The sequence below is a fragment of the Manacus vitellinus genome, unplaced genomic scaffold, assembly GCF_001715985.3.
Source record: "Manacus vitellinus isolate BGI_N305 unplaced genomic scaffold, ASM171598v3 scaffold_7_pilon, whole genome shotgun sequence".
Lineage (NCBI taxonomy): Eukaryota > Metazoa > Chordata > Aves > Passeriformes > Pipridae > Manacus > Manacus vitellinus.
Window position 1 is genome coordinate 5,200,319 of NW_021940813.1, and position 58,486 is coordinate 5,258,804.

Genomic DNA, 58,486 nt, shown 5'->3' on the forward strand with positions numbered 1-58,486 from the left:
AGAGGAGGCCACCAAGATAATTAGAGGGATGGGGGACCTCTACCACGAGGAAAGGTTGAGAGATCTGGGATTGTTCAGCATGGAAAACAGAAGGCTTTGGGGTGACCTAATTGTGGCCTTCCAGTACCTGAAGGGAGACCACAGGAAAGATGGAGAGGAACTATTTACAAGACTGTGTAGTGACAGGAGAAAGGGAATGGCTTCAAACTGAAAGACAGTAGGTTGAGATTAGTTATTAGGAAGAAATTCTTTACTGTGACGATGGTGAGGCAGTGGGACAGGTTGCCCAAAGAAGCAGCGGATGCCCCATCCCTGGAAGCGTTCAAGACCAGGTTGGATGGGGCTCTGATCAACCTGTCTAGTGGTAGGTGTCCCTGCCTGCAGCAGAGGGTTGGAACTAGATGATACTTGAGGTGCCTTCCAACCCAGGTCATTCTGTGATTCTATAATCATCTGCTTCCCTGATTACTACTGTTCCCTTTCATCCAGCTTCAAGATCCCCTCTCCAAATGTTGCTACAGAGATCTTATCTCAAATCTGTCACTGATACCTGTGCCCTGCTAACTCACAGTAAACCTCCCCACCAACCTGGAAGGATTTAGAGTATACAGGTACTTCTAGAGTACATCAGTGCATTAAGGGGCTTAAATAGGACATTGTCTTCTTGCAGGCTATCAACAAGGAAGAGTGAGAAATGCTGTAAGTGCACTGATGTATTACAATAATGTAATGCAATGCTCAGGCCAGCACTCACAACACTATGGTCATCCCAGAGAAGAGCTTGGGGTGTTCTGTAAGGAGTATTTTATTGCAACTCATTCCTCTCTTTTACACATTGTTTTTATAATTATTTCTTTTGGCTTGTAGCATTAGGTTTTTGCTATCAAGTTCTTAGTTTATGCATTTGAGATGGACAACAGTGATGGACCATAATCCACATATTTACTTCACCATTTGCTACCCTATTACAGTGACACTTTCACACAAATTGTTAGCAGATGAGAGAAACTTTCATAATTTTGAGGCAGAAGATAGCTGCTGAAGGTCTATAGGGTTCTTTTTCTGTGTCCTCAGGGAAAGTGTTTCTCACAGTTTGTTGGTCTCTGCTGATTGTTTCCTCGCTGCTGTCTGAGCAAGGGTAAGGTCTCAGAGGGTTTGAGTGAATTCACCACCTGAAAACAGGCTTAAGCTAGCATTGGTTGTCACAGATGAAGGGGAAGTAAGAGAAAAAAGCAGAGAGGGTGATAAAACCACAGCAGCAACTCCTTCAGTAGCTGTTCATGTGAACTGGCCCAGCCTCGGGTCATCCTGCAGGGATATTCACTTATGTCCTGGCTCTATGGCACTGTAAGGTAGAAATACCTTTAGTCTGTATTGGTGGAGAGTCTGTGATGTGAAACTGGACACTTGCTATGCCAAAACACCCTACTATTAACAGCAGTATTGACAGCTACATTTTGCCCTATTAACTGCAAAGAGATAATGGCAGTTGCCTTGTCCAAGTTCTTCCCTATGTCATTTCTGCACCCAGGAAAACTCCACCTGAATTTTCTCAGTGCTCTCCATCATTCAAAGAGAAACCTTACAGAGCCACAGAGCAGACCCCAGATTTTTGCATGGTTCAGTCTAACTCACAGGAGTGCAAAAAGACAAAACCAGCATAAGAAGAATCTAACCTTACTTCAAAAGTGTCCAAAGTTATCTCTGCAATCCCTTTGCCCTGGAGACCAAAAAACTTATGTTGAATGGTATTTATATGCTTTCTGGTCTTAACACCAGTTGACCTACAAGTACAAAACAAAATAATCCAGAAGGTTATTTGCAGGGGCCCTTGCTTTGTAAATTGTTTCCAGAATTATAAAACATCAGTTCCAAGGGATAAAGGTGGTCTGGCTCCCCCTTGGCAGGCCATTCTCTCCCTCCCTGTACAATAATGCTCTGCAAGGTAGATGGGTATTTGGGGGTAGTGAGTTTTTTGGCTATTTCTTTCGTTTCTGAACACGGTAAATGAAATACAGGGTCAAATGCAGGTATTTTTTTGCAGGATAAATGTACATAATTCGACACACGTGCTGAAAACCTAGAGTAGAGCAGCTCCTAAATTTCTTTCACTGCAGAATTTAAAATTAAAATCATTAAGCAGAAGGAGAAAATGCTATGGGAGAGGACCAAAACAGTCCATTTTGGCAACGCAAAGGTGGCTACAGCCCTGGTCTATTTGTAGTCACAGGGGAGGTTGCAGCAGAATCATGTTACACGAGATGTGCACTGCAGTGGTTGGAGCTGAGAGTACCTCTTGTGCCTGAACTTGCATTGGGCACAAGCACTTACAACATTGACAAAAAGACATGGGAGTCAGAGGTTTTTAGGAAATTTGCAGAGCTTGGGAGCAGGAAGGAGTGGGTAAGTGAAGGGTGGACAGCAGCAGTTGGTAGAAGAAATGAACAGAGAGAAATCCAGAGTAGCTGTCTGGGCAGAAATGCACCAGTTTGCCAGGCAGAAAAGTACCAGTGGAAAGGGAGGGAATGAGGCCAGCAGAGGTGCAAAATGGGACTGGAAAGCATTTGTAATCTTTAATCAAGTCTTTGAACGCTTTTCCACTCTACTGTGATTAATTTAACTGCTGGTCTGAGCTGGTTTGTATGTAGTGAATGTAAATGAGACCAGTGGGTTGCTAAGGTCTGTATCAAATGCAAAACCAAATGTCTGGTTCATGACAAATAACTGCTCTGGTTTGTCTGTGGAACTGTCACTGTTTTACACAGTCAGGCATGAGGACCTTGATCCTGCCAGCACTTAGAACCATAGCATCTTCATGTATGCTCCTGACTTCCTTTGAGCGTATATCACCATGTGTTTGGGTGTCAGGGCTCTGAATTCTACAAAAAACTCATTGTAAGATGAAAAAATATAACCAGTAAACATTAACTTGCTAAGAACACTCCAAAATAGAGCAGGATCCTCAGAAAAAGTGCCATAATGAGACATTAACGTTCTTTCTTTTGTTTTTTCAAAAATTACTTGTGTTTCACAGGCAGCTTTTTCTTTCTGTTTCTAATTTAGGTTAACCCATCATTCGAGAACTGAAAGGCAGAAAATCCCCACACAGCAGAGAAAGTCTGACAAGATTTCAGGGGAAAACCTATTTTGCAATCAGCGTGGTTTCCCCACCATGATGGTGAGCAGGCAGAGCAGCATTTTTAGTGTAGGAAAACTTGGATTTCATTTGCCCATGTGCACACTTTGCAAGTAGGTACCAGAGAAGGAAGGAGGACTAGATGAGACAGATGAAGGTTTTGTTTGAGTACATTGTCTGAGTATGGCCCAGTGCCATGTCCTCTCCAAAGCCCCCTTCCACTTTCCAAAATCAAGATGAGGCCAATAGAAACCAGAGCTGCGCAGCACCCCTCAGTGTCATGATCTTTTTTAACTGTAAGGTTAATTACAATGGACTGGAGAGCAAGGATATTAATGAATTGGTTAACTGTTTATTTTGGATGATACATATGGGAAGACATAGAAAATACATAAGAAGAAAAGGAAAACATGCTAGGCTGAGGCTATAAGCGAGGCCAACTCTTCAATCACTTTGAACTGAACTCCTAATTGCTTCCATTAGTTTAAACAGTTATTTTAATTGTCTTACAACTGGCTTTTCTTGCCCTCAGCAGATCATTTTTCATTTGAATAGCAAATTTTTTGGAACTGAATGACAGATCAGATGTCAATCCAGTTTGTAAACTCAGGTACAGCCTGAGTTCAACATGTGTCACACAGACTGCACTCCTGTCTGCACTGATGGTGTTTTACCTCTTTTAGAGTCATCCCTGCCCATGAGGCAGAGCTAGGATTGAAGGTTACTGTGAAAGGACAGTCTTACTGGGAGAGCTGCTTGTGTTGTTTAGATTCCACTGGAAATGGAGGTGATACTGGAGGGCTCCCAGAGACCCTGTGGCTACGGACAGTGGCAGAGCTCTGCCAGAGCAAGCACAGTAGCTCATTTACTTTGTCACCCAACAAATTAGGAACTTAATAATGATGGAAGGAAGAGTTTTGTGGTGGCAATTGACTCTCATCAGTGAAACATGGAGCTCCCTCAAGTCCTGCCTTCAACCATTCAGTGCCACCCCACTAACACTGTTTCACCTTGGGGTCCACAGAACCAACCTTGAGACAGCCCTGCCTTTCAGAACACCCTGATGGTGCTACTGCAGCAGGGTCATGGTGCCCAGATGGCCTTGGCTAAACTGCTGAATAATACCATGTTTCTCAAACAAAGGTGAGAGACCACCCTTTGCTTCCAGGGCAGGCCCTTTGGAGTCAAAAGAATCAGCTGACAGCAAAAGAATCAGTTTATTGTGAAGGTGATCCCCTTCCCTGCCACCAAGAGAGAAAATCCACAAACACGCGGAAGGAGGAAGTTTTCAGCAAGAGCCCCAACTGAAATCTGGTCAGATTGCAAGCAGTGGCATTTGGCCACAAAGGAGGACTGTCCTTTAGGCTCACCTGTAGCCCACTGCCCTGAGGACAAGCTAGTTTGGTTCTTATATTTGTATTTCAGTGCTCTCTGTTTCACTCATGTATCCTAGATATAAACAACCCTTCATATTCAGACCATGACTGATAAAGCATGGCTTGCTATTTTAGCAGGAATATAACAAACTTTTGAAAGAAATTGAGAAGCTCTCACTTGCTTATTCTTTTATATGTTTTAGGATGATGGTGATTTATTAACAAACACAAAATTACTTTTTCTGAGTTTCAGGTGACAAACAAACCCTGGTACAAGTGTGCAGCAGGTCAGGGAGTGTCATTGTAAATGACTGACTAAGAAAAGATCCCTTTTAAGAACAAACACGGAAATGTTTAGAAAATTAATGGGTGAATTAAAATACACCCCTCCAAAATTCTTCATATGATAAATATGCCATCTCCATTAGAATCCTCGTGATTCCTCTTTGCCCACTTTCTAAGAGTATAAAAGTCTGATCACATTTTCATTAAAATCAAAGGCAAATATTTCAGTACTCTCTGCATAGGATGAGACCCTTATTATATTTCAGTAGCAATGTTTTTCATTCTACAGAAGAAGTTTCTTAGGTTCTGCTTATGTTCTACTATTATTTAATAGGTGTGTTTCAGACAGAATTATGTGGATTTGAATATGGCCTTTCTGAGGGAAAGAAGTGTAACATTCCCCACCAAGAGCTGATCCTTGCCAACATTAGTCAAAAACTGATACTAATAAGTAGGAACTGGTAGGTTGTCTTTCTGAAGCAGCTTTGAGAGCTTTGATAACATTTAAAACTGCTGTAGATGGAGAACACATCCTGTCTGGCAAGATGAGGTGTAAGATATTCCACATGCAACCAGATGGCTTCACAAACTTGTCTGAAATGGCAGAAGGAGACCACCACTTTCTTCTGTGGCTGTAAGAACCTGTCAGCAAGGTCTTGTGCTGTGTAGGAACTATCACAGGGCTTGGCTGTGGAGTTTAAAAATCACTAAGCAGGCAACTGCTTAGGCAACAGAAGACTGATAGTATACTAAACTGGGGCTTTTTAAAGGCTTTTTGCTCTTGCTTTTTCAATGTTTTTTCTATGCTTCTGGTTTTATTATCTTTTTTTTTTTTTTGTTTCTTTGCTACTGCTATTAGAACTTTCAGTTCTCTTTTTGTTGTTGTTTTTAAGAACCTGCTACCTGTAGTGTACCCACAGAAGTACTGTGCTGTGTATGGGAGACTTATTCTGTAGCTGTGAATAAAGTGATCGCTCCTTTCTCAAGCCTTTTTCACCACCAAAGAGGAACAGCTGAGCAACAGGGCCAAAAGCACTGTGTGCTTTTAAGAGTGCTTCAGAAAAATAGCCATTAAATCATTTAACAACAAGTTTTTTCAGCCTTGAAAATCAGAAATGGCAGTCTTGAAAACACAAAACCTCTTCTCGTTTGGATCCCTGCACGGTGAATCTGAAGAAGTGAAACTGAGAGTGTTCAAAGCAGCCAAGCGGTGGTTCATATGCCAGGTGTGGGACTGGGGTTGAATCTGTCCTCGTCACTCCCCTGCAGCTGGGGTGGTCCTCAGGAGCCCAGGTGGTTCCTTTCCAGTTGTCCACTTCCCTAAAGAGAAGCAGCTGCTTTTCAGCTGCCTGCGTTCTCTCTTGGACAGGGCATTTAAGGCTTATGTTGGAAGCCTGGAAGACACTGGTGCGCAGAAGAGTTTTCCTCTAGTAAGGAACTAACTTTCCCAGCCACCCTTCCCCAACTTCCCTTGCTTCAGGGACTGGCTGCAGCCAGGATAAGCTGTCTCCCAATTGCAAGCATTATGCTAGAATGTTTTATTGTTCAATAGCATTAAGCTTTATCAGCGTGAATTGGCTCCCAAATGCGTATGGCAGCCCAGACTGTTCAGCAGTCATAATGAATAATAGGAGGATAAAGGCAGTTAATTGAGGGGAAATCCCCTCACACAGACAAAGAAAATAGATTTCTACTAAATAGCCAGCACGTGGAAGGCAGTGCAAACTTCCCTGAGGTAAAACTTGACTCTTTTACTCTACCACAGCGCCAAAGTAATTCCCAAGAAGCAAAGGGATTTGTGTTAGTGTAGCTGAAATTAGAAGCTGGGCCGTCCCTCCCAGAATCCAAACAGAAAAACACATCCAGTCTTTGTGCTGAAATGACTCCCACGTGCTTAGGAGTTAGAAATTTTCTTTGTTAAAAATGAAGTGTACTCCTCGTGGGTCAGCTTCTGAGTTGCTGATGCTCTGCTTGTTGAGTGTGTCAGCTAGGCCCTCAGGTCCACAGAGAAAAACACCTATTCTGGAGCTGTTAAGAAAATGAAAATATAGTCAGAAACTAGGTATGGAGCAGCTGGATATTCTTCATGTAGATAATTTTTATGTTCTATAGTGCAAGGGTTTTTTTTTTCTCAGTTACAGGAACTAAAGTAGAATTGGATGTCTCTTTCTTAAAATTTGTAACCCCTTAAAACTTACTGCTGCTTCTAAAGTAATGGTGGGCTAAATCTTAACTCAGCAGAAGTCAGTGAAAACAGCTTTATCAACCTCAGTGGATCAAGGAAATAGAGCTTCAAAGATCTTATGGCACAAAAGAGGAGCTGTCTGGTTTTTTCCTACTAATTTTAGCTGCTTAGTTAAAGGTCATCCATATTCAGGCTTTGTTTTTAGAAGTAGAAAGTGGTTTTGGAGGTATTTAGACATCACCTCTCATTCCTATTTACTTCAGCTGAAATGATGGGCTATGTTTTTTTCCTAAATCTTCTGCTAGTAATTATACACTCCAAGAAGTACCTGACCAAAAAAGGATGATTTTTTTTTTTTTTAAATTGTAGGTCAAAACACTTTGGTCAAGATCACAGACCATGTTCATTGCTGAAAAGAGAATAGAAGATACCTGGAGACTGCTAGGAAAAAAAAATGCTCCTCAGACTTTATCAGCCAAAGGAACAAGATTGTGCTGCATGGCATTAAGATAGAGGAAGTCCTTAGGCACTATAAATTTGCACAGGTTTACCCAGGATGTCGCTCAGCAATAGTTTTGAACTCATTTTCCCAGTTAGGTCTTCCATACAAGGTTTTTTGTTTAAGACCTGTAATCACATCTTTTTCTTCTTCATGATGCACCACGAAGTGAGTGGCCTGTGGGAAATGAAACACAAAGGACAGTGTAAAGACAGAGGTAGATATGGCAGCATCACGTCTTGTTAAAAAAAAAAAGAATGTCAATATTGACTGAATTATTTCCCAACCAAGAATATGGAATTTATGGGGTTTTGAAAGGAAAGCTAACATTCATAAAGTCCTGACTATCAGTGTCTACCCATTCCTTTTCCCCACACTGGGCGATCTCAAAAGTTAAAGCTATGAAGCATTGATCACAAATTAAATTTCTTTTGCAATGAACTGTTTTGGTCTAAGAACTCTAAAATAGAACTGCAAATTAAAACAAAACTTTCCCTTCAGGTACAATAATAAAACTGTCTTGACTGCAATGAAGTCTTGCCAGTTTGCCCTCTGGAAGGTTTGATCCACGAGGCCTTGCCTGTGTAACTGTCACCTGGACCAGCTAAGTTAAGTAAAGCCAGGAAGAGAAGATGTGCTTAAGGGCTTAAGTTCAGGCCCTGTGGAGTTCTGCAGAGATTTTATGTGAGGAAAAAAAAGTATTACAGGTAACTTTCTCCCCAAGCAAAAATTGTGGGACTTTTCTTCTTCCCTTCCTGTTTTTTAACACTGTACATGTGATAACATCCTACCTTGCTCCTCCACCTCCCTCTCTGTCCAGCTGAGCCACAGCACTGTAGGCACATGGTGAATTTTGCAACAGTGAGATGTAACTAAATTAAAACCTCACTAAAAGTAAGAGTCTCCTGACTCATCACACATTCTCAAGTGGCTGCTCCTTTGTACCCTCACAGCAATCTACAAGTGTGGGACCAGACAGGGAACTCATGAGAGTCCTGAAACAAATATGCTGCTATTGTTCACCTTTTGTGCATTAGCTTCTCTGGTCCCAAATGCTGTTAATTATATGCTTTAGGCAGCATTAACTGTTTTAGAGCTACATTGCTGCTGTGAGGAAAGCCTGCTTCCTACATTGCACAGCCAGAATAAACCAGATGGGATGTCAGAGTGCACAGTAGTTGCTGATCCCATGTAACTCCTGATGGATAATACCTGTCTGCATTCAGAACCTCTGAGAGACAGATGAATGCCCAGGATAAAAGACCATTTGAACATTTATCAAAACAGACTTGCTAAGATTAATGCCAGTGCATGTGGAAGTGATATTTTCCATTGTGCGTTTACCTGAGTTTCATCCCAGCCTGTAAGGTAGATGTTATAGCTGAGAAAATCTGCGTTATTCCTCTCCTGCATTTGGGCCTCCAGAGACTGCAAGAGGTCAGCAAACCATTCAAAAGCATGAGTGTCCCTGCAAAGCCAGTAAAAATAAATCTGGAAGAGACAAAAATGAGCTGTCAGGGGACATAGGCACTTATGGTTTCTGGGTTTGTATCTGCTGACAGAGTGAGGGTTGTGGAGTTCTTGTAGAAATTGTCCTGACCACTTCAGTAGATGGGTAGGATGCTGTTGAATCTGTTCAGGAGTTTTAATGCTGGGAGGGTTGTAAAGCTGAATGACTGACTGCAAGAACAAGGAAATATCTTTCTATTTCTCTTCCACATTTTTAGTTCACAATGTTTCCCTACTTACCTCCTTGTAAAACAGTTTGTTAGGACATAAAGAAATGATTTAGAGGTGAACTCTCTTTCTGTATGCTGGCAGGTAAGATAAAGGAGATAACAAAACCAGTTCTGTTCTCTGAATAGGACCATAACTACAAAATGTGACCCCACACCTTTGCACAGGGAGTTTCCAGGGGCAGGAGGGGAGAGGAGGATGGTAGCTTTGCTCTGCCACTGATGAAAAGTTTTTCTCTTAGTGCTTGAGGAAGGAATGCAATGTTTTCCCAGGCTGCAGTAGTGCCTCAGACTTTGTGTTCCTCAAGGAGATTGAACACCATCTCCAGTGCAAGTGGAAATCCCCAGGGCCACAGTCGATGTGTACATTTGCTCATGGGCTATTTCTCCTTTCATTATGCTTTTGCTTTTGATCCCTCCTGCTAACCTTGTGAGGCAACTGGACTCTTTCTTCTTTTAGGACTCATGTATATCTGGAGCCAGATCACCATTGCTGTTCCTATTTTGATTTGGGCTCTTGGCCCATGAACAATTACATGGGTTCTGGGGAGGAGAACACATACCTTCTTGAGTTTTAAGTTGGTCGCATCGTGGCAGTATTTGTACCACACAGACTTGAGCACAGATGCAAAGGGGGTGACCCCTATTCCAGCTCCCACAAGCATAACAGTTTCATAACTGAACACATCCTCACTCGCTGTTCCAAAGGGGCCATCCACAGCTATCCTGAAATTGAAAGTATGCTCAATAAATCAATAGTGAATATTTATTAACATCATTTAAAATAACAGTAGAAAGGTATTTGTCTGCTACAATGCATATTTGGACTGAATACTAGTCAGCAAAAGGAGAGGTGGAGTTGATAGAAGAAACTACGAAGAGCCACTTAGGGCCCATGTCTGTGATGGAAGTAGTTAAGGTTTTATCACTGGTGTCACCAAACTGGTTGAGCAAAATTTAAACTGTCATAGCTGTTTGTTAACTTTACCACAGAGATTCTTTGTACATACTTGGGCAGCTTCCATGCCTCCTGGAATTCTTGTTTATCACATCCACAGGCATTGAACAAGCCCTCTGTCCAGTCTCCCACAATACGGACGTGAATGCTGAAGTAATCCTCTTCTGGAGCAGAGGTCAATGTAAATGGATGCCATTCCAGTTTAGACACAGCTGGACATTTGACAAAAATGTATTGTCCAACCTCCATCCTGAAGCCTTTTTTCATCATCTGGAGCTCAATTGTCTTGAAGGGATGAATGACCACCTGCATTGAGAAGGACAAGGGAGAAAAACAGGAAAAGATGTCTGTGTTCACTGTTCACTGGATGTATGAACATCTTCCATCACTGTCATCATCCTCTGCTCTGAGAGCAAGGGAAGCAGGTGAAACTGTCTTCCCAGCAGAACTGAAAGCGAGGAACAGCACTGACAGCCAGATGAAAGCCTGGAGAAGATGCTGATTTTTCAGTTGAAACAGTTTTTCACATCATGCTTGGAGTCCCTCTGAAAGGGACAGGCCAGACTAGCACATCTTGTAACACATCACCAGATCTATATGTGCACATTGTTAATTCCAGATGCACCTTACACAGTCGCACAGAGCACATTGTTAATGGACCTGACTGTACATAAAGGGGAGAAAACATAGAGCTATCATGGAGATAGGGAATTGGATTGGCAAAACCACTGGAAACTGATGTTGTCTTATTATTGTTGGGTTGGACCTTGGCTATTTTTTAGCCAACAATAAACAGAAGCAATATTCTAGAAGCAAGGCTAGTAATTGCTAGTAATTCTGCCTCTGTGATTTTTTAATTCTAAAGTTGTTTACCAAAGTTATTTTCATTTTTCAAAAGATATTTGCAAGAGGGAGAATCAAGCCTCTCTATCTGCTAATGTAGGTATTAATAACAGTGCTTATAACTATGGAAGAAATTTTTTGCTGACAGGCACTAAACAGGCACAACAGACATATGGTATAGAAATGGCTCACAGATATTTCGGTAAAATTACCAAAAGCACATGAGTATATAGGCACCTTCCAACATGCCAGCATTGTTCTAGAGCACAGTAGAGACATCTAATGTCATTCCCCAAACCCTGCTGTGATTTGAACAGGGTGTGTCCTCAAGATGCAGCACAGTGTCATGTGAGGAAGTTACACTGGGAAGGGCCAGGGTAGTTTTTATATTTTTAGGCTTAGTGCCTTGCTAATTTAACTGTCAGGCTTACAGAACCTGGGTTAGTATTTCTGCAACACATCATGGGGAATGGAAGCTCAGCATTAGATTTGAGGGCATGAAATAGTCACCCTTTAACTCTCATTTTCAGAAGTCATTTGTTCTGTATCTTAAATTACTCTTAAGTCTGTTGAATTTCTGCATTGTATAATTTTTCACCCAATACAAAGAAAATTCTCCTTCCTAAGATTCAGTCCTGTGCCTTAGCTAAACTTCCTCCTCTTGCTCCCTTTTAGAGGATGTTAGAGGTTTGCATAATGACAGCGGTCAGAACATGCCTTTCACTGACAACTTTGTTGTTTAGGAGCCTCTGGTTTTGCTGCACCATTTGGAAAATAATGGTAGTGTTTTGCCTGGTATTAGGTGTAGCATCAGCACATACCTTTGTGATAACAACCTTCTGCTGTGACCTCCAAAACCGCACCAACCGCTCACACAGGTACAGAAACATGGGACCTACTACCCACTTCCATGTCTGCAAGCAGAAGACAATAAGTCAGGTGATGAAAATCATAGAATCATAGAAAGGCTTGGGTTGGAAGGGATCTTAAAGACCATCTAGTACCAACCATCCTACTGTGGACAGGGACACCTTCCACTTGACGAAATGGCAACTTGGATTAAATCAAATCCTAGAAATGCTACAAGCAGAAATGAAGTTCAAGTAATCTAGGTTCCTTATTAGCCCGAGTTGGGAACCCTTAGGATATATGACACCTTCAAAATTCTGGTCAGAGAGTTACAGCTGGCTTTTTAGTTTCTACCAGAGTTACAGCAAGGTGTTTTCCTACAAGCAATTTTGTCCCTGTCTAAAAAATAAGGTAACGAAGTGAAATGTGGAATAAAACTCTGAATGTATTATTGACTCAGGTCTGTATTACTGCAGGAAAATATGTGGTTTCTGTTAACAGATCAATCTGATATGTGAAAGAAAAACCAGGTTGGTTAGTCAGTAAAAGCTGAAGTTTCAATGTCACATTTCCAGAGGCATCAATTTTCTGTTAATGATTCATTAATAATCTGAAACTATCTGTTATGTGATTCTAGAAAACTCCGGAAGACACTGGTTACTTTTTGGATATACAGTTCTGAGATACCATTTGCTCATTTGCTTTGCCTGTTAATTGTGCTCATTTTAGGGCACAATGAAAATGGGTTGCCTGTCTGTTTATCTGCCTGTCTGTCTGTAGTCTACTTCTGCTTATCATCCATTGTCTTGAAATCTATTTCTTCATGTAAGGAAAGCTGCCACTGAAGAGCACTGTTTTTCTATGCAAGTGCATATATTATTTAAGAAAAAGAGTAAACTGTAAACATTTTCAATTGGATTTACACTCAAGCCAACTTTTCTTACCATAGGAGGATTCCCTGAAAACTGGGGAATTGGGCAAGCCCCTTCCTTCCCCCAGTGAGTGAAGTTCTTGTAGCAAATCTCTGGATTATGTTCAGCCAGACTCTCAGCTGTCTGGCCCCGTACAATACGCCTGGGAAAAAAGTGAAGATCATTAAGGTAATGAAATTAAAATGAAGATATCTGTCCCTTACTGTTATTCTATTTATGTACTACTCTATTTATATTGAGTTGTGGACTACTGCACTGCTATAGCTTTGATACAGCTTTAGTGCTCTAATCAACCCACAGAATTGCTGTTAAAGAAATAAAAATGGGGAGGAAAGTTTGTGAGAGAAAATACTGATTTCAAGATTAGTGTTCTGTCCATTGCCATTTCCAGGATGTGGTCACAATAGGAGAGCTTTTTTCTTTTTTGAGTTATCCTGCTTTTTTCTTCAAATAAAAAAACCAAAACAAAACCAAATACAAAAAAAACCAAAGAAAAAAACAGACAAATAACAAAAAAAATCATCAAATGCCCGAAACCTGGAGTGGACAAGCAATCAATTTTCTACTGAGCAGTATAGAGATTATTTCTATTATCTTTCAAATTTGGAGAGCCCTTTCCGACATATAGTCTTACTTTGACCCTTCCTCTCCCTCTAAAGTGGAGGGGCAGCCATTCAGGTGGTGTGAGCGAACACAGATGCTTCTTACACAAAGCAGCTGTATCAGCTATACCAGCTGATTATCTGGCCCCTATTGTCTTGTCTGGTTAGGGTTTTTTGTGTTGTTGTTGTTTGTTTTATTATAGAGAATTCTGACTGATCCAGCTGTATTTCCAGTGGCAGAACTAGTGCTGAGAGACAGTTTCAGTTTCGAGAGCAAAAAGTGTATTCTGATCTTGTTCACTATTTGCTGCCTCTCTCTGGAGTTCTGCCAACCTCAGGGGCATATGAGAGTCCCAGAAGTGATGGTAATCAGTAGGTAAGTATCATAATAGAGGAATTCAGATTAGATCTGCTGATTTTCCCTAGAAACAGTCTGATTCTGATCAGGTTGTTTAGTTTTATGCCTATATAATTCTGTTGATATCTTCTTTCCATGACTTCCCTTTCTGCTTTTCTAGCTCAGTGTCTGTGAACTAGACTACATTTCTGATATTTCTAAAAACTCCCATGGTATCTGAGTCACATGCATGCCTATCTTTGGGTGACAGATTTATCAGAGGGTTATTAGAAAGCCTGTGTACATTCTTGAAAATTAAGATATTGCCCTGCTCATAAATATTACTACTGAACCTCTTCCACATTAAAGGTTTGATTAATATCCTGCCTGGAAAAGAAAGGGAAGCAGTGACAGTGTCCCAGGAGCATCACGAGTTGCAGTTTGCAGGAACATCAGCAGTTGCAATTTACTTCCCCTCTAATGACAGTGGGTTCAGCTGAGCCACCCTCTGGTATGAGTTATGAGAACAGGAGGAGCCCATTTCCTCCTCTGTTCACCCCATTGCTTAAGAGAAAGGGGGTCTGAGAGTTTTTGCCTTGCCCTATGCTCTGTTCAAGGTTTGAAAATGTCATTACCCCGTGCAAGAGAAAGAAAAACTTATTTTCCCTTATTACTCAGTGTGGATACTCTTCTGGTACTGTAATTCAGCTTTCAGTAGTGTAGCCTTATAATGATTTTTTTTTTTGCTGAAAGTCTTTCTTTAGCTTCCATAGCAGAGTGAACTGCACCTCTATACTCTCTCCTATTTACATTTACAGATGGGAAATTGGGAACATTTGTCTGTGACATATAACTCATGCACAAAAAAAATTAGTGCTATAAAAGTTCTATAAGAGCTTGTACCAGGCAAGAATTTGTCCCTTTGATCCTGATAGTAATATTTGGTTCAGTTTTCTGTAAATATATATATATGTACATATGTGTATATATACATACATGTGACAGTCTTCTGTCTCCTGAGATAAACTGACATTTGTGCCTCTTTATGACAGCATTCTGTAGTAGCTACTGGCAAGTTTGGACGTTGTGTCAGTAACTCTACAATATTTGCTACAGAAAACATGAGTCACTTGTTCTTTTCCTTCAGCAGGTTTTGCTTAAAACTTCTCCTTGTTTTGAAAGTTGGAGTGGACAAATAGTTGGAGGTGATCCCCATCTGCCTTCTATTTTTGTTCTTCCCGTTTTACTTTCATTTCTGTCTTTTTTTATGGCATTACTGGAATGAAAGGAAGTGGTTTTGAATAGTCAGTTTTCGCTGGGCATTTTTCAAGCATGCTTTCTAATGCACCTAGAATTTCCTTTAAAAAGGACAAAGTAGTGTAATTATGAACTACAAAATGTGGCTTGGATACTTGAGTCTTTCTTTTTTTCTTTATTTACAAGTTCTTTGGTTTTACAAAATGGAACTAAAGTTCATTTTTCTAAGGGACAAAACTGTGTGGTGCTAAAACTGTTTCATAAGGCTTTTCAGCTATTTCACAAGACAATATGGAATGAGACAACAGTGGAAAAAGATGTTTGGCATTTGGATGTTAGAAAAACTTACTGTATTTGAGCTGCAGCAGCTAAAAATCTATTCTTAAATGCTGCTGATATTAAAAGTTCATCCAGTCTGAAACATAACTCTGTATCTGTGATTACTATAATTTTCATTTACCCAACAAAATTCTAGAGTCTGTATAATCTTTATACTGAGATGTCCTTACATGCATGTGTGTGACGCAATTCCTTTTAGGAGAGAAAAACAAATTAACAATTAGAAACAGGAACCTCGGAAAAGAGCTTTACAACTAAGATATCAGAAAAAGCTGAGCGTCAGTGAGCAGTTTGCCAAAATCTCATAAAACCTCATGTGATGTGGACAGCTTGTTGCACCTATCAGTGAGAGCCTTTTGGCTCTCAGAGCCTGTATTGGCCCATCACTTTGATTGGCACACCAAAAATTACTGCTGCTCAGAGACTGAAATCCTATACTCATGCGTGTAGAGGGCTTTAATTAAAATAGTGTAGTTATCACGTATTTTGTGATAAGCACAAATACTCACCCAGCACCATGGATGACAAGGCCAATGAAGAAGACGACAAAGAGATGGTGGGTGTACCAAAATACTTCAAAATACGACCTTCGGATGGTTTTGGTGGAGGATGTGATGATGAGAATGAGGGCCAGCGTGATGATAACGCCAGTGAGACCAGCCAAGTACGTGAAAGCCACATACAGGCCCCCCACAGGATTCTGTGAAATAAAGGTACATGTTGGTCTAAAGAAGGGGTTGCATCAAAGCAGAGCCAGTTGAACCATCACTCACCAAACCCTGTACCTTGTTACAAGTCTGAAATCCACCCTCTGTGAATTTGTATTCCAGCAATGCCAAAATCCCATTCCAGTCAGAAGACTGCTTTGCAGGATATTTGTCTTTGCATAATGACTTTAAACTACTTTGAAATCCTTGGGTGAAAAAGTTCAAGGTGCCACCAAAATTTAGCAACACTATTCTTGACAAACATAGAGAAATTAATTATACAAGGTTTTGCTGCAAGATGGCCCAAACCTGGATTTTGCACACCAGAAATAGGCACTCTGCTCTTATGTGATCATCTAAACAAACGCAATACTGATTTCACAGCCTGATTTCACGTACCCCAATAGTTTGTCTGAAAAAGTTGACGTAGCTTTCATGTGGTTTATCACCAAGGCTGGACAGTGCAGCTGCCAGAGTTCCTTTCTCTTCAACACGGGCTTGCACGCTCCACTCTACGTTGAATAAGTGTGCGATGGTGTGAATTGCTGGGAGCGACAGGAAACGAATAATCAGCGTTAAGCACAAGTACTCATGGGTTTGAGTTACATTTGAAACATTGTCACGTTTGTCAGCTGCAGCTTTAGACCTTTGCCATTCTCACCCTCCTCGTCACAATTTCAGATCACTGATGTGTTTTACTGTTAAAGCTTTGCCACCTGAAGTTTACCAGTTTTGCATGGGTAAGAAGTAAAGGGAAGTTTCCAGCATGCTTTTGTTTAACATAGGTTTTCAACAATGTCTTAAATTATTTGTCAGGATCATTCTCATCCAGGGTTTATGTAGAAGTGCCAAAAAGTGAATCTGGATTTCTTTGGGGTCACATTTGTTCTTTTATAATGCTAATAATCAATAATAATATTCTTGCTGGGTTGAATGCATCAAAAAACCTAAAACAGCTGAGATGTTTCACACTAATTCTACCACAGGTTATTGCAGGGGTGAGACTGTGCAATGCTTTACAAAATTTGTCCCCTCTCATATAAGCAGATACTTATTCACCTTCAAAACAGATGCAGATCAAACAGCCTCAAACAATCTTCCCCTGCTGCAGATCTCCTCTGTGGCCTGATGTTAACTGCATCACCCTGCTCCTTTCCTATGAAGTGGTGCTCAGATTTCAACCACAGCTCAGAAAGGGAATCTGCTCAGCTCAAAGTAATGTGCTGATACAGGGACTGTTTTAGGATGTGTGATTTGCAAGGCACTGGCATTCCAGTGAGGAATTTGATGGGAAAAAAAAGGTAGAAACCCCTTAGTTTAGGAAATGAGAGATAAAATATAATAAAAATATTTTCATGGCCAGTTCACATTTTTTATACTTTTTAAAAAATAATTTCTATTATTTGTTTCAGAAATGCCAGCTAAGAAAGAAGTCTAAACAACAAGAATTAAAGCCAGGATACCTGGTTTTCAGGGCATTGCTAAATACACCTTATTAAACTGTCATAAATCATGCTGATTGTTCAAAATAAAAGTATTCTTTCTTGTTTATCTTTTGCTCTCTTCCAGTTGACAAATATTTGGAATTTGATTTAAGTTTTGGCACACACTAAGTCCTTTAGGTTAACGAAATCAGGTTTCTTCTCATATCCTTAAGAACTTGAATCCCACTTAGATTCTGTGCAAAAAATGCGCAAGAAAGCTACAAACAAAGAAAAGTTAGAGTACCAACCAGTATGAAGGGCGATCATCCATGCCACCATTTTGTGAAAGGTGAGGTTCCTGTCCAGCTGTCGTCTGATACGGGTAGAGCAGCACTTTAGGTATGAAGAAAAAAAAATATTTGAAGACTATTTGTGTTATCTGTGCAAACTTTTTCAATGCAGGGACAAAAACAGTGACCCTGAGCACAACAATTGCTGGCATTGCTAGGAGAAATCTAGAATTCCTAGATATAGTCAAAAATATTTTACCCCATACTTCAGAAAATGGAAATAACAGATTATTTTTCAACATGTCTCTCTGAAACAAAGTGTTTGATAATGAGAAAAAACTTAACATCCAGTAGGACAAATGTATATATCTTATCTGTGTTAAATTACAGGTTATAAACAGAAGGAAGGATCACAGTCTACCATGGCAGATTCTCAAGTTGCCACTCAGCATCAGGATCCTACAGTTGTGGTTCATGCTGTAGAAATGGACTGTAAAGTTTGGGTATAACTGTCTCAGAGAGCTCCCATCCTAAATGTGCTAGTCATTTGTGGTAATACAAAGGGATTCCTTCCCCAAAATACTGAGTCTACTTGCAGGAATTCACTTACAACTTGTTGTTGGAGTAACCCAAAAAGAAACAGACAGAAAAAATCTCTGCTGATACAAACCAAAGAATTTGGTTCTTAAGAAAAACAGAATGATATTTTCATGAAGAATGATGATGGGTTCCTAACAGGCTCCATCTGAATTGTGCTGCAGTCATTGGGAGTCTTCCTAGAACTTTAAGTTCCTGTAAAGCTGGCATTTGCTGTCTCCACACAGTAGAAGGCATGATTATCATGTGTTGTAGCTTTGTATTGGGTTTGCTGGCTGGCCAAGGGAAGTAAATACTTTGCAAACTAACACAAATATTTCCTCACAAGAGGCAAACACTCTGAGGCTGTTGCAATGATTTCTGTAGACTATAATATCAGCCAGGAGAAATTTGGCTGTCTCCGTATCTTGAGACACAATTAAAAAGATTGTAGAATAAAATGTAGCATGAAGTCTCAGCTGGAGTACAACTCTCAATGCTTGGAATCGGGTTTTAGCCTTTCAGTAATCTCTCAGTATCTTCAGATCTTTCACTGCTTTGACCTCAGGAGATCTCTGCCCAACCCGCTTTCAGATCGACCTCTGTGGAATCTCAAGAAGGTCTTGACCTCATCATTTTCCAGTTGCATTTGCCTTGTCCAATAGCAATCTTATTTCTTACTAAATTTATGTTAATCATTGACTTCTGAAGCCTGGGGAGTCAGCTCTGAATTTTGGCAGATACTAGGTGATCTATCTCAGGGGGAAGAACAGTTTTGGACCTACAGTTTTATTTACTCTTCTCTTTCCTCTTACATACATGGAGGGTATGGTTGTCTGCTTTTGTAGCAGCCCGGAATCTGAAGGAGTATAGGGAAAAACTGAAAACCCAATGTGTGTGGTTCCAACTTCATATTCCTAAGTGTTGTGCCTTAGAAAGTCTAGAGCACTGGCCTTACTCCTAAACATAATTTAGGAGCTTAGTGTGGCAGGCACATCTCATTTATTCAGTCACACTTATTTTCAGGATATATGTACTAGATGGAGGAACAGCTTGGGTTGTCTCTGATTATTTTTTTATTACTTCACATCCCACTCTCTTCCCTTATGAAGGACTCTTGAAACACTGCATCTCTTTTACCACTTCCTCTTCTTCTCTGCTTTTTCATCCCCCACAGGCTGTCTCATTGACATGGAAGAATTCATACTAGATTTAGAGATGAAAACCAGCTTCTGTGAACTGTTTTTGTCGATTATGTATATATTAAAGTGGCCAGAAAGAAAAGAGGAATCATTATACATTTGGAAGGACAGTTTATGAGCTTCAGAATATTGTTTTTTCACTGGATCATGGCCTGCATTGTCTGCACTATTTCTACTGTAATAGCCTGAAGTCCTGATTTTGACAGTGTGATAGAGTCAGTACTATCATAGGAAGTCTCTCCAGCCATCATTTAGAATCATCTGTGCTTTTCTTAGTGATGGTTCCTTAGTGCTGATTGTAACATCTGCATTTGGGAGCTAGAAAATGTCAAAAGGCTGTGAACTGTTTCATCCTGAGATGGAAATGCAACTCAGACCAGAAAGAATGTAATTTATGAACCAGCTGAAAAAAAAGTCCCATTCTGAAAGCCTGTGAAAAACTACATTTATCTTAGGAACTGTCTATGGAAAGATGGCAGACATGGGCTAACACCCCCCCCTCTAAGTGGGTTTTGCATCAGTGACAAACGATATGAATGTGTGTAAGCACCAACAGCCACTGCCAGCCAAAAGAGGGACTTTGCATCCAGGGCAGCACCATGTCCAGGAGGCAGCAAAAAACAGAGGACTAATTCAAGGCTAAACCTCACAACAGAGCTCTGGATACACCACGGGCAGTAGACCTCAGTCTTGCTCAAAGCAAAACTCCAGGCTTATCTGCTTCATAAAAGAGGACATCCCCAAAGTGTGGTATATTTGGGGAACTTGGACAAAGTTTCTCGGCATATTTGCAAGGCTGTTCAGGTTAATATCTTTCATAAATTTTGAAATACTTTCTTCATCTTACCGCACTTGATCCTCTGAGGAAGGAGAGCAAGTTTCGACATACTGGCAGCAGAATCAACATGCAATTGAAATTCAGGCAAGCTGCAGGAGCCCTTGCAAGGGCCAAGGCACGCTGTAATTGGAGAGAGGCTGTTATTAAATGCACTGCCTAAGACATTATCTGGGACACAGACAGGCACAAATTTAATTTATTTATTATATCACAACTTACAATGAGTGTGAGATCTAGAGTTCATGTTAACAACGTGAATGTTCACATTTTGCAGTAATCGTGCTCTGGCAAACTCAGAGACACATGCAGGCAGAACATGTTCCTCCAGACAGACACCTTCAGTTTTCAAATAATATGGTTGTATGAAAAGCTCCCTGTCATGTCTGGCAATTAACAGTCAAACACAGATGCAAATCTAAACCATTAGTAGAGTTTTGTGTAAAGAAAGTCTCACAGCTGTTGTTTCAGTTTGACTGGAGGTTATGGTAGATGAACAGCTTATGAGGGAAGTGGCTTAAGTTCTCTTTTGTCAGTAAAGGGAGTCTAAGGAAATTTGTTGCCTCATCTTTTAGGAATCTGTTTCCTTAATGTTGGTTTTCACACCCTAAATTATTTCATATTTTTGAACAAAGACTGTTTGAAATGAGGGAATTATGATCATATTAATCCAAACACAGTGAAGAGAAGGAAAAGATAATATTTGCTCTCTTTGCATGGACTGGGACCCTTTCAGGTTTCAGACCACAGCTACTGACTTGGGGTTACACTGACTTGGGGTTACACTTGTTCAAGCACAGGTCTCTGTGACTTCAAAGGCAACTACATCATGATTGCAAAGGACAGGATTTGGAACACAGATCTGAAGCTGTATGCAGAGTGAGATTTCATGCTTTGTTGAATTAAACCATTGCTTTGCAAACCTTTGACAAAACCCTGTGCTCTGTGATTTGAAGCTTAGGCTGATTTTTATGTCTGCGATCAGGGTTTTAAAATATGTGAACAAATTAATTTTCCCTGTCAATTGGTCATGACCCATTGCAGCTTTGGAAACAAGTTTTTAGTAGGACACATAATGCTGCATTAACCAGCTGGATTATATTGAATAGCCCAGGATCCAGGATCACTCCACAACTTGACTGTAATTCAGACGTTTGATGAACATGTGAATGATGATTGCTTTTCAGAGCTAATATCTTTGTAAACTATTCATGCTCTGAAAAATAATTGCAAGGGAAAATAATTGCACAATAGTTCAATGGCAATATTTTATTCAACTTTTGCTTAATGAAGCAGCCACAATTAACGTTCACTTTAATTACCAGGAGCATAATAGCTACCCGAAAGCATGTTTGGAATGGGATCTCTCTATTTTGTGTACCAGCTTTCTTTTCAGAAGCACTTGACATCTGTCTGCATTCAGTTATCTGTTTGCTTGTGACTTAACTCCTACATGAACCTACCGCTCCAGCCACTTGACCCTGTCTCAATCAAGTACAACCAGGCAAAAACACTGTGCTCTGTCTATGCCAAGATAATAATGTCTTGTACTTACCCCGAGGAGTACTCTGGTGTAGAAGAACTTTGGTGGGACATCATACACAAGATAGTACCACCAAAAGAGGAAGACATTTAACCCCAGCCACACAAGCTGAAAGAGAATTAAACAGGAAGCTTACAGTTTGTTCTTAGAGATCATCCATCTGAATTTACACAGCTTAGATAATGGTCAGTTAGTTCCCTGTGCTTCTGTTTGCACAGACATGTGTTCTGCAGCGTATAAATGTTTCAGCAGGGGTGACAGAAATTTTTTGGATGTAAATAGGCTCTGATGTGTGCACGCAGGGCATAGGAGTGGCAATAAACCAAAATACAGCAATGTGTGGTTGAAACTTTTGCACAGCTCAAGGAGTTTACACGTTAATTGCAAAAGGACTATGATATTACAGGTGTTTAACTAATTTTGTGAGTAGTTGAATCGCCAAACACGATTAAAAGTTCGGGACTTAATGGCCGTTCCTCAGGCAATGCCAAATGGCAGTTCCTCAGGCACATATGAGGAAGACTTAGGAGCTGTGACAAAGGACAAAGAAGCTTGAGATCTAAACACAGGTAGCCTAAATTACACCTAGGGGTGAATTGAAGAGGAGGCTTTGAGGGTCTGAAATCAGCTATCAGGAAATATTAAATATTGGTAGCACGCAGACTAGCCAAAACTGGGCTTCCTCATGGCTGTATTGCAGAATTTTCTCACACTTGCCCATGTCATGGTGCAAGTTTTCCCTGGTTTCTTTAGGAAAAGACAAGTTATCAACTCATAGATCCATCTGGGCAAAAAGATCATCATGAACCTGGCCAATTGCCCTCCTGGCACTGGATGGCTGATTTCATATCCCATATTGAAACAAACCTGCATCAGTGCACACTCTGTCTAAGTAGGTTTATTGAATGGTGCATGAAAACAGAGAAAGTTTGAGTTCTGGAAGAAAACTCAGTCTCTGGTTAGAAGTTAAAGATTCCAGAAACTGTGACATTACAGTCCCTCACCCCTGCTAACCCGAGTTATTCTAATACATTTTGCTAGGACTAGTTTAGATCTTGAAAATGTAAATAAATGCTGGGAAATGAAGGGATTTCCACCAGGGTAAGGCAGTATATAGGAAATCCCCAAGTCCTCATTAAAACACCATGGATTTTGTTCTCAGGATTAAATGCTCAGGGTACACTCTCACACACTCTGACTTTAAATAAATATCCTAAGCATTTAAAAGACCAAGATGCTTGGCCTCATCTTGGTGGTCTTTTACAGTTCTTCTGGGTGTTAACTCATATGAAACATGGATCCTTTGGAAACACTGTGACACCCTCTGGCAGCTTGGGTAGAGTTGCAGTCTTTCATCTCTTTGCCCAGTGCCAGTGGCAGCAGCACAGGATGGGGTTCAGGCTGACATGTTTCTGCTCTATTGAGGCACATCTGTAGAAATGGTGTCAGTCCTGCTTCTGTCAAGCTCTGGACGACCCTGTACCTGGTCAGTGTGCAGCAAAGCTGCAGAGGCCAAAGCAGAATCCTTCAGCAAGGCTTCCAGTGATCTGCCCTTTTAGCTGGTTTTATCAGTGTCTCTGTAGGTTTCCTTCCCTATTAGCTGACCTTGTTACAGCTTTGAGGCTCTAAACTCAAATTCCTTATTCGAACAAAATAAAGGCCTCTTACTTAATTCTTTTGATATTTCAGTTCTGGTGGTGGAAAAAAAAAAAGAAAAAGAAAGAGCAAAAACTCACCTCTTGGTAGTTTCAACTTCCTCAAGTCACTGAAGGTGACAGTAAATCCAGTTACTCCCTTTCAAAGCACTGAAGTGCTATGGCTACAGGGTTATGTTCCTAAACTAGAGCTACTCATCTACAACGTAATATGAAAGTATTGATTCTTCATAGCAGCAGAAATGCTCCTTCGAATAAAGATATTCACATTTCCATCGCCACAAATATCTAATATCTATGTCTTCTCTTTCTTCCTTTCACCATTTACATCAAAAAGCACACTTGGCAACAACACCTGCTCTTACATTTTTGTGTTGTATATGTTATTTAATATGTGTATCTCCATGTAGCATATGTATTTAGGTATACCTATAGCACTTCACACAGTGAAGTGAAAAAACCACTGAAATATTAACTTAGTTTTCTCCAAGGAGGACTGCCCTGCTTACTCTTTAGCACTCTTAAATGCAGCTGGGATTTTCAATACTTTTAAATTTTGCTCAGAATTAATTTAACCTACTTTCACAGCCCCTCTATGCAAGCTGTAAACAAATTCAATTCAAATACTAGTTCTCTTGATGAAGGATTCACGAAATCTGCTCTAAATTCTTAAATCTTACTCTAATACATATTTTGTACCATCAAGACACTGTGCTTTCAGTTGCACCCACTTTCATTTACAAAAGTGCAAGGAAAGGTGGTTGATGTAATTGCTTTCTCTGTTGAAGTGCACATAGTTGAGTTGTAATGTCACCTGTTTTCCTTAACTAAAATATTTTTAACAAAGCAAATTAAAGTTAATATACGATCATTTTTCAGTTAACAATGAAGACTACAGCAAATGAGATACCCGACAGAGCTCCTGAAAAAATTATCCCTTGAAGCATTTCCCTGCACTTGCTGCCCTAGTTTCAGCATAATCAGGTGCATCATTCACTGGCACAGTGAGAACTGCTTAGCACAACTTTCTGTAGAACTCTTTACTTGACACAAATCACAATAAAAATTGTACTTACAACAACAAAGATGGACAGTCCTTCATTCTCCACCCAGTTACCCATGATTGCCTGAGATGTGTGTGCACAACAGCCCCACTCTCTCTGGGACAGCCTCTATGTCTTCTCTCATAAGGAAGTGAGAGCAGAAGCTTGCAGCAACCTGTTTCCTTTCTCATTCATTTAGGAAATAAGTTAACCATTGAATCATGCCCATAGTTCTCTTTCAAATGCATTTCTACTATCTTTACATATAATTTTTCATAACCCAAATATATATAAACTATTGAAATAACCTACTTTTTCTTTGTGATACACAGGATAAAGTAAATAATGCAACTGCTCAGGTTTTCTGCTAAAAAATGTATTGCCACTTTATATTACTTTGAATGCTGAGGTGTAATATAGAAAGCACAAAAGAGTTATCTCTGCCCAGACTTGTCATTTTTTATCTCCTCAGGTCTGAGATGCAGTTCATGCTGATCCTTGCTGATAAATAATCACTAGTATTATTTCTCTTCCAGTAATTCAGTGTACACAGAAGCTTCGAAATGTCATCTAACACTCCTCTTGTGTAGCACATTCAAGCCTTGCTAATTCCTCTCTACTCTGGCCAAAACTGAGGACACTAGATGGGCTATTTTTTCATATTTTCCACTCTCACTGAGTCCCCAGTGCAGGAACCAGGTCACCACATGTTGTGGTTTAACCACAGCTGGCACCAAAGCACCACACAGCTGCTCACTCACTCCCCTGGTGGGGAGGAGAATTGGAAAAAATCAGTAAACCTTGTGGGTTGAGATAAGAACAGTTTAATAATTGAAACAAAATAAATAAACAAAATGATAACTACAGTAGTAACAATAATAATAATTGTAATGAAAAGAAGAGAGAGAGTCACACATATGGTCCCCCATATGTTTGCTTATGGAGGTAGCCTCTGGAAGCTAAACAGTTGGAGCGGTTGGGGAAGGAAAGGAGGGATGCAGTTCTGAATTGTGGATGTCCATTCTGACTATGAGGACTAGCCTGTTCTTCCTGCCCAGGAATGGCAGTGTTCTCACTGCCTTTTTCTTCCCCTTAACTCAGGCTAAGCTACCTGCACCTTCTCTGGGGTGAACAAGTGCAGGCATCCAAGATGCTCTGTGCTTTGGCAGCTCTGCCTTGCGTGGAAGCTCCTCAAACACCATAGCCCCTGAAACATGGATTTACTGGCTCAGGAGGTTTCTGAGAGGCCACAACCCCAGCAGGGGTTGATCTTGGATCAGTCACAACAGTCACAAAGTCTGATGTCCTCTTAATAGCCGGAATACAGGCCACAAAATGGAATATATTTCAGCTGCCCCCAAGCAGCAATTATTAAATGCAGATATGACCTGAAATCAAAAGAAAGGGCAGAGCTACTGTGCCCTTCCACAGCTGGTGAGTTCTGGTGCTCCTTGATGCTTGTGAGTTTTCCTATTAATTTTGAAAGTCACATGACAACACACAGGAAATATTGCCCATTGCAAGTGTGAGTATGAACAGTACTCAAACCACCCACACATCACCCATGATTTAATTCTGGTGCTTCCACCTTCTGAATGAGTGGAACAACTTTGCTATTACAAAAACTTTCGCGTTTTGTACTTTGTTCTAATTTGGAAAATGCATCCTGTACAAGAAAAGGCAACATTGGGAGTTGTGTATTAATTAAATAGGAGTGTAAAACTGGAGAATGGAAAAAATTAAATGCTATCTCATTCTATTTCTAAAATTTCTCTCAAGCTACTTGTTATCCACAGCATTTTTCATCCTTCTTTGCACTGAAAAGTTCAGTGAACAGGGATCCTTTTGTGGGATGACAGTATTGCAAGAGTGTTCAGGTCTCAGGATTTTTCATTTCCTTGCAGTAATTTTGCCCCATTGCTTTGGAATTAATTTAGTTCCTCTCCTGCTCTGTGCAACAGTGGTCTGTGCATTGCTGCACAGATTTAAGGGCAGACACTTGCAATTGGCCTGGGGGTTTCATACCTGTCTCCTAAAAGGGACAATGAAAAATTCTGCAACTATAATCCCCAAAAGAGAGAGTGATATGAAGAACAGAGGGAAAGAGATCCAGCACCTCCTTCTCATGTAGCAGGAGGAAAACCAAAGAGAGACCTTGATTAACCTCTTTTGTTTTGTGTGCTGAAGTCTTTATTTTGAATGTTGTGCAATACTTGTTTACCAACCATCCCCTGATTCTACACCAAAGAGGAAGAAGCAAACAAGAGGCTTGTCAAGCTGTCTTCCCTGAAGGGACTCTTCACACACAGCCTGAGGCTGTCACTGTAGGCACTTGCCTTCACTCAAGGGAATGACATAGTCTGAAACTTCTGCTCTTTCTGTTTTGTTTACAAAATAAATTATTCCATGTTGAGATAAGGGCAGAAAAGAGGATAGATATGAGCCAGGAAAAAATATGTCAGTGAGACTCCAGTAAGGACTGGCAGATCCTTCTAGGTCTTTGCTTTACACTACAACCCTCAATAAAACCCTGCTCCTGTAGTTCCTCACACTGCCTTTTGCAATGATCATGAGAGACCCACGTGCTATATTAAAAAAATCCATGTATGATCCAGATGCTATTTGCCACATCGCTCTTGGCTTGAAGTCGAGCAGCACAATCACAGAATGGGCCAGAATGGCTGGACACTGCTGTGTTATTGGAAGGAAGAGCCACCACCAGCAACATACCCTACATACAGAAATTTCATTATATTAAGCAGGCAGTAGTTTCCAAGTAGAGCTAGAAGAAAGTTATATACATGTATATATATATATAAAATATATATTACATAGAAAATAAGTATATATTTTTATATATATATATAAACCAAACATATATTTATGCACACACTCATACATGTATATATACATTATACAGCATAACCTACCATGGAATAAAGGTAGAGGCCAAAATGACCTGGCTATGCATGGGACTGAGGGAGAGGAAGCCCAGCTCATAGCCTTTCTTGAGGGTCCCAGCCTTCATGATCTGTTAATTGGGCTCTGGAACACAACTATTATCTTCGCTCTCACTCTGCAGCGAGAATTCTCGTCTTCTCTTCCCAATGCTTCAGATCCACTTCGTTTACACGTGCTGGTGACAGCCCAGGGTAACTCACCTGTGCCTGGAAAGAGGGACTTCACCAGCGATTTCCCACTCAAGAAAACACCTCGGAAGATGCGAGGGAGGGCAGTTTCTCCTAACTCGGTGCTTCTCCAGCCCGAGCTCTCCGGCGGCCCCGCGGCTCGGCGGTGCCACCTCCCGGGCAGCGCCGGGAGCCCGCATCGCTCACGGGGCACAGCTCAGCTGAAGGAGCTGGAGATGTGCCCGTTCTGCTCCGGACCTTCCCACCGTACGCACCTGCCCTCGTGTCCCCTTTCCTGTTGCATCCCTGTTCAAAATCGCTTTCCCGCTTTTCCCTCTCAGTGCTGGGCTGTCAAATCCCATTTCTAATTAGCAGCTCATCATCACAGTCTGGGAAAGGATCTCCAGAGATCATTAGCCCACTTGCACTCCGAATAGGATCCACTGGAGCTGTATCACTCCAGACACACATTTGCATCCCCACTTCCACAACTAGAAACAAAGGAGGTGCCTCCCAGCCTGCTGTAGCTGTGCTGTGGTAGCTCACGATTGAGAGTGTGCTGTGAGGAGTCATTTAAAAACCCCTGAGAGAAGAGGTCTGCTCAGCTGGTGTTAGTGGACTGGGCTAAGCGTTGTGGAGTGGGATCTGTGTGGTTACTGCATGTTGCAGTGGTCTCTGGATTGGTTCTGGCAGTGAAAATCCTGTGCTTTTATTTGGGCTGGGCGGGTGTCTTAGTGTCTGTGTTACAGCAGTGGAAAAATGGCATCAATATAACTACACAGCCAAGAAGTATTCCAGCATTCCCCCTCACGCACAGAAACAGCCACCCAGGAGTGTAAACCATAGTGGCTAAACCCTGCCCACACAGGGTAACCTTACAGGCCTCTGCATTGCTGCAGTTTATCTTCTAAAATGCAAAGGAGTGCTGTGACAGCTTTTTTTACTGATTTTTCTCTCTCCCAGTCCTCAGTGTGGGGGCAACAGGGTGACCCCATTCAATTACCTGTCCATGACCAGACAAGCAACAGATACAAACCACAGGATATGCTGAGCTGGAAGGGACCCACAAGGCTCACTGAGTCCAACTCCTGGCCCTGCACAGGATCATGTGCCTGAGAGGATCATCCAAATGCCCCTTGATTTCTGTCAGGTTTGGTGCTGTGGCCACTTCCCTGGGCAGCCTGTTACAGTGCCTGACCACCCTCTGTGTGAAGAACCTTTTTCTAACATCCAACCTAACCCTCCCCTGACAAAACTTCAGGGCATTCCCTCAGGTCCTGTACAGTGCCTGTTTCCTTTCACTTATTTGTCATGATAAAGCTTTTTTTACTCCTGGATTCACCCTGATAACTTGGACACTTGCCTGAGAGTACCTCACAAAGCCTGGGCTTAAGTCACACTCAAGAGAAGCTCGGAGACATCCATCCATCTCTTAGGAAAACTTAATGAAGACAAATATCACAACCTGGCCTTTGAACTAGGATGACTTTCTTCCAGGCTGAATTACCACTGATTAATAACTCCTGAAGCCTTCTGTTGCAAGACTATTTACAGCTTTTTTTTTTTTTACATATGCACACACCTCCCTCCTGTACTACATTTTTGGCACTTCCAGAGAAACCACTATGAAAACAAAAATTTAAATGAGTAGATTAGACCAGAGATTACAATTTCCACAATATTATTCATTCATTATCTTTCTTGCTTTTATGACCTTCTAATGCAAGATTTGATGGTTTAATCATATTCTGCTATTTTCACTGTTAAGGTTTTCCTGGAAGCAACAACAGGCTAGAGATACCTCAGTTCTTTCTCAGCTGGATTTAGAGATTCTTCTCTTACATAGTTTCCTGAAAAAGCTCAAGGAGCTGTGTCCACCTCAATTAAAATCAGAGCTGTTGACTGCTAATTACAGTGACCTATGACACTTTATTTTGCATCCAGGGACACAATCCCACCTCACTGAGACTTTTGCTACCTGGCAGGAAGAGTCTGCCAGATCAAACTCCAATTCTTTGTCAATACTTTTTTTCCATACAAATATGCTCTTACATATGCTGATTGCATTGAGTTTCTATTACACTAGAAATTCTTTTGAATGAGTGATACACTTAAGATCATAAACAGTTGGTGTTTTTAAATTTTAAATCTGCAGCTAGGAAATCTTCCCTTTACCTTGTGATTTTTTTTCTTTTCTTGCTTGAAGAGACAACTGCTCCTTTGCTGTTGTACCCTGGTAGGAGCAGTGATGTATGGTTTATTAAGCTGGCAGCTCAAACACATAAGCCCTTGATAGCTGTAGGACACTCCAGGACAAGTGATTGATAGGTGTTTGCTAATGGATTCCTGCTTGGTGCCCCTGTGGGCTTCCATCACATTTTGTACCAACGGTAAATGATACTGAAGAGTCAGGTGTCATTGGCATTTGAGTTGTCTGATGAGTTAATGGTTTAGCACTCTTTAGCCTTCCCTGAATTTGCCTTGCCATCAATCCTCATGGCACAACAACAACATCCTTACTGGGGATGGCAAGGCAGAAGTAATTTTTCACGTATTACATTCCTTGGCTGTTCCCACCTGATAACCTGCCTCCCCCGCAATGTTTTCCCTTTCCTCTTACTCAGAAGCAGCTTGGTTCATTTCTGATCCACACAGACAAATCACCATGAAGAAGGCTTAGCCTGTGCAATGTCCCAGGTTTCTCCAATCGATTACATTTTATCTTTCAGTAAGAATTGGCAGATTTTTTTCAGGGCATCACATCTTGACAGCTGATGAAGAAAACAGGATCCAACAGTCCAGCTACCACATGGTTTAAAACATGATCTAATATATTGCATGACCTGTTGTTTTTCTTCCATGCATAAAGTGGGATTGAATAAGCAAACTGCACATATTATGTCAGTGCTAACATTTCTGTTCTGATCATTAGCAAGGAAATTGCCTATTTGTGCTGAGATGCAGAATCAGAACTAATGTGTGTGCTGCAACAAAATGCATATAATTAAGACTGCTGGTATTAAGACAGTGAAACAATAAAGAAAGATTTTTTTTTTAACATAAGACTATGCATAGATCAGAGAGACCTTCTCACTTTCTGAGGCTGGGCTACACTGCCTGGCTCTATTTGAATTCCTTTATAGTGTTTGCATCATGTAACTTCAAGAGCATCAGTGGATAAATCTAGGCTTGCCCTCAGTGAAACATGTTTCTGAGTTGCTCCACACATTTCCACAGGTTTGCAGTGACATTTTAGTTTTTAATAAAATATTTCTTTTTCTCCTGCTTGATCTTTTTTCTTCTTGTTGCTTAAAAAATAGGAAAGGGGGGAGGGAGCTCACAATAAGCACAATGAAAAAAAGTTCAAGAAACACCTAATTACTCCACTGCTGTAGGGCTCTCTTGCTTTCCTTGCAGTACTACAAGTTGGTGCTACTCATTTTTGAAAATTTCCTTTCCATTCTAATTTTTTTTAAATTACACCTGAATGCTTTTGAGTTACTGTATTGCCCCCTAGTACTAACATTTTCAATGTGGCAGTAAAGAATTGATGCACTCCATGAGTTCAGCCCTTTTCACAGCTTTCAACTTAATACAACACAGATTCACAAGAATTGCAAATCCATGCATAAAGACAACAAAATGCAGTGCTGGCATCTCATCTGTAAGGTGCTGTGCTATTGGTTTTGATATTTACCTCCCACTCTAGAAGCCAGATATGAATTAATCTTCACCTTGACTACCTCTGGCATCACTCTCCATCTGTATCTGTTTCTGATCATTTTCTGGAAAGTATCTGTGGCTGATTAAAGCTCTGGACTGACAGGGCACATTAATCAGATGAAACAACTAGCTGATGAAAGACATTTCAGAAGTTAAAATATGCATCATCTATTCCCTGTCATTTTGGTAGCTCTGTCAAAATAGGAACTTAAACAATTACAAACGTGAAGGTACATAATGTGTTTAAGACAGGCTGTCTCTAGTTCATTCAATCATGTCTCACCTTCAGGGCCAAAAAGTTACAACTGTGATGCTATTCCAGAAGGACCTCAATAAGCAACATTAACAAATTAGCATCCATCCTCTGCTTAGATGTGTTTACCCTTAATGCTAGTCCGTGATTAGAAGCCTTTACACACAGATGCAATCACATGTGAATTTCACACCTGAAAGGCAAAATTTTCATACCTGAATACAGAGAATCATATTTTCTGAGAAGCTTTATTTCAATGGCAAGAGATTTTCCTTATGACTGCAAGAAATTTAAAAAAAAAAAGGATAAAACTGTCCTTTTTTTTCTCAGGATATGAAGTTGTTGTTCATCCAAGGGAGTGACTCAGTAAGCTTTCATATCATCATTTTGAAGCACTTACCTTTCATTTTTACTTTAGTTTTGGGGTGAACCCAAGACCTAACAGTTTTATTATACTTATTTTTCTTGGTCAGGAAGAAATCACATAATCCTTAGTACTTTTTACTTTTCAAGTCTTCTGTCTCTGGTGAATCAAACTTACCCCCTCTGCCAAATTACTGTATATTCGTGTTTCTCTGATGATTCCTGAGTGACTAGAGGCAGCCACTGCCACTCCATTTTAAAATAAAAGATTTTAAATACCCACTATGATGTCTGGCTTGCAAATATCTGAGTTCGAAATCCCATTTTTTTTGGTACATAAGCCCTCAAACAGGTAGAAAGTAACAGATAATGGTTTATTGTTTTAGGCTAGATATTTTCAGCTGCCATGGGACAAAAATGAAGGAACTATTGGGGAGTTAAAAACCCCTCAACAATTTAGATTTTTAAAAATCAGATTACAGTTTACTAACCCAAATCTTGTTTAGAAATGTTAATTTTAGTTGTCATACATTTTTCACGACTAACAAAACCCTGTCTTTTATTAGAATGCTTAGAAACTTACTTTAAGCTGTTCTGCTGGACCAGTGCAGAAGGTATAATGCCCAATACAGTCCATGTTGTATCCTTCCAACTGAAGTGACTCCCATCACCTCCCATGACTTTATGATCTCCTTGTCCTCCTTCCCTCTGCACTTTTTCTTCTCCACACCTTCTGGTTCTCTTTCATGCTAAGAGTTAACTGGTACGTGGATCACGGAGTGATACACAGGTTTATAACCCCTAGAATGTGCTCATTGTGAAGTTGTCAGAGAGAAGGTCATGCTGAAAACTCTCTTATCAATAAGATCATTTTATCAATTCCTCCTCAATTTTATCTTTTCCTCCTAGAAGTTGACAGCCATCACAAAGCTTGTGCAAACCTCTTATATTTTCTCAGATATCTGATCTCAGAAAAATGTAACTTTAATGTGTCTTATGTTGATGTTGTTTGATGATGATGTTTGATATGTATTGGGGAGAACAGGGCTGACAGAGAAACAGTGTGGTCACATAAACTTTTCTTTAAGGAACCATGTTGAAGACAGAAGTTACCAATGTTGTGCCTAAATCCAAAATTTTTCATTGAGTTTTTAATCTACGTGTGAATACAAAAAATATATATGGTGGATATTGATTTTAAAATCATCCCTTGAGACTAAAAATAATGTCTGTAAGAAAGGATTAATTACTTTCTATGCTATAGGGAGTGCAGCAGTAGTGTCCATCACCACCAGGACATCTTTCTCACTACTCCTCATTTAAGTGATGTACTCACATTACAACTTGTATCTATTTACACCTGTATTTACAAAATAAATGTATATTTTATAGATACAAATTTACAAACACTTGAATGTGTTGCAAAGTTTTTATGCATTCATGTTCCTCCACAACAGTCCTCAGCATGGATTTTGCTGGCTATTAACTAGGTCAGAGACAAGGACATGGTAAATCCAGATGAGTCTGAAACAAGTATGCAGAATAAAAGCTAAAATATTCCTTATAAAGTAATGAATTCTTCCCAATTCCCAATGTAAACCAGAAAATATTCTCATCCTGACAATAAATATTACATATACAGATCTCGTTTCATATAACACTGGCCTCTTAAACTGCCCCCCTCTTAAAAAATTTCCTGCTAAACAACTATGGAAGCATCACAGGTTGGAGGTAAGGAACTCCTGAATCAACCACAGATTATTCTTCTGTCACATCTGCTTGAAAACATTCCTGCTGCTGCGTGGTGACAGATGACAGTGTGTTCTGTGAACCTTACTTTGAATTTCTGAAAGCAGCAGAATAAGAACTGATACCAACACAACTTAAGGGATAGTTTCAACATTTTAATTTCTGTTGTTTGACAAGTATAAAAGAAAACCCATGTATCAGATCTTGCATACTCTTATACATGTGAGCAATCCTTACTGAGCAATCCTTTGTGTGACTCAGGACTACTCAAGTGAGTACAGTTTTTAGCAGTAGCCCTAAACCCTTCCATTGAACACACAGACCCCTCAAATATTCATGAAGGAGAGTAAAACCACAGTAAAGTTTGCAGCAAAGGATCACTCATTCATACACATACAGACTTTGTAGCCAGTATTATCCTCTCCATGCAGCCACTGGGTGGACTGATAACAACACCCTCCAGACTGTTGTTATCTTGAGGAAAAACTGCCTCTCCTGGCACTTCAGAGAAATCAGCTTGTCCTTTAAAACACTGGTCTAACAGAGTGACTTCTGTCTCTATGACTCCCTCTCATACCTTTCCACCAGCAATGGCAGCAGAGGGGGATAAAACATCTCAGAGCAGCAAGGCTGCTGGTGAAGCTGCACTCCAGGCTGTGATGACATGAGACAGTGCACAGGCAGTGGCCCTCATGCTGGTGGGGTATTTAAGCTGTATTTGGTTACTCTGCACAACTAAGGCAAAACCATAGGACAGCAATATAACCCATACAAATATTTTTATTTTTTTCCCTCTCATAACAGTGATTTAAATATTCAGTTCCCTATGCATGCACTTCAGGTTGGTACAAAAATAGGAAGTAATATGGCACACACTCTAAAATATGCATATGCAGTAGCCTTCAGCATTGTTATGTGAGGTTACATGGTACTCACTGTGTATTCATACCAGGCTCCTGGCTGTGTAACTCTCCTATACTTGGCTTTGCTGTAGCAGAGACATCTCACTGGTTGAGGTTTGTGAAGCTTTCACTGTTTCCAAATAGCAGAATCACAACTGCACCATCACTTACAGTGTCCAAAGTCTGCTTTAAGTATTTGAGAGATCTTTAGATGTGAACTACTTCTACATGTGAAGCCGCTTTTTTATTTTCCCTTAAAAACTAATATTTCAGACCTGGGTACATCTGTAGATAGGCAACAACCATAATTCCCTGATTAATGATATTGAAGAGTATCCAACTATAAAGATAGACACTCAGTTTTGGCTAAGAACACCAGAAAATTTGAGACTGTGTGCTGAACTCTGCAGGTTTGGAAGCAAGGGTTATATTCTCTCTTGTTCCTTTAACTCACTACTGAAAAACAACAACAAAAAAGAAATACTCTTTTGCATCTAGAAGAGTAGAGAGAAAAACTACACTGTACTTCCACATACAAAAGTACAGAGAAATCATGTAGTGTCTTCAAGGAATCACTTCACTATTTTATGATCCTCAGAGAGAGAAATTAGAATTGAAGGGTTTGGTATCTTCCCCAGGTATGAGGTACATTCCCATGGCAAGCTCACGCCAAAAATTCCCATTACCACCCACCAATAATTTAATGAGATCTACATACACATAACATACACAGATACATATTAAGCTAAATGAAAACATAACTCCATTACAAAACTGAAATATAAAGACATTCATTTACAGTGCAATAAAGAAAAAAAATAAAAGCAGCTTAGCTCTTTGCAGAACTGCAGGTGACATATTTCATTATAAATGGCCTCAGACCTGAATTTGAGGCACTTCTAATACAATGATGCCGATGTCATCTCTAGTGAAGAGCTTCACCCTCCGTGATGACAGAATGGAGGCTACGCTTAGGACACTGGGAGATGCTTTGGGTCATCAATTATTTGTTCCCACGAGCAGTCACAATGTGTATCACCCAAAAGGAATGCAAGGTGCTAAGCAAACAAAGTGCTAATAGCTTTCACTTAGTTTTTGGAAATACAGATGGTTTTGTGCATTTCCACTAAATTCCTGGATGTTCATCTGCTAAAGATTTCTCAGTAACTTACAAAATACAGAAACCCTTTTATTGTGGTTATGCATTGCTGAGGAGAAAAGTCAATGACTTCCATTTTTTCTTTCAGTCTTCAAGCCTGTGATATTTCTGAGGTAAATAAGTCAGAGCATCTTGAATTAATGATATTAAACTAATCATAACAAATCACAGCCTCAAAAAGAAGGACTCAGTGTCTTCTCTCCCCAGATAAAGTCACTGAGCTTCCTACTTGGTGCACTACCAAAGCCCTGACAATCAGAGTAGTGCTCATCTCTTAACTTCAGCCATCTAAAAGGGAGATGGATAGTCAAAACTCATTGTCAAGGCATCTGATCAACACTGAGTAACAGGTCTCCAGAGAAGGATTCACATCGTCTGTGCATTTTAAGATTGGGTGAATCACTCCCTGGGGATGTGCACTAGAGAGCACCTACATGACAAGTACACACTATCTGCCCAACTTCTAGATATTTAAATAAAGTGAACACCACCCTGATACCAGAACACAGCAAAGTATTAGACAAATGACAATGTCAGAAAAACAAGGTATTCCAGAACATCACAATTAATGTGTTAAATTTCATTACCTTACTAACAAGCAGCAAATACGAAGGGTGAAACAGTGCAAAGTCAATAACCCCTCTGTCCATCCTCAGTAACAGTCACATTTCAGTGTTAGTGCTAGCTAATTGGCTGTTTCATGGCAACCCAGACTACAGTGCATTGTGGAAGTCCAACTCTAATACTGCAGAGAGAAGTATTATCTTATTACACTAATTAGAGTGTAACATAGTCTGCAATTTGATCAAAGCAGATCACAGCTACAGTCGCCATAAAGTCCAGGTCTAAGTTCTGTTTCTGTGCTAGGTGTGCCATGGGACATCCTATCTGAAATAAAATTCATTGCCTTCCATCTTCAGACTTCCTGAGTAAGATGAGCAACAGGCCAGTTTTTGAAGGATGTCTCCGATAATGTGATAATAAAATAAGCATGTGATAATAAACCTATGTGCAAAAACCCTCTGAAACAGAAGTCTACAAACAACAATTGCTCTCCACATACACATACACACAGAGATACAAATACCTGAACACTGTTCTCCACAAAGACAGGCTTGTCAGCCACCATGCAGTGCTACACCTGCAAGAAAGAAACCCCACCCACAAGACACAATGTCAAAGATACACAGCGTTCCAGCAGGTGATCTGCCACCTTGCAAAGGCACCTACTTGCTTCCAGTTGTATTAGGCATTGGAAGAAGCACTTTGATGAAGATATCCCTTTTGAGAGTCTATTGTCTTGCTACTGCTCTGTGCTTCATCAGTATTTTCAGTTTTCACTGCTGCCTCCTCTCTCAGTACAGTGGATTTGGGAGTCTTGCGCATAAAGAAGAGGAACTTCAAACAGGACAGCAAAGCTTCGGTAATGCTGGATGAGAAAAGCTTTTTGCATGGGTGGCAGAACTGGTAGAACACCAACATGAAGAAGATAGCCAGGCAGTAACCTAAGAGCAGCCTCAAGAACAACAGTGGGGTGCAGACATACATGTAGATATCTGTTTTATGAAGGTACCACATCAGCAGGAGGAACGCGTTCTCCACGAACCGCAGCGTGTAGTACATAGTCATTCGGTACCAGTTTTGGGATTTGCTGATTAAGTCAGGATCATTGAGCTCCACCTGCACTGCCGACCAGCAGAACATGTTAATGCCAGCATACAGGAAGGTGAGAAGGCACAAGACGATGGTAGTGCCGACCCTGCTGAATTCCTTCTCTATGTTCTCGGGAAATGGGGATCTGCTACGCCAGAAAAGAATCCACGGGAAGAAGTAAAAACCAAAGAAATTCGCCATCGTAACGGGGAAAATCCAGATTCGAAGGACTGAACTGAAAAGGACCAACACCGTCACCCGTGTGGCAATCTCAAAGCTTCTCCACAGGAATATGCAGAGGTAGGCGGCTGGTTTCACATGGACCTCGTAATCATCGTACTTAATCTTAAGGGCCAGGATGTTGCAGCGCAAGGCGCCGTATACAATGGACAGGAGAGAAAGCAGCATACAAATACCTACAAAGAGAAAACACAGATCAGGACCTTCGGCCCAGTAGAAGTTACAGACATTGCAGCAGACTGGTGCAGACGCAGTCATTTTCACCTGGGATTTTCCTGGGGATTCCCAGCAGGGTGTAACGTCACAAAAGCCATTCCTTGTATATATTTGTGTGAAAAAAATGAACTCTACCCCAGTCAAAACCATCACATAACTCTGACCCTACCTCCTGTTTTGGTCCCTGTTTGTTACTTTTACAAGTAGCTAGAAAGAGCACTTCCCCTGCCAAGGGCTGTTCGTACATATACTGTCCTTGGTGGTTATACAGCTCAGTCATAAGAGTATCCAGCTTGCTCTCAAACTCTTACAGCACTTCACAAGGCACAGGAGTGCTACTTCCTCTCCATATAGATGAAAAACTGCAAAACAGAAGCTGAAACTTTGGAGTAACTTGGATGTGCAGATAACTTGGTGCTTGTGAAGTTCTACGTCAAAGTAAATTGTTGAAGATCACAAGAAAGCTCTGTGATAGAGCTCAAAACTGAAAACCAAAGCAATTTAAACCCAGAACCATCTGCACTGTCTCTGCCTGTGTGGAGAGATATTTGCTCACCTGTGTTCAATGTGTTTTCCTATATTTCCATTTTCTTTATACACCTATCTGTACCATGCATGTAAAAAACCACTCCTTTTAAAAATGTATTTAAATGTTCAGATCAACTTTCAGTATCTCCCATCTACCCAGAAATCCCTGAAGGGAAAGTTTCACAGCATTTAGACTCTGCAGAAAGTGAAGGCAGAGGCCAGGTGTTAGCTGCCTTCCCCAGATGCAATAGGGGAAAAGCCTTCTGGGGCTGCAGAAGGGTGTCTTGTCTCGCCACATCGAGTGGGTACAAATGTACAAGAACACTGGACACACAGAATAAACAGAAGTGCCAACTGCCCACATTTTTTTTTTAGCATTTGCATACACAATTATGAAAATACATATTCACAATTTTTACCAACACGCTGAATGGGTGACTTAGAGGACTAATTTTAGTCACTCCCGACCTATACATTTAGTTTCAATCTTAGCATTTTGTCCATGCAAATGAGTTAAGCACAGTAAAAATGGTTCAGTTGTTTCTTTTAGAGCTTCAATGAAACTAACTAAGCCAACTGGTCAGGGCATTATATTGCACCAGTTAAAACACTCAGAGTTGGGAATTCTTAATTGTGTCAATTACTTTTGCAATGTTTAGCAACCAGTGCTTTCTGCAGCCTTCAATTAATTTGTGTGTCAATGTCCTACAAACGAACTGGATTCCCTGCTACATGGGGTTTGTGGGTTTTTCCTAATTAAAGTTATTAATTTCTAAGCATGACTTTGAAAGAAACATGACTATTTTAAGATCTCTAATAACTTTCTAAGAGGATTTTCTCTATCACTTCAGCTAAGCTCTCTCCCACTCTGATTGACAAACACCTCTGAATTATTTGGAAAAGAGTTAATTAAGTCTTTATATCTAATTTTCCAAAGTACTCAGTAAGTTGAAAAGCATTGAGTATTTTATGTGGTAATTTTGTACATTCCAGTTTGGTAGTGCATGTATTCTTATATTTTTAGTAGGTGTTTTTAAACATCTTTCTTACAGCACTGTACCCGAGTCGAGAATTTTTAAATATTATGTCTTGGAAAAACATTGGCTGAAAGCAGAAGAGCAGGTGACTGCAGTCAAGAATATTACTTGATATCCTGTAGCTCTTTACAAAGTCTTCCCTGTAGTTTTGGGCTATGAAAGAACATAACTTACAGCAGCTAACAAAGCTCACAGTTAAAGAAACAAAAACCTGCCCACCAGGGACTGAGTGCTGCTGTCTTGGACATGTGCTTGCTTTCTGCTTTGATAAGCTGAGACATAGATGTTATTCTGCAATTTCACTTTAGGAATCCTGTATTAATCTCAAACTTATCTTATAAACTCAAGCCTTCAAAAGAGGCATTTCTCCACTGATAAAAACTAGGTCATGCTGGCTGCAGTTTAATACAGTAGTCCAGTCCTGCTCCTTTCCCAAAACTCATTACTGTCACCAAACCTTCAATTCAAACGTCACTTTTAACTCTGTGAGAAAGATGGTTTGAAGGAACCACAAAGGGACATGTGGGAGAGTGACACTGTTGCTTTTGCTCATCCTGAGCAGGCAAAGAAATGAAAATTTAAAAGGTAAAGCATCTTCTCTTGGAACAGTCCCAAATTCCTTAACAGTCTTTATAAAGGTGGTATTTCTTTTCTTTCTTCCTCCTCCCAAAAGGCTGTACTTTTGGGACAAATAAGAGGTGCACACTCACTGAGTCATTCAGGCAGGCACTGTTTTATTTTGTTGGGTTTTGGTATTATGTCCTAAGTACTTTCAAGACCTGGTCCTTCCCACTTCAGCAATTGCTAATTCTGCTCTAGATGAGCTAAATCACAAAGACTGATTACTGAAATCTGTTATATATACTATAGTTATATATATATATACATACAATATGTTATATATACTATAGTTTTCTAAACAGATAATCAGAACCCTTTAAAAATAAGAGCACTTATATTTTTCCTTAGGGCAGGACACCTAGAAACTTTTTTTTGGTCATAACATATAATGTCAACACTTAGAAACAACTATTAATACTTAAAGTATGTTGTTCAAACAGTGAGAAAAATATTCTGTGGTCAGGGCTTAATGAGTTCAGAAGAAGCAACTGTAGAAACATCTTAAGATCTCTAGTAAGACCATCTACAGAACCCAGTCAAGAGCATTAGGAAAGTGCCACTGAAAACACTAGTAAGTTGTAAGAAGTATTACAGCAAAAACTTCTGTACTGAAGATGGCTGTCACTGCTAAAAATTTTCATCAAAAAAAAGAAATCCAACCTTCTTCCGGAGAATAATTTCATTTTTAAATGGTAGGAAATCCTCCTTTTGAGATTATCATTGTAAGCAATGTTTGAAAAAGATAACTTGCCTGCTGTTAACAGCACACAAACTAGACTTACAAAAACAAAAACATTGCTTCCACATTCAATACTGCACACTGAGAATTGGCCCTTAGTCAGAGATAAGGGGCAAGCCACACATCCCCCACGTCCAACAAGCTGGTTTTGTAACTAACATTAACTCAGGTCTTTTTGGTACCTCCTGACCTTATGTTCCTCCAGGTGGTACCACCTAAGTGAAGTGGTCTGGAGAGCTGCCCAGCAGTGGGTAAGTGGACCTGAGCCTGTTGTCAGACCCTCTTCAAAGCAAGGTTATATCTGGCTCTAAGGCAAAGACAATACTGACAGGTGCTGAAGCATTTGAGTGCAGAGCGTAGCCCAAATGTGCAGAAGAGACCTCGGCGTCTGTTCTGGGAGTGCCAACTACAAAGTCATTTCATGGGCATTTCATACAGCAGCAAGTTGGGAAACTTCTTCCCAGTCAGGCTGTAACCAAAGAAACAACTGAATATTTAGAACTAGGACTCAGATTAGAATCATAGAATCAGATGGGTTGGAAAAGACCTCTGAGATCATCAAGTCCAACGCTTGATCCAACACTGCCGTGGTTACCAGACCATGGCACTAAGTGCCACATCCAGTCTCATCTTAAAAACCTCCAGGGACAGTGAATCCACCACTTCCCTGGGCAGCCCATTTCAATGTCTGATTACTCTCTCTGTAAAAAATTTCTTCCTAATATCCAACCTAAACTTCCCCTGGAAGAGCTAAAGACTGAGCCCTCTTGTCCTTCTGCTGGTTGCCTGGGAGAAGAGTCTGATGCCCACCTGGCTACGACCTCCTGTCAGGGAGTTGTAGAGAGTGAGGAGGTCTCCCCTGAGCCTCCTCTTCTCCAAGCTAAAGAACCCGAGCTCCCTCAGCCTCTCCTCATAGGACTTGTGCTCGAGTCCCTTCATCAGCCTTGTTGCTCTTCTCTGGACCTGCTCCAGCACCTCAATATCCTTCCTGAGCTGAGGGGCCCAGAACTGGACACAGCACTCAAGGTGTGGCTTCACCAGCGCTGAGTACAGGGGAAGAATCACTTCCCTGGTCCTGCTGGCCACACTGTTCCTGCTATTACATGCTGGTTTCCAGTGTTGCATTACATCCAGCATTTCTATTATTTCTTGCAGTCACTGAAGCTTTAAGTCACTCATTACTAACCTACAGATTTTGTCCTGCTTTTGCAATTCTCTCCAGTTCTCTTGATCTTCCATTCTTGGCAGACAGTGAAATGACAGTTTTGGAGAATGCCAAACACCGGTAAGGATCTGATAATCCGGAAGTGTGATGACCCACCCAAAACCTCCAGAGAAACTAATAAATGACATGAAATACACAAGAAACACAGAGCATGGCTCTGGCTGACAAAGGCCTAGACAGGGATGTACACTCTGTTCAGAACTGTTCAATCCAATACTGGAAGTAACAAGGAGTTTCACACAGATTGGAAAGGGACAAGCCATGCTACGAGCATGATGGTAAACAGCTTTAGGTTCAGAGGTCATGCTGACCTCCTTACCCCTGAACAAGCAGAATTTACACAGAATAACAGGCAGGATAGTGTAGGAATGCAGAAAAAGAAGAGACTGATGAGGAGACAAGACAAAAAAAAGCAGAAATCAAAATACAAGACAGTGATAATTATAACAGATGAAAATGGAAGCATCAGTGTTAAAGAATAAGGAAGCTGAAGACGTGAAGTGTGGAATAAGAGCTGGAGTGGCTGTTAAATTACTTTGATGGTGCAGCAGAATCAAAGGGTTAAAGTCATGTACTTATATGTGAGAATCCTGTGTACACATAGAAAACAAGATGAAAATGTGCATCATTCCCCTTTACTCTGGAGGCTGAATAATATTGGTGGACAAAAGGTACTACTGCAGAAATAAGCTGGATAAAGAGATTCTAGAAAGCTTCAATATTTCAGTAGGTAAGATATACAAAACAGGAATATAGTCAGGGTTCTTGTTTTTCTGATATATGATCTCTAACAGACATTGTCACTGTTCCTAACACTTTTGTTTTCTCTGCATTTCTGTATTTTAAAATTACACCTGCTACAGAGATGGTTCCTGAGAGACATGAAGTGACCTCTGCATTTGCTAGTTAGCTCAACAAACTCACTGGTAAGCCAGCTTACCTCTGTTTAGCTTCATTTCACCCACAAAAGGTCGTTTATCAGTCTGTCATTCACAATTTATCTCAGCAGTGACAGAAAAAGTCAGAAGTAATAGAGTGTTACAAATCATTCTTAAATAAGCAATTCTCTAATCATGTGGAACACAGTGCTTCTCCTTGGCTGTCATGACCAGTAAGGTCAAAACCAGTAATAAAAAAAAATACAATAAAAAGGTGACCTTTATCAAGTAAACGCCAGCTGCAGCAAAGTGACTGGAAACTTTGCTAATTGTACTGTTGAGCAAAGGATTCAGGTGCTTTGTCCTCATCCCATGTCACAAATGCCATGGCTATTTGAAGAACCTACCTTAGGTGTGAAGGACTCAAAACTGTCAGGAGCAACGTCTTTTTCAAGAAACTTCTGCTATGATGTCCTGGTTCCAGATGGGGTAGAGTTAATTTTCTTCTTAGTAGCTGGTACAGTGCTGAGTTTTGATTCAGTGTGAAAATAATGTTGATAACACACTGATGTTTCAGTTGTTGCTGAGCAGTGCTTACTCTAAGTCAAGGACTTTTCAGTTTCTCATGCTCTGCCAGTGAGGAAGTACACAAGAAGCTGTGAGGAAGCACAGCCAGGACAGCTGATCCAAACTAGCCAAAGGAATATTCCACACCACAGAGCATCATGCCCAGTTTATGAACTGGGAGGAGTTGGTTGGGAGGGTCTGATTGCTGCTGGGCATTGGTCAGTGGGTAGTGAGCAATTGTATTGTCCATCATGTGTCTTTATTGTGTTTTATTCCTCTCCCTCTCCCTCCCCCTCTCTCCTCCACTCCCTTACTACTATTATTGTAATAATATTTTCCTTTCTTGCAACAAACGTGGGTAGAGCCCTTCTCAAGTCTTTGTTCACGAAGCCTAGCCATGATGATGATGATGATGATGATGATTTTCCTTTAATTCAATTATTAACCTGTTACCCTAGCCCCAGCCTCCCTACCTGTGATGTTGGTAAAGATCCCTGGCCACTCATGGCCCTACACATACATTTTCTTTCAGTGGAAACACATCTCCAAATTCTCATAGGTGTCAAAGTCCTTTCTTACACTGAAAAGCTCCATGATCAGCTAGAGTAGGTTCTTTATTTGGCAGCAAGTCAGCAAATCAAGAGCTCATCATGGAGCAAGATGCAGAGTCTCACAGATGTGTCCTGGTAAGCCCATGTGGTGCAGCATCGCTTGGTGAAGGCTTAGCAGCTTGGGTCAAGAGATGAGATGGCCACAGCTGCACACCAGTTTATTGAATTCAGCCTTTTGATTCCAAAATCAGAGTCTGGCACAAGTAAAGACAGCTCACATCCTCAGTCCATATTTAAAACTCCATCCTTGAAAGTAAATATTCCCTAATGCAGCATGGCAAAACATGCTTTGTGGTGTACCCAAAGGAATTTTCCGGGAAGTTTGCTCAAAAACGAAAATGGAATAGAGGCAATGTTTTTTTCCTTCTACATAAAGACAGTTCAGTTCCTCGAGCTGCCTCCCTGTCATGCCATAATAGCCACTTTATCAAATTAGTGTTTTTATAGCAACCCAAGTATGGTACAGAAAGTGTCAGAGTCTAAAACATGATACAAACTTGGAAGCAACATCACCATCAAAATCTGTCAGGAAGACGAAATACATTGCAACACATTTGGTTCTTGTCCAGGGCAGCTACACCTGGCTGCTGACCTCCTCTCCCTCCCACCAAAATACCAGAAAGGGTGATAACAAGGGCTCTACCTACTTCTGGCAGCCGTGATCTCCCGCCGCATGACACAGATGTAGAGCTGGAGGGTGAGCTGGGGCGCGGAGCCGAGGAACGCCTGGATCACGGAGGCCCGGCTGAAGGCGGACCTGTGCGTGCGCAGCTTGCGCTCAGCCTGTCCCACTTCCTTCTCGATTTCTTCTGAGTACCCATCCTTGGGCACCTGCCACTTCTTCGTGATGCTGACATAGGGGTCTTCAATCCTGCCAGCATGGTAGTAAATGTAAAAGGCTTCCACACACCTACAAGCAAATGAGTAAACAGAGTGACAGGGGAAAAAAACGAAAGAAAAGCATAGGTCTTCCCAATCCTTAGTATTTTAAGCAATCACATATAGGTCCTAAGCCATTTGTTCATAGAGCAAAGCCTGTATGTTTTCTCATCCTGGTGAATTTGGAATATGACAGATTTCACTCTTTAAAACATGAACTACACACGACTAGAGAGCAAGAACCCAGAAGTGCCCTTTGGGCTGCTTGCAGTACTCAAACATGGGAGGAGGTTTAGTTGTTTCCTATGAGATACCTTTGCTCTCTGCTGTCCCACTGAAGTCCTTAAACTACAATGTTCATAGGCAAACCCAGGGCCAAAGTCAGAAGTGTTTTTCAGATCCTCACATCTTTATCTTCCTGTTATCCATACATCTGTGACACGCTAGTGGGACATGGCAACAAACACACTTTTCATACCGTTGCCTTAAACAAAGTATCTGAAGAGAGAAGCTCAGGGTACAAGCAGGTGTGCCCACCTCAAAATGTTGGACTCTAATTCTTGCTTTACCCAGCAATGGTTCAAAACACTAATAACATGCCAGAGCAGTGAGAAGGAGCAGTTTTGAGCCTCACAGCTCTGGAAATCAGCATTTTTTAAAAAGACACAAAAAATAGGAGCTTTAGTCTTTATGTTTGCTTATGTTTACTGCACTGTTAAAGAAACATTAAACATAATCTTGCAAAAAGCTTTTAAATAAGAAGATGCAGTGTTTCCTGTTGCTGTAGCTCTTCATACTTTAAACACAGTGGGAGCCAAACCCTCTTGTTTATATAGTCTAACTTACTGCAGACTAACTTCCAAGGAACAAAGTGGTGCCAGCACACACACTTCTAATCATAAATTACATATTGTACTATTTACTGCCTCTACCTATGCACAGAGAATAATCCATACATTTGGGAGGGAATAGAAAAGGTTATCTGCAGTTAATGCTGTAGCAACAAGGACAATCTGGCTCTTTGAGAATTAGCCTCAGACAGATTTCTGCAAGAAAAGGACAATTTCTGAAACTTCCTTCCAATGAATGTTTTTTAATTGGATAAAACTTCAGAAAAACTATTCTAAGAGAACTACTCAGATATGAAGGTGTTAAGGGCAGGCTTTGGCATCAAGCAGAACCCAAAACACAAAGGGGAACAGTCAGCCTTGTCTGGGAAGTAATAACAAGTAAGGAATAACAGAGGTACAGGTGAAATCATAAGCTGAAGGTGACAGGAGAGGAAAGAAAAACTTTATTTCTGTCACATTGTTTAGGGTTCTAAAAACACAGGGCATGCCGGGGAGGAGTCCATAAGCTGAAAAGTACTCCCCAAAAGCCCAAACCCAGCTGTAGTGTGAGCAGCAGCACTGATGAGGGCTGGATTCCAGCCAAGGAAAGTTTTGGGGGGAGAAATCCCCAGTGCCCCCCTGTGGCACCAGCTCTGGTCACACCCCCTCCCACAGCCTGGCATGCATGGCATCTTCTTGCACAGGCATCATCTGCTGGTGGGGATTGAGCTGTCTTCTTTCCTTCCATAGTGCCTGCTGGGGTTCATCTCCTCCACCTCTGCAGTTAATACTTGCTGGAATGCAGCATCTCTGAGTCTCCACCAAGTCAGATGGCTGGTGAGTTTTGGTAACCTACAAATAAGGTTTATCTTCCATTTAAAAGTGTCTCACAACTAAAGAGGACAGAGCTATGCTTGTCTGAGTCTTTATTGAACTCCCATTTCCTTCTTAACTTGACTTTTTAAAACACTTGCCAACTCAGAGCCTATCACAGCCTTTTAGGGGAAAGCTGTAAAGTAGCACTTATAAAAATTCAACTATAAGCATGCTGATTTTTATTTTAATAAACTATACTTCATTTTTTCTCCTAACCGGACCATTAGCAAGTTTCAACTGCTACTGCTGAAACTGTTTCAAGAGCAGTTTTAGGAGTATGTAGTGCTATCCTTGCTTCACAAGGCTTCAGCTATCATCACTAATGCTATTGGAAGTCCCTGGTGCTCTCGAGGCTCCATTCATAGAGATGACTTTGTGTTTTCCCCTTATTAATCTTTCTACTCCTTGCCAGCCTTGTTCCACGTGAAAGAATCCACACAGCCAAAAATAAAGTGTGAAAAATTAATAAAGCACTGTGGCTTATGAAGCCAACACAGATTCTGAAGCCAACAAATTGATTTTATTCCAAAAGAAAGATACCAGAACATTTTTGTCCTGCTTAGTATTCACAGCTATGTATTCACCCTGAGCTGAGGGCAAGTCTGAAGCTATTATGGAAAATGGGATCTCAGCATCAGCTTCTGAACTCTTGCTGTGTGTGATTAGAAGCAGATATAGTTTAGGGACCCATCTGAAAAATACACAATAATCCAATAAAAGAGATGATAAGATTTATAAGACAACTGACTATAGCAAACATTATAATCAACAAAATGTTGGATTTTGGGGCAAGCATTTGATTTGTATTTATTAGCTGGGTACTAAGTAAAAGTGTATTGTTTGTGATGGGAAATTTTATATCAGTAGAGAAAAGCAAACACAATGTGAAATGAGCAACCTTAGAGCCAAAAAGGGACTTTTACCAGTGCAGCAGAGCAATAAAATGGTATGAGCAAGCACTCAGACTACATCACTAATTATGCCCATGTTCTTCCAGGCCCTGCCCACGGGAGTGTTTCTGGAGGTCAAGCCTTCTGGAGCAAAATACAAATGCAGTCAGGACTCTGACTGGTGCCACTGCCCAGGCAATTGCTTCAAACAGGAACAGACTAGCAGCTGATATACTAGAAATAAAGAGCACCAATCTAAAAGGTTTAAGGAATAAAGAGTTAAGGGGAACAGGCACTGAAGGACCAGCCAGATGAGAAGGATCCAGAACTGTGATGAAGAATCAATTCAGATCATGCACCTGTGCCAGATTATGACTTTGCCTGTGAAGTACACGCTGAAGGGTTGGGCATCTTGTCTTTAAATGAACTGGCTTGTTCTTCTTTAGTATGAAGCACAACTAAGACACAGTACAAGATGGCAACTGCTTCACAATAACTCTCCTCCACAGTTACAAACTGCTGCAGCATGATGAATTCCCCAGAAGCCCTGGTTGTTCATCGCTGCTCCGCTCCAGAGGAACAGGAGTGAGAGATCCCAACTTCTGCACAATTCATTTCCTGGAATGCAGTGACATTTAGGGCCCCTTCGACAGCTCCTCACTTGGCACCAAAAGCGGAAGGAGAGTAGCTGGTTGTTTTCACTGCATTTAAGGCAATGACAGTTGCAATTTGCTTTGAAGAAAAAAAGTCAGATCTACTTTCTACGGTGAAAGTTAAAAGGTAAGAAGAGGATGGTGCTGCTTTCTCCCCATCTTGGCAGAGAGAAAAGCCATACTTTTTCAAGGATCCTGATGGTGCCCACAAGAAGTGATTCAGCAGCAAACATTTGCCTTCAACACAGTAAGTAGGAGGAATAATCCCATCCCTATAAGCTTGCCGAGAGCGAGCACCTCATTCCCTCTTTTAATCATGGATGCGTGGGATTTAAATACAGAAAAAATAATGGTGGTGTGAAGAGGGAGTAGGCAATGAAAACAGGGAACTTTCCACAGCCAAGTTCTCCAAGAATAAACAGCTATTTGAGACCTATCCACAGAAGGTCACTGCAAACATACAGATTTCTCTAATGACTCAATTTTTAGTAATTCCTTCTCTTTAGAAAAGCAAGCAAAAGAGTCATCAGTCCTGCAGACTTACTTACCTACATCAGCCAAAGACTGTTCCTCACTCACTGTTCTACCTTCTACCTGCACTGACTTTCTTTTCATCCCATGATGGACACCTAACATATCTTCTCGGGAATAAAGGAAAAAAAAATAGCCTGAAGACAATTTAGGCATAGTCTTCCCATCTGGAAAAGAGGAAGATACATGAACAGTTGTAAAGTTTAGAGCTAGCAGGATCTCCTACGATAAGGTCTGCCAATGGAAGTACTAAAAGGAAGGAAAGTTTTCAGACCTGTTCTATTTTGAACTGCAAAGCAGGTCACCAGGAAAGAGAGACTACCCATGGGAGACAATTCTTCTGCACGATGAGATCGAACCAGTAGAGCTCATTAGATTTCAAATCACAGAATTAGATATCCAAAACATGAACAACTCTAAAAATTTCAGCCTATAGAAGGTTTTTTGGGGGGTTTCTTTGGTGAGTTTGTTTTGTTTTGTTTTGTTTTGTTTTGCTTCCCGCAGCTCACAGAATCAAACTTTGGCCATAACAGCAGCTCCTCTGGCAGTTTGATGCAAACTTCCTCCTGCATCTGCTGTGCTGCTGTCTACAAGGTACACACAGACATGTAATTGTTTCTCCTCATGCCTTGAGAAACAAAGCCCTAGCCCATTAAATAATATTCTATTGTTTACATCCTTGTCCCATTATAACCCAAGGAAAACAGTAATTAGTGTTCTAAAAAGGGACTTGTTATATTTGATTGTGATGTTTTTTGCAAGAGAAGTTCATCCTTCTGTGGGGACAGCCTTTCCCTGATTGCATCTCCTAACAAGGAACAGCCCGTGGGCTCACATTCCACTAACAGAGCACCAGGGACAGTAGTTTCAAAGACACCTGCAGTCACTCAAGCTTTCCTCTTCATGAAGTTGTTACCAGAAGGAAGCATTGCCAAGTTCACACCAGTCTCTTTTGAGTATGCCACTTCAGTAATTCAGGTGGTAGGGAACCACTGCATCTAGCAGACTTAAGATACAACACCAGGAACATCTCTGGAGTGTGACTGACTAAGCCAGTTTGTTGGAAATCTGCACTTCAGCTCCTGATCTGTTTGTTGCTTGCAAAATAGAAAAGGGCAAGGAAGTTAACAGGGGGTTCTCTGGTGCCCTTCATGAAGGGTAAAGAAAAAAGGAGGCTTGGTGGGACCTTCTTGCTCTACAACTACCCAAAAGGAGGCTGTAGCCAGGTAAGGGTCAGTCACTCCTCCCAAGATAACAAGTGACAGGACAAGAGGAAATGGTCTCAAGTTGTGCCAGGGGAGGTTCAGATTGGATATTAGTAAAAGTCTTTTCACTTAAAGGGTGGTAAATCATTGGAATAAGCTGCTCAGGAAGTGGTGGAATCATCATGATTAGGAATGTTCAAAAAGGCATGTGGATGTGGCACTTAGAGACATGGTTTAGTAGTGAACACAGTGGTGCTGGGTTATCAACTGGATTTGATGATTTAGAGGTCTTTTCCAACCTAAACGATTCTCTGATTCTATGAAGAGTTATTTGCACTTTGAACAAATCCTTAAGTGTGGTGCAGTACACTAGTAAAAATACATCCAGTTGTTATTTATTGGAATTGTAGCAGCACCTAAAATCTCAAGATGATCTTGGTGATAGAGGTGCCATTCAAATGAACAGGGACTAGAGAGCACTTGGTTCAGGAGCAGCCAATAATGAACCAAAAATCTCACCATGACCTTCCCTAAAGAAAATAAAAGTATATTAAACCTCTCATTAACACTGGCTACTATTTTAAGTCATTTCTTTTTGTTATAATTTACTTTATGTGGTAAAAGAATCTTCTTTAAAAAAAAAAGTATCCAAATATGTCTCTTAAGCATCCAGACAATTTGGTGCACTCATAAGGAATGGCACTGACCTGAAATGCTGCAGGAATCCCTCATGATGCCCAGAAACCTGCAGTCACTTTGTTCCAGCCAAATCTCTGCATAATCTCTGGCATGCCTGCATCCTGAGTGTCACAGCCAGGCCACTAAGGGATATAGAAATTTTGCTCTACAAATTGCCCCAAATTTATAGAGAAGCTCCTAGGGAGTGGGAGAAGAAATTAAAAAAAAAAAAAAAAGGTACATTAACAGTACAGCAAAAGTCCTCTCCAGGAAGAGGGATGTTACCCAATTTTAGTGCTTCCAGTGGTGGCAGCAGGACAGCAAGTGCCTCCCGAACAGGTGGAGTGTGGGTGTTTGGGGAAGATGGTGATATGTAAGAAGGATCTATGAGAGAATGTACTTTCTTCCCAACACACATGATTCAAAATAGGCTGGATCATTTCTCTTGCACAGTTCAATACCCTCCTTCCCCGCCAAGATATGCCCAAACCATTCCCCATAATTTAAAGGTTGGTTTTGTTTTTTTTTAAGAGAAGAAGGAAGAGGAGAAAAATGTCTAGATTTTAAGATGATGAAGAAAACCTCACAAAACATATATGGGCTGTTGGTAAGCAGTGCACTGATATCGCAGTATCTGAGTTTGAACAGAGAAATCCTGACTATCCTGTATCATACCAAACCAAAAAAAGATGGTTAAAAGGTGGGTGTTAGCTTTTTTAAAGCCAGCCAAAGCAGCCAGCCCTCTTTTGCAGCGTGTCATCTCACACAGCCTAAAGGTTCTTAAACACTTCACTCTGATGCCACAAGCAGACAGAGCCTGAGGAGGCTCTACTGTCTGTCTCCTATTTGACCTAATGTGGCCCAGCTCTCCCTAAGCAACCCTGGGCTGTGCCAGGGAGATACAAGAGACTGAGCAGGGAGGATGGAGTGAGGCTTCACACCAGGGAAGCAAATGACTAAGAACAGCAGGATTCTCTGGTGTAAAGGAGCAGAGGTTTGCCTACAAGGACGGAACAAAATGCCTCCAAGGACAATGGTCCTTTTCAGCTTACAAAAGTTAAAGCCCCAGTGCAGTGATGATACAGCCAAAAAATATTTTGCCTTCTAGCTACCACTTGTGTGCGTGGCAGTCCACACAGGATAGAAAGCCTCCTGTGCAAAGCAGGGAAATGTAAAGTATTTCATGTGCTGAAAACCCTTAAACTTATACAGTGCAGAGCTACAACTTATGGGAAACAATCAGTTTCCTCTTCTGACAGATACAGCAATGTGTAGCTGCAAGAAAGGTAAGGGAGGAAAAAAAACCCAAAATAAAATCCCTTTACTGTCTGCCTCAGACTGATCACTTCGTCTTCCCACATTTCTGTGCTGCATTCTACAAATAGACACATTTCCTGAAAACTAAAGAGAGGTTGTTTTCTATGAAGTTTTTGTTTTGTAGAGTCTCTCCAGCCTTTTTAGCAGGAAATAAGTTTCTCAGGTAGCATGAACGTACTACCCTCTTTGTATTAGTAATTATAATTCCAGTTGTCCTGGGTTTAGAGAGAAGTCAACATACATCACTTTGTAATGCCCAAATGATGTCATGGGGACCGTGGCACAGGCATGCTGCAACACCTCCAGAACATCTTCAAACCTTTTGGAAATGCCAGGTTTGTAAATCTTTAAGAAAGGCAGAATTGCAGAGTTGGCAACACACTTGAAGAGAGGAGAGGGCTTCCATATGCCCACTAGTTTTACAGCAGTGACTGTGGCTGGGAGCTTGCCAATGGAGCAGAAAGTGTGCTCTGCACAACGTGAGACTTATGTTGTAAACAGATAAATTTGATATTGAGAAAGAAAGAGAAAGTCAAGTCATGCCTGGTGGTTAAGGTCAAAGAGGAAGTCTGTTTCTTTCAGATAATTAGAAAGAAAATCCTCCAATTTTTTTTGGTTGTTTACATCCTTTATTTGTTTATTCACATCTTCCAGCTTGACATGACATTCTTTCCTTATCTGACCTCAAGAAATTGATTTAGAATGACAAAAGTCACCAACATAGTTTTTATTTCGATAGTTTCTTTCTCTTTGGTTCCTCTCTTATTTTACAAAGAATGTAGAAGTGCTTTATTCTCAGCTTTTAGAAATCAGAGCTCTTCAAGAACTGTTTAGCCATAACTTAAATATCTTTAAAATCTTAAAAAACCAAAAACATTAACGAAACCCAGTCGTGGTTATAGAAGTCATGTTTTTGATGTGTAAGATATTTTGTAACATCCAAACTGTTCACCCTTCCTAGTGTGAACAAATCTTCCTTTCCCACACTGTCCAGGAATTTCAAAAAGTTGCTGATGCTTCTCCCAGCCTCTTCTTCACCTTTCTTTTTAAATAAAAGATATGAATGTAAATTTAAAATGAACGCCCCCAGCAAACATTTTGACTTGGGAGTTGCACTACCGCTGTAGCTTTTCATCTATCTGGGATTTCTTTTTTTTTACTTTAAGGGTATTTTCAGAGAGAAGTTAAACTGAAGCTGAAAAAAAAAAAAATCTCCAAAAGCAATGTGGGGCAAGAAGTTCACATTTGGAAAGAACAGACTGACTAGAGCATCACTGTCGTTGTCCTAAACTCCCAACCGAGCGAACCTTCCCTTTCCCTCCTGGAAGTCACCTGCGAGCAAAGCGCTGTGGATGAGCCGGCAGCGAACAGGCACGGCCATCCGCAGGGAGCCACGGCGGTGCAAAACCAGCGCAGCGGCGGGACGCGGACGGGGCTCTCCCGGCTGCCCGCAGGCCCGGCAGGGCTGAGCCCCTTTTCCCTGAGGGCATTCCCAAAGGACGCCGTTCAAAGGCAGGACCGGCAGGACGCGGTGCAGAGCAGCAGCGGCCGCGCCCGCTCCGCACACAAGGCCGGGGGCTCCGGGCGCCCCCCGCGCTCGGCCCCGGCCCCGCCGAGGGGCGGGACGGACTCACCGACCTGACGAGCGGCCCGAGCTGCAGCAGGTGCAGCAGCAGCACCAGCGGGCGGTCGCGGGTCACGTCGCGGTGGATGAAGACAAGGCTGAGCTGCACCAGCACGCAGGGCAGGAGGGCGCAGAGCAGCGTCAGCCAGTGCCACATGGGTCCCCCGCCGCGCGGTACGCCGCGCTCAGGCACAGCGCGGCCGTGGTCTCGGACAAGAAGAGGACGAGGGAGACGAGGACAGAGCCCGGGAATTTCATCGCCGCCGCCGCGCCCCAGCCCGCCGCCCGGCCCGCCCAGCTGAGCGCGGTGCGGTGGGTGCGGTGCGGCGCCGAGCCCGCCAGGGGGAGCCGCCGCCGCCCTCACCGCCCTCAGCGCCGGACCGCGGCCTCCGCCGCCGCTCCCACCACAGCGCCCGGCGCTGCCGGGGCTCGGCCCCAGCTGGGCTGGAAAGGGAGGAAGGTTCCCCGCCGGTGTGTGGGGAGCACCCCCTCATGGCGGCTCTTTCGTGGGGAGCACCCCCTCATCACGGCTCCTTCGGCCCCAAGATACAGCGCTGACCTGAGGGGGATCGGTCGGGGCGGGGAGAGAGGAGCGGGTGGTTACCGGGGCGCTTGGTCGGGCTGGAGGGATCACAGACGCACAGAACCAATTAGGTTGGAAAAGACCTCTGAGGTCATGGAGTCCAGGGTATGACTGAACACCACCTTGTCAACTTGGCACTGAGTGGCACGTCCAGTCTTTCCTTAAACGCCTCCAGGGACAGTGATTCCACCACCTCCATGGGAAGCCCATTCCAATGTCTAACCATCCTTTCTGTGAAGAAATTCCTCCTAATGTCCAACCTAAATCTCCCCTGGTGTAGCTTAAGACTATGTCCTCTCATCCTATTGCTGGTTGCCTGGGCGAAGAGGCCGCCCCCCCACCTGGGTACAACCTCCTTTCAGGTAGTTATAGAGGGTGACAGAACAGGTATACTGAAAGAAGGAGGCAAGGGCAAAGTCCTGTACCTGGAAAAAATAACCCCTGTGCAACAAAAAAGGCTGAGAGACAGCTGATAAAAAATTAAATAAATAAATCTCATCTCACGGCTAGGCTTCGCGAACGAAGATTTGGGAAGGGCTTTACCCAATGTTTGTTGCAAGCGCATTGGTGGCTAAAAAGGCCAATACAAGATAGGCATGACCGGTTGCAAAATAAATAAATACAACAACAACAAAAAACCAAAGAAACAAAAGGCAGAGAGGTAGCTGTGAGTGCCGTAGAGACTCCTCTGATGTACCCAGCTCAGAGCCCCCTCAGCAGGGCAGTGAGGCAGTGGCAGAGGTGCCCTTTTAGCACTTTGCCAAGTGGATCTCACCCTTGCTTCCCAGCCCTTTTCCTGCAAAGGTTCCTAAGGCCACAGAACACTAAGCACGTGCTGTGACACCAGCCCATAGCACTTGCCCACTCTCCCTGGGCCTTTCCCATTCACCAGCAGGATCCTTCCTCCTTGCTCACCAGAGCTCTGCAGTCCTTCTGGAAATGTCACCCTGCCTGTGTCACTGATGCCTGCATGGACAAGCGGCACAAGGCAACAGCCTGAGGGAAAGATGAGCCTTTGCAGACTCTCCATCTCTCAGATCCTGAATCTGAGCACCTGGCAAGAAACAAAACTGCTGAGGTACCAGGTCAGGTTGGCAGATGGTGCCTCTATCCTGCACAGGAGGGGTCTCCAATCACTGCCATTTCTCTCTGCCTCTTGGTGCAAGTACTTTGTTCGTGCTCAGCTGGTTCTGATGCCTGCCCTGATAGATCTTGTTTCTCCTTGCCTGTTCCCAGGTAATTGCAGACTTGGCACATGGAGGTTAACAAAAGAAATCTGGGACCTAGCAGGAGCACAACAGGAAGGCAGGATGTGGAGCTATTAGCCTATTAATGGGATAATGCTAATAGCTACTTCTGCATGTCTGCTACTGTTCTTTAATGCAACTTAGTTTGTCACCAGAATTTTAAAAAATGCCATTTCTTGAACTGCTGCTCTGGGAAATCTGGAGTCATTGCTCAGCTCTAGTTGAATTCAAGCTCATGATTGCAAAGATGGAAATCTTGTTATGGGCAGGCCTAGGTGAATGTAATGCTCTGGCGTCCTTCACTGGGAGTGGGGGAGTCTTTCTGGAAAGAGAAGTGGCCATGAAAACTGAGATTTAAGCAGGCTGAAAATAAACACCTAAGTGAGAAAATTTAATCTACAGGCCAAAAGCAAGCTGCTTTGTCTCATGGGAAACTATCATGAGGTAGTTTTACCCAAGTGCTACGTGCAGCCTGGATGATTTATCTGATTCTATGATTTATTTTACACAGTACCACTAAAAAGCTTTTGGAGCCCTGAGTCATGACTCTTCTGAAAAGAAAAGTTGCCAGCATTATGAAAGATAAGTACAGAAATAATCAATCTGACACAAAATCATCCTGTTCAAGGTTGGACTTTTATTTAAGGCAAAATATAATCACAGCTTTAATATTCATAATATGGATATACAGAGAGTTTGTTCTGCCACTAGGAAGCTTAATATTATCACTGCTTTTAAAAAGCTATAAAATCTAGTTTCTATCATAATCTACAATACAAAACTAATACAATAAACACATTCTGAAAGATCACAGTGTTTAAAATATTAGAAAAGCAGGACAGGGGTCCTGCTTTTAAACAATAAGGTGCATATCTAAAGAATCAAATCAGTCTTGATTCTATGGGCCTGTACCACATCATGGCTGTGAATGGCTGTAACACTGAGAAACCAACCTAGGGTGTGGCACATACTCAAGGAATGAATATCACACGCTGGAATATACTGAATAATCAAGTGTCACCAACACAAACTAGACATGAAATAATGCCATTTAAGTTCCCTGTATTTTTCATTGGTATTGGCATTCATGTATATTGCAGAGATATTGAGAGAAAATGTGTATAAAACTGCTATCAAATAGGGTCCTGCATATGCAAACATCTGTGCTTTCCTCATACTATACAGACAAGCCTTACTAATTCCATGGGACTCATGTGTGAAGGAAAGTTTGTAGGCTTGGGGTCTGGAGTAATAGTTTTGCCCCTGTTTCACATATGTGGACCTACCATGCATACCTGGAATCAAGTGGAGGTTCACCACTGACATCAGAAGGTGGCATATCAGGCCCTTAAAATGAGTGCAGGAGGCTGAACCAGTGGCAAAATCAGACCATTGTTAGAGGAAATCTTTCTTCTCTCATGTGTGGTCATGGTAATGAAGACAGAGCAGGATTAAATTTCTGGTCAGACAGCCTTCCTCTTCTATCTGAAGTAGAAATATATGTTTGACTAGGATTGGTTTTCTACTCCCTATAAAATATAATTGACTTCAGGATTTCTCCATAACATTTTCTCTGGAGTATGCACATATAGCCATGCAGTGCTGTTGCTGAATACCACTGCACTATAAAGTATCTTTTATTCAAATATCATTACACCACTTGGTAAAATGAGTTTTTATTTATTTTGCTGCCATTCCAGTTGGTATTGCTGTACTTGACCTAAATGCCTCCACCGCCTCATTGACTCATGCAATGAACAAAGTCAAGGGGCTTTCCAAAATACAACCTTCTAAGTATCAACAATAAACATGGCCTTACGTATTTTCAAGCAGACTGCTATCTAAAAACTGTGGTTTTTTTCGAGAGCATGATATAGAATTTTAAATATAGAGGGTACAGGACCATGTCACCACCATTTGGTGACGATACAAATTAGTCAGGAGGTTTAGTAATTCAAAGGCAGGTTGAAAAGTTGGAGCTTGTTGGCTTCTTGAATGTATTTTTTTTAAACTGCCTCAGCATCAACAGTGTACATCATTTCTGTTCCAGCAGGCAGTAGGTTCAGCTACAGGCAACTCCTTCACAGGCAAACTTTTTTCAGCATATGATGACTTTGCTATAATGGCAATGAAGTGCTGTTCAAGGCAGCTGAAACCTGCACAGTGGACACTGTACCACAACCTGTGCAGTGAAGCACACTGTGCTATTTTCTAGGAAAATGCCTATTCACATCCCTAAACTGCTGTATTGTTTTGTGTGGGCCCTGAGTGTTTTTGGCTTATGGCTTTGAAGTATGTTGTTCCCCTAGTAGTATGATTTTTGGTCATTTTCTTATTTCTTTTCAATTTAGCTTTCTGCTGCTTACTACTTTGTCCAGGACACAATTATATAAACTGAAATGTCCAGGCTGAGCTGCTGACCAGCAATTGCTCATCAGTGTAGTTCTCCACATCAAGATTACTCTTTAAAAAAATCTATAGGGCGATTCTTATTCCTGATATATACTAATCTTCCTACAAATTAGAATACACACTTATGCCAGAGAATATTCAAGGTATGCAGGAGAAGATTACTGCACCTGAGATTTACTTGGCAGACCTCAGAGATCCAAAGAACAAGGGTACATTCTCAAAATGCATGCACACACTAAAATAGGTCACTGTTGGCATAAAACATGCAATATGTTGGCAGATGTTGTAACTGTATATGCAGATAACTATGTAAGTACAAAAAGCTGATTGCTTATCAAAGTTTCCATTTGCACAGATTGCCCCTGTATGCTGCTGAATACATCAGATACCTATATCTCAATTTTTTCCACAATATTTTAAAAAAAAATCAGTATTCTGATATTGTTTACATGCCCATATATAATTAGCATCACAACATCAAAATGGCATTAATCTGACAGAGTAGCAATAAGGGTTACCACTTTACTTGCATTCGTTTATGTATATTTCCCAGAACTAAT

The 58,486-nt window shown here is 41.3% G+C and overlaps 2 protein-coding genes across 2 annotated transcripts; both read right to left on the minus strand.

Moving 5' to 3' along the window:
- Window positions 1-4,582: 4,582 nt before the first annotated feature.
- Window positions 4,583-24,748, minus strand: LOC103766946 (cytochrome b-245 heavy chain). The gene is made up of 13 exons (XM_018083984.2): window positions 24,643-24,748; window positions 21,924-22,019; window positions 20,381-20,491; window positions 17,774-17,858; window positions 16,441-16,586; window positions 15,844-16,034; window positions 12,812-12,941; window positions 11,840-11,932; window positions 10,228-10,481; window positions 9,781-9,943; window positions 8,826-8,972; window positions 7,534-7,658; window positions 4,583-6,825 (listed from the first exon to the last, which is right to left on the minus strand). The coding sequence occupies exons 1-13, from the start codon at window positions 24,685-24,687 to the stop codon at window positions 6,699-6,701; spliced, it is 1,713 nt and encodes a 570-aa protein (XP_017939473.1). The 5' UTR covers window positions 24,688-24,748; the 3' UTR covers window positions 4,583-6,698.
- Window positions 24,749-34,022: 9,274 nt separating this feature from the next.
- Window positions 34,023-53,942, minus strand: XK (X-linked Kx blood group). Its single transcript, XM_018084276.2, is given in 4 exon segments — window positions 34,023-37,955; window positions 44,849-45,111; window positions 53,699-53,843; window positions 53,846-53,942. Coding segments are annotated over 4 exon segments (1,329 nt in total). The 3' UTR covers window positions 34,023-37,131.
- Between the last annotated feature and the right edge of the window lie 4,544 nt (window positions 53,943-58,486).

Coding starts and splice junctions, on each gene's coding strand:
- LOC103766946 (XM_018083984.2), bottom strand. CDS start 24,687: ATGGGTAACTGGGTGGAGAATGAAGGACTGTCCATCTTTGTTGTT. Junction 12,942..15,843: donor CTTGTCATCCATGGTGCTGG/GTGAGTATTTGT, acceptor CTTTTTTCCCAG/GCGTATTGTACGGGGCCAGA. Junction 11,933..12,811: donor TTTCAGGGAATCCTCCTATG/GTAAGAAAAGTT, acceptor TTCTGCTTGCAG/ACATGGAAGTGGGTAGTAGG.